The 72,089-nt window shown below is 31.9% G+C and overlaps 1 protein-coding gene and 2 pseudogenes across 1 annotated transcript; 2 read left to right on the forward strand and 1 right to left on the reverse strand.

Annotated features, from left to right (window-relative positions):
* Positions 1–8,325: 8,325 nt before the first annotated feature.
* LOC149572283 (BTB/POZ domain-containing protein At1g30440 pseudogene) lies at positions 8,326–9,628 on the forward strand (annotated as a pseudogene).
* A 5,196-nt stretch (positions 9,629–14,824) lies between these two features.
* LOC149572284 (BTB/POZ domain-containing protein At1g30440 pseudogene) lies at positions 14,825–16,127 on the forward strand (annotated as a pseudogene).
* A 12,490-nt stretch (positions 16,128–28,617) lies between these two features.
* Positions 28,618–30,610, reverse strand: LOC149572285 (protein LURP-one-related 5-like). The gene is made up of 3 exons (XM_089811029.1): positions 30,362–30,610; positions 29,889–30,116; positions 28,618–28,743 (listed from the first exon to the last, which is right to left on the reverse strand). The coding sequence occupies exons 1-3, from the start codon at positions 30,608–30,610 to the stop codon at positions 28,618–28,620; spliced, it is 603 nt and encodes a 200-aa protein (XP_089667155.1).
* Between the last annotated feature and the right edge of the window lie 41,479 nt (positions 30,611–72,089).

A 72,089-nucleotide genomic window follows, 5' to 3' on the forward strand; every position in this document is an offset into this window, starting at 1 on the left:
TTGAGAGTGGTCATGGAAAAGGTGAACATGATGGTGCTGGAGCTTGCATCAAACATGCTTTGCGAAAATATCAAATGAATTATCAGGGAGTTCGTGTAAATGATGCAAATTATGTTGTTGAATGGTGTAAGACTCATTTTGCATTAGATGAGGTCGGGACATCATCAAGAATGAGTCGATAGACACCATATAGAGTCTTCTGGGAGATAACAGGTATGGATGTGTACGTCTATTTAACTTTTATGCATGATTAAATTATAAAATTTTATTGTTAAGTTTTATTTTTGAATTCGTTGAAGTTTAAATTTAATTTTTCTATATTTTCAATTTAACAAACTTTTAGGTGTCAATAGAAAAAACATGCATGGTTGCAAGAGGATAGAAAAGACACGTTCTTTACATTCAGTCATGAGTACAGATAATTGCAATTGGACATTGAAGACAAGAGAATACTCATGTTTTTGTGACAGTTGCATTGATGAAAACTATGAAGAATGCATCAATCAGACACATGGATATACCGGTGCATGGATTTTGGTACCACTTGATGTTACCGATAAATTTGATAAAGAAGATGAAAATTTTGATGATATTCCATTGATTTCTGATGATTATAATCATATCTCTGGATTGGTAAAAGTGGGTGAGTATCATAAAAATTAATCTCAAGTTTTTATTTAATTATCAATTTCAACTATCTTATATATATTGTACACATACATTCATGTATACTTGTTATGTAGGAGATGTCTTTGTAGTGATTGCTGAGCTTGGAAATCATGAATGTGTCAGTTATTATTTATTGCAATGTATTGTAGAGAGGACAAAGTTATATGACCCTGAAGAAAGTGATGGAATGTTGTTTCCCATAGGTAAATTATACATATACATATGTACATGCACATATATATTTAAATAAATATATATATTTAGGTAACTTCATATCTGTCAAATTTTAAAACACTTAAATTTGTGGTACAGGTTCTGTTGTGATAGAGAGGACATATTTGAAGCAAGAGAAAATAGTCCAATATGGAATACACTTTGTTGATTATCAACCTAACAACAAAGTTTTACAATATAGCCACCTGGTCATTGCTACAGGGCTTTGTCTGCATCCAGTCAAACTTAAGTGTGCACGTCACAAGTGGAGACTAGACAGTGAAGATCATGAAAAAATATTGCATGTTATAAGTGTACATCATGGTTGATTAGACCTTTGAGATTTATTTTATAATAATCTGAATATCAACTTTGGTGAAATGTGTTTTCAATTACATACTATGGTGAAATTGTGAATATCAACTTTGGTGAAATTGTGTTTTTAATCTAAATATCTGAGTTTCAGTTATCATTAGTTTATTTTAAAAACTATAATATTAATTGTACTATGGATGAATTTAATAATTTAACAACTCGATATAAATAGGCTAGAAGTTAGTTCGAACTTACATAATTTCATTATCTATGTTACAATTCTTAAATATCAACTTCTTTTCAAACTATTGAATTTCATCTTGAATTAAATGTGTTTAGATTAATTGTACGATCATAAGTTCTTTATTTTCATTAATTTATTAAAAAATTATATAATTTAATAATTTAAATTAATTGTAACATGGATGAATTTAATAATACTTCACCTTAAAAAGTTCCAAGGAAATTCAAGTAGTTGCAAACAATAAATATGGTGATTTTGTATCATTGTAAAACAAAACGCATACTTTCTAAGCCCATGGAGGTCCTCCAAAAGTTATAATTAAAAACCATCTATTAAAGAAGATGAGAAACATTATTATTACAATAAACTTCCAGTACAAACCACTTTAGAGTCGGTTCAAAAAAATTCGTTGGACGACTAAAAATTGAACTCTCGTTAAAAAAAAAGTATTTTATGATTGTAAACCTTTATAAAATTAATTTGAAAATGAAAAAAATTACTATTCTTAGTTAGGGTATGTAATCCTTTGATTTGACAATTTAAAATCAGTAGAGAACATTCTGTTCTAGTTAAAATCAATTTTCTATTTTTCAGGTAGTTTATTAACGTTGAGTTATTTACAAAAAAAATGAGCCTACACATTGATCATGAAAAATTACTAGCTGAGGCTTTTGAGTGCATTATTTCTCTCACTTCCATCACAATGCGAGGAAACTCATAATTTAAAACAGATACAACACAACTTAAATGTATTCCAAATTGATGAAGAGCAACTTCTGCTCCACCAATACCAGAAAATAGAGAAAGTACTCTGACGCCATCAAGATATAATGCTTTCAAGACTAATAAATGATATGCAACTGTATCTATTTGGAATGAATTACCCAAACAACACAAGCGGTTAGTCAGACAAGAAGTTCTACGAGTGTGATCTCTATCAAATTTTAATATAAGCTCTATCTCATGGAGCTCTAGAGGGATGAGGTCACCTGGCCCCACCCATACCAAATTCCACTCTTCATACTTTTGAAGTATATATTTTTGCGCACTATCTTGCAGTTGCCCTCGTGCATTCTGAATCATAACTCTCAGTTGATCAATAAGGACAGTGCTACATCGTCTTGAGTCTATGGAATTTTTTTTTGTCGTCGGATCCCATGAAGGCCAATACTTTTTTATTTGTGGAAGTGCTTCCTATATTGTCATGGGGGGAGAGGTTCTTCTTGAAATCGCCAATAGGTTTCCCAGGAACTCCAAAACCAATTAGTTCATTGGGACACAAATTAGGGATTGCATCACATAATTCAAACATTGCTTGCTTGTCTTGCATAGTAGCCTCTATGTATTTTTTATACTTCAACGCTTTCATTATCTATGTTACAATTTCGAACTTACACAATTTCATTATCTATGTTACAATTCTTAAATATCAACTTTTTTTCAAACTATTGAATTTCATCTTGAATTAAATATATTTTTAATTGTATGATCATAAGTTCTTAATTATCAAATTTAGTTTATTAAAAAATTATATAATTTAATAATTTAAATTAATTGTACCATGGATGAATTTAATAATTTAAATTCATTTATCAACTTGTACACATATACACGTCTCAAGAATAAACATCTACAGATCTAATATATCTCTATCTATCTGAAATGCAAACTGTAAATCTCGAATAAATATATGTATGTAGCAAAATATAAAAAGTCATATATACATACATGTGATGGTATCTAACACTGAAATACTCAATAATCAAATAAAAAGTGAAAGTACATGGATGTCATCAAGGAACTGAAATACACATGTGTACATGTAAACTGGACCTCCAATATATATGCATCAAAAAATATATAAATCTGATCTACTACTAGAAGGACCCCTCAAGACGCATATGAATAGAATGACCCTTTGATCGAGTCTCCTGTACATCCTCTCGCTGAGGTGCATCAACCAAGCCCTACAAATATATATACATATATACATACATGTGTTAGAGTTCTATCTTTAAAACATATATATACATACGTGCATCATGTACATATACATTCAAATTAAATACAAATTTGCATATATATAGATATATATCTAGTTTTCAAAATATTTAAATAACTTTAAACAAACTATTTAAAACTCAAGTACCTGAGCACTACCAGGTGCCTCAATAGAATCATCTCTCTCATGTATATGATGCCCTGAACCAACAGTATGTGCAAGAATCAAGATCGGGATTGGGCCAAGATTCTGACCCATAAGTATTTCTTAGGAGTGGAGGTCCAGGATATTCCTAGACTTGAGCTTAATGGTAAGGGGTCCTTTATTTGGGACACCCTTAAAAGGGGTGCTCCTCTTATCAAGGATGGCCTTTTCTGGATCTGTAATGAGGGGTCAAGTGTGTTATTCTGGCAGGACTCTTGGGATGGCCACCTTCCTATTCTCTCCAGTTTTCCCCACCTTTTGCCTCTGTTTCAAGTTTTTTCTTTTGCAGGTTGGACCACAGTAGCTCACTTCAAGACTATTCGGAGGTGTGGATTGATGGAGGTGGCTAGTTGGAAGGATCCACAAATTTGGCCCACAGGGGGCTCCTCAGAGACTCATTTTAATTTTATGTAAGTTAGGCTTCAATTAGGTTTTCAAATAGGGTTTTAGTGTAATTAGGATCAATTTTAGGGTAAGATTTAAGACCTTATGACACTGTCAAGGTTTACACGAACTTACATAATTTCTAGCATTAAATTTAAGGGTTAATGTTAAAGTCCATTGTTAAGAATTTAGGATAAGGGAACTTAGCATATGAAGTTTATGATTTGGTTCAAGATTATGATTTAGGGTATTTATTATCATTTATAATATTGGGTTTAGAAATTAAATTTTAATGTCAAGGTTAGGGTTTGGATAATGGTTAGGGTTAGGGTTTGGTTAGGTTAGGGTTAGGGTTTAGATGTACATGTATGTTATATTCATACAAGTAGAAATGCAAATTAATCTACATTCTTATATATGTATAATTTAGGATCTCCCCTTAAGACATGTCATTGAATTATATAGTTAATTATATACTTCTAATTATTAAGACATTAAAAATAATAACATATGTACATTTAAACATGAATATTGAAAACATATGTATGTACATCTATATCTACCACATGAACATATTTACATGTACATTTATGAAGTAAAATATACATTTTAATCTACATTCTTATGTATAATTTAGGATCTCCCCTTAAGACATGTGTTATTAAATATAGTTAATTACACTTAGTTATAAGATAAATTAAGATCAATAGTTAACATATACACAAATTATACATATAAAAATGTGAATTTAATAAAAATATGTACATACATTTACTTTTAACCATGAACAAATATACATGTACATCTATGTTCAAAATAAAAAAATTATACATTTTAATCTATATTTTTACATGTACAATTCAGGATCTAGACCCTTAAGATATGTCATTTAATTAAACTTCTAAGATTAAGACATTAAAGTGAATTTGACATATTTACATTTAACATTAACATATATATATATTTAATATTTTTTTAAATTTGACTTCTAAAATTTTGTAATGTTTTTCTAATTTTTTTAAAAATATTTTTTCTAATATTTTTCTAAATTTATTTTCAAAATATTTGAAAACTATAAATTTTCTAATATTTTTCAAATAAATTTTTTAAATTTTTTTTTCTAAAATTTATATTATTATAAATTTTCTAACATCTTTCTTATTTTTTTCTAAATTTGTTTTTAAAAATTTATATTAAATTATAAATTTTCTAATATTTTTCTAATGTTTTTTCTAAGTTTATTTTCTAAATTTTATATTAAATTCTAAATTTTCTAATGTTTTTGCAATTTTTTTAAAAAAATTGTTTTCTAAATTTTATATTAAATTATAAATTTTCTAATTTTTTTAAAATTTATTTTTTAATATTTTTTAAAATTTTTATATTAAATTATAAATTCTGTAATATTTTTGTAATTTTTTTTCTAAATTTGGTTTCTAAATTTTGTAATGTTTTTGCAATATTTTTTTCTAAATTTTCTAAATTTTTAAAATATTTTTTTCTAAATTTTCAATTTTTTTAAAAAAAATTTAAAATTTTTTCTAATTTTTAACTATTTGTTTTCTAAATTTTATATTAAATTATAAATTTTCTAATGTTTTTGTAATATTTTTTTATAAATTTTTTGTAAATTTTATATTAAATTATAAATTCTATAATGTTTTCATAATTTTTTTTTAAATTTGTTTTCTAATGTTTTTCCTAAATTTTATATTACATATTTTTTACTATTTTTTGTAATGTTTTCTAATGTTTTCTACATAATATTTTTTTATTTTCTAAATTAATATAAATAAACAATAAAAATATTAAATTAACATTTAGATATGTTTTATAAACTATTAAAAACGTAAATAATATTCAAATATATTTTCAAAACTATTAAAAACTATATAACATTCAAATGTGTTTTAAAAACACAAAAAGAATGCATTGAAAACATTAAAATCTATTTTGATAATATAAAAAAAAAAACTTAAAAAACATTAAATTAATATTATTTTGACATACCTGATAATGAAAATGAGAACGAAAATGAGAAGATGATGTCGACAGAAGTTGCTCAAGTCACACGTTCGCCCAAACACTCAATGAACAATGCTCGCCGTAAAAATGAATTTGGAAAAGTGAAGAAGACATTTTAAGCCATCGGAAATTTTGTCAATATATGTTCGCGCGAACATGTGCTGCGTACTTGTTCGCACGAACATGGCACAATATGTTTGCGCGAAAACTCAGCGAAAACATGTTCGCGCGACCATGTCTAGGGTGTTCGCGCGAACGTACGAGAAATGGAGATGCGAAAATTTGTCATTTTTTTGAAGTTTCTTCCTCCCACAAAAGTGGTACCTAGTATTGTGGGTTCACCCCGGTTGAAGAGGAAAAGTTTAATCAGAATTTGACATTTAGCCTTGGCAGCCTGGCAATAGTTCTCTGCCCTGGCAGTCCTTTTTGTGTTCCTCCATAGGCAACGGCTACCTAGCTAGTTATTTTGACTGGCTAGGTATGCCATGCCGCCCACCCACCCATACATGTCGTACGTACTCCTTCCGTATTCTGCAAGAGTTTTTTGTTTTGCATGCAATCACAAGATGAAATGGCCGCACGGCTAAATTAATAAACCAGCGGCCTGTGATGTCATTGAATCACATTTACTTTGCAAACATGCTTTTAACATATATGTTAATGCAAACATGCTTTCATGTATATGTTAATTTGGAATGTTTAAAAGAAAAGAGGTTATTATCATTTTAGATTAATAATTATTTATTAATAGTTTCATTTATTATTATTTTATTAAAAATTAAATTATATTTAATATAATTTGTTGAATATTAATTTAGTTAAAACTAAATTGTGTTTAAGTTGTTAAACTATTAATATGTCTATTCGTATTCTGGCAAAGATCAATTCACAATTCATAATTCACAAAAAAAATTTAAGTGTTGAAGCAAAAGTATTATTATTATTATGATTACACTTCGTTCTTTTTAATAACTGATTTTTTAAAACAATCTCTCAACAATTTTTTTGTTTTTAGTGTTTTAATTTTATAATAATATGTAAAAATATGTAAGTTAATAATTTTAAAAATATATTTTATACATTTATTTAAGAGTACAATTATTTTAATTTAAAATTTATATATGCTTTTAAAATATAAAATTATTTTAAAACTAAAAATTCATTTAGTATGTTTTATGTTGTAATTTTTAAGATTATAATATCTTTTTAACATATAATTTAACACATAATTTAAGTAGAATAGTGTAAGTTAAAATTCATTTAGTTATATTATATACATTTATTTCAGAGTACAATTATTTCTAATTTTGTACATGAATGAAATTTACAAACATTCTGATAAATGTTCTAAACTAAAAAAATAAATTAAAATTTCTCTAATTTGATATAAAGTTATATATTGTTTGTCATTTCTGAAATAATTTAATATAGAAATAATTATTATATTTTATTAGTAATATTATTTAAAATTATATCTTTCAATCAAATTTATAATATGTATTAACATGATATTAAAAATACTTATAACCCAATCAGATGGTATTAACATGATGTCGAAATAACTGGTTGGGTAGTCGTTGCCGGCTAGGTATGCCATGCCGCCCACCCATACATACATGTTGTACATACTCCTTTCGTATTCTGAAAGAGTTTTCCGTTTTGCATGCAATCACAAGATGAAATGGCCGCATGTATAAATTAATAAATCAATAGCCTACAATGTCATTGAATCGCATTTACTTTGCAAACATGCTTTTAACATTGTTGCCCGGTTATAAAATTCTTTCAATTTTATAAGCCGTTGTTAATTTTTAAAAACTTGCTTGGTTTTAAGCCTTAAATGGATCATTCTATCTGTGAAATTTGTGAGTCTTTAAGCCTCCACGTCTCCAGCTCATTCCCAGCTCCGCACAGCATTTGAAATTTTTAAAATCCAACTTCTGAGCCTCCAGATATAAAAGGTTAATGATTGCCGCCTAAACACGTATTTCTTAACCTTTAACTTCTTAAAAGGTTAATGTTAACCATCAAAAATGTGTTTTTCTTAACCTCCAAATAAAAGGTTAATGTTAACCACTAAAAATACGTTTTTCTTAACCTCTCCTATAGGTTAATGATAGCATTCGAAAACACGTTTTTCCTAACCTAACCTCTCAAAAGGTTAATGAGAGCTACCAAGAATACATTTTCATTAACCTCTATAAGGTAGTTATTAACCTGGTAAGGTGATACATGCAACATTGTTAATAATGCAGTAGCCAGATAGAAGATGAAGAAAAGCTTCTTTACACCCAAGGAGATGCAGAGTCCTGGAGGAAATGTTCTTTGGAATGGAATTAATACAAATCCAAGGGCAAGAACAGCTAGATCGGATTGGTGGTATGAAGATATTACAGTTTTGAGCCTAAATTTTTTTTTAGGAGAGTAATATCTGCAATGGAAGAAAAAGAAATCAGACAAGAAAGCATCACGGGAGCTGTAATTTACTATGCAAAGAAATCCATTCCTGGGCTAACACGCTAAGGTATAGCTACATCTATTAATTTACATCCCGCCCCTTCTGAGGTTGATCCAAAAGAATTTCTGGAAACAACAGAAAGCCTTCTTCCTGAAAGTAGGGTTGATTGTGCAACAAATTTTCTATTTGGATTGCTTAGAACAACAAATATACTAGATGCCTCTGATTCATGTAAGATGAATCTTGAGAGAAGAATCGGGTTGCAGATGGAACAGGCCACTCTGGATGATCTGCTCATGCCAAGCTATTCTTACACTGTTGAAACTCTATATGATATTGACTGTGTACAAAGGATTTTGTAGTATTTCTTATCGAATTACCATGGTGCAGATTCCGTTGTGGCTAATCCACATGGATACGAAGATGGTGGCTTTGTGAGATCACCCTCATTGACACCAATCATGGCAGTTGGTAAACTTGTAGATGGTTATTTGGCTAAGGTTGCTCCTGATGGGAATCTAAAACCAACCAAATTTCAGATGTTAGCTGAAGTTTTGCCAGATTATGCAAGGGTTTTTGATGATGGGTTGTATAGAGCCATTGATGTGTACTTGAAGGCGCATCCTTGGGTGACTCTGGAAGAGCGAGAGAAGATCTGTAGCATCATGGATTGCTAGAAACTCACGCTTGAAGCCTGTACTCATGCTGCCCAAATGAACTTCTTCCCTTGCGTGTTGTTGTACAAGTGCTCTTCTTTGAGCAACTCCAGTTGAGAAATGCAATCGCTGGTTCTTTTATGGCAGTAGATGATGCTGATCCAGGCCATACTTTACCCTTTAATCCTATCACAGACCTGGCATTGTCAAGTACAGTTGCGGGTGGGGAGAGATGGAACAACACTATCAGAGAGAATCAACTACTTAAAATGGATATAGATACCATGAGATCACGTGTGCATGAACTGGAAAGAGTGTGTTCAACTATGAGGCATGCAATACAACAAATTGACAAACCTAAAGTACGAAATAGCAAAAATATCGGCTACAAACCCAAGGCATTACGTATTGACCCAATCTGTAATGTTTTCAATTTCCTAAAGTCATTTAGAATGTAATTTGTGGACACTGCCCATCTGCAAACATAAATGGATAATTATCTAGCTCGGTATTGGTGAAGACAAATACCGATCCATGGACATGTAATGAAGAATGCAAGCACCTCCTAAGATCGCCCTTGATTTGTTTGACGTAATGCCAAGGTGAATAGGCCTGCGAGCTCTTACCAACCTCACGCTATGCATCTAAATTGCTGCAGATAGATTTAATCAGCGACACATAAATGAGAGGCACGATATTGGCAAAGTCACAATTTTTGCAAGGAATGAATCCGAGCTATGTTTTAATCATTGGATGACCACAAGTTGCGTGCTTGTGCATTCAATAAAAGGAAGACATTCCCTATTGAGAGGACGTGTTTTCCAAAGATTTGATCAATCGCCAAATCTCAGCCTTGAGGGTGCCGATAGAGAAGGTCTCTTAAGAGTTTAGATGATAAGAACCTTCAATCAAAGGGAATTATGATAGTTCATTGTTAGGTTCATGGCCAAGTTATGGAAGATGTTCGAAACCTTTGAGATTTGCTCCTGACTTGTTTGATACAATGCCAAAATTAAAAGGGTGAACTGAAAACAAAAGTACAGATGAATTAATCTCTACTATCACAGGTGGGGTGCCAGTAAGTGATCTTCAGCATGTTGATTGTCAGTTTCTCCTTGATTCCTTCAGTGTTCAGATTCATTCAGAAATAGAGAACCGGGTGTCAGATGCTGAAACTATGATGAAGCTTAGCCTGGTTGCAGTCACACTAGGAGATTGTAACATTTCAGCCTATCGGCAGGAGTCAGAAGAAATCCAAGATAGATACCTCATAGCCAAACTCAGGATGGAAAACGTGTTCATTCCAAACTATGAATCAATGATGCTCATCCGAGATGCTTACAGGGCTTTCCGAGATAGATCAATTGTGTCTGGATAGATAGGGCTAATAGCTAGAAGAATTAGTGATTGTATATGCAAACGTTTTTAGGAACTCTAGCTAAAGTTTTGCTTTTATGAGTTTCCTTGTATAGGTTAATTTTCTTGAGGTTAATTAACCTTCCAAAATTTCGTATTTCGGAGGTGGTTATTAACCTCAGAGAGGTAGTTATTAACCTCTATGTCTATATAAGGACACCTTTTGGCTTTGTAAGGGGACTTTTTCGGCTTTAGAAGAAGGGAACACTATGCAGAAATTTTGATTAGAAGATGATATTTGGAAAGTATGTACAGATTTGTCTTTATAATTAAAAATTCCTCTTAAGTTCTTGGTGCAAGAAAGTAAAGGAACGTGCAAATTGAGTTCTCTGATTCTAAATCTAAATTGTTTAGAATGTTGATTCTCTTTGTAGTGAGCATTCTCACGGTATGGTGTAGATGTTTATGAATCTGTGGATCAACATTGTGCTAGTAATGGTTTTCAAGCGTAGATCTTGATTATTGTTATTAGCGGTTTTAATTTAGTAGTTTGGGAAAGCCTTGAAGTCATGTGGTGCATTCGTCATCATGAGCTTTCTCCCCTTTCAATTTTAATTTTATATCTATTTGAAAAGCTTCAAAATTGCATCATACGAGGGAGCTGCCCCTCTAAACGCAAAGGAAGGCCGCATACCAAGGGCCTATCCAACTGTTGTGAATGGTTTGCCACACACTCCATTGGGCAATTCTACTGTGACAAATCTGTTTACCAACAGATTTTTGGCGACTCTGCTGGGGAGACTGAACAAGGAAGATTGACAGTCGCCTGTAATGAAGCACAATGGTGCTTCTGTGTGAGAACATTTTTCGTGTTCTCCAACCGAACCTCGACTTCCAAGACACCCAGGAGGATATCATCTCAACTTGAACATTCTAGCCTGGAGGTGTAAACGAAGTGCACAACAATACCATCTAGTGAATCAAGTTCTTGAAGAAGAAGACGAGTTTGGGGAAATCTTGCAAAGAGCTCCTATCGGTCACAATGTTGTAATTGTTGAAAGAATAGTAGTTATTCGAGAAGAAATAGGCAAAATCTGGGTCACATCCAAGGTCAAGTAAATAACAATCAGTAACTCGGCTGATGAAGGTACCTTCCCTTGAAAGAAGGTTGGTGACTCTATTTAGAAGATTGAATACTGGCGACTCTACCTGAGGTTCGAATTTAAAGCATGGTTTGGTACAAAGGGAAAATGGAAAGTGATAGTGACAGTGACTCTGATGAGGAATATTTTTCCTATCCAAAGAAACCAATTCCTAATGATCCTTTACAGGTAGATTTCTTGAAGAATTTTTATGGTGGCAGAAAGCTAGATCCAAGAATGGTTCATCCTTACTTGCTGCAAATTTTTCAAAAGATCGAAGAAGATGATAGAAAAGAATATGGGTTTCTTTCTCATTATCAAGAATCCTTCTTGGAAAGAGATTCAGCATATAAAGATAAAGAAGGCCTTGCTGAAAAATGTGCTTCATCTAAATCGGCAATGAAAAATAATGGGAATGTCTCTTATTCACCTGTCTCCCAACAAAATCAGATTTTCATTGATCCTAAGCAGGCTAGCTTCTTGAAGAGTTTCTATAGTGGGAGAAAACTAGATCCAGAAAACATCCATCCATCTTTGTTCCAATCTTTGCAAAAGATAGAAGAAGAAGATGGTAAAGATTATCAGTTTTTCTCTCACAAGACAAATTCATCTTTGGAGAGAAGTTTCACATGTGAGCATAATGAAGAACTTGATCAGAAAAATAATTCATGTGAATCGAGAATGGATAATGGTGGTCAGAAGAATAGCCCAAGGCCTGCCTCTATTGCTCATCAAAATCATGCTCCCATTGATCCTAATCAAGTTGAATTTTTAAAAAGATTCTATAGTAATGCACACCTGGATCCTGGCAATGTACATCCTTCTTTACTACAAACATTGCGAGAACTTGAGAAAGAAGACTCATCCAAGAATTATTTCCTTGATAACAAAATATCTCTTGATCCCAATGTTAGAAATGACTCATCTAAATCTTCATGCGTGAAAGAAGATGAGGATTCTATGTCTAGTCAAGGAAATGGTCAAGAAATGATGTCAATAGGAGAAGGGTCTAGTAATGTGAAACAGGAGAACATATTCAACCATCTCAATCCTAATGAGAAGGGAAAAGAAATATCAAGTATTTCTCAAGGAATTATAAAAGATATGGTTAAAGATGGGGGAAATGCGGATCAAGATGAATTTCATACTACTTTTATTCCTACTTGGTGCCTAAATGCTTCAGATGATGACTTTCTCTGTGGAGAAGACCTTCCTATTAATTCACCCCTAATCATTAATGATGAGGACTCTATTGATGAAGTCAACTCTTTAGAATATTTTTCACAATCTTCTACCACCACTGGTGAAGAAATAACCTCAAGTGAAATCTTGCAGACATCTTCATTAACTCCTGAGATTGAACTCTTTACTTTTACAGATGTTGAGGAGTTTTTAGAAAGTGGAATGATCATCACAAGAGTAGAAGATCATTTTCAAGAGAAAGATGATGAGCTGTCAAGAGATCCCCTTCCAAGTTACATGCAAGTGGAATATGAAGTTTTCCCATTTTGTGAAGATGGTCATCAAGAAAAATTAATGCACCAAGCTTGTTTAAACATTGATGAATATCTAATGACAAGTACAATAGAAATGAAAGATAAGTTTCAAGTAAGAGAAGATGACACATCAAGTTCTTATTCTTCCTCATGCATAAAGCCTGAATTTGAAGCATTCCACTTCACAAGTGGAAACCATATTGAAGAAAACATTATGATGGTACCTTGCACTATAGAAGTAATTGGCCTTGAAGAAATGTGTTGTGATTTAATGATTGAAAAATGTGAAGATGAAGGCATAGATGACGAGGCTCTTTTAAAAGAATTTTCCTTACATCAATGTCACTCGATGATCAATTCTCTTGATCAGATGGACTCAATAGAGCATACATGCACCCAAATGGAAAGGATGATTGTTTCTTCTTTGAGCGATATGATGGAAGAAGAAGAAGAAATACATTATGGGAAGATTCAGTGTGGAAAGGAAATGCATTCATATTGGAATAATTTCATGGAGAATACAAACAAAATCATTCCCGTGGAAAAGAAAGAGTGTCTGGTGTTAGAAATGAATTCAAGACTTCGTGATGACCAACTACTAGAAACTCAAGTAGAGAGTTTTCCAAGTAGAAGAAAAGATCATAAATGTGCTGAGAAACTTGAAAGCCTTATACTTCGACTCTTTCAAAATGAATTCATCAATGACAGGCAACAGGAAGTGGAGATAATTTCGAAATTTGGGATTTTTGATGAAGCCTGGTTATTTGGATACATTCCTTTATCAAGTGATGTGAAGAATGCTAAGAGTCTCAGAATTGGAATTCAGAGAGAGAACTTACACTTGAGTCCACAGGAACCTAAAAGTGGCCATATGTTAGCACGCCATGGTATTTATTTTCCCAAGCCAGTGAATGGATTTGCATGATTATACCTTGAGTTACTGGAGGTAGGGAAACCTACCTTGTATATAGTCTAGTTAGGAGTTTTTGTTGTGCCGAGTTTGCTTTCAGTTGTCTGGTTTTTGGTGCTAGTTTCCTCCCTTCTGCAAAGTGATCCCTCAAGTGACTCTATCGCCCCATGGATAAAGCACTGTTCTAATTATTCTAGATTCGAGCTTCGTCCTATACAGTCCTTGTCCCCAGTTAGAGCCAGCTGTTGCCCGGTTATAAAATTCTTTCAATTTTATAAGCCGTTGTTAACTTTTAAAAACTTGCTTGGTTTTAAGCCTTAAATGGATCATTCTATCTGTGAAATTTGTGAGTCTTTAAGCCTCCACGTCTCCAGCTCGTTCCCAGCTCTGCACAACATTTGAAATTTTTAAAATCTAACTTTTGAGCCTCCAGATATAAAAGGTTAATGATTGCCGCCTAAACACGTATTTCTTAACCTTTAACTTCTTAAAAGGTTAATGTTAACCATCAAAAATGTGTTTTTCTTAACCTCCAAATAAAAGGTTAATGTTAACCACTAAAAATACATTTTTCTTAACCTCTCCTATAGGTTAATGATAGCATTCGAAAACACGTTTTTCCTAACCTAACCTCTCAAAAGGTTAATGAGAGCTACCAAGAATACGTTTTCATTAACCTCTATAAGGTAGTTATTAACCTGGTAAGGTGATACATGCAACATTGTTAATAATGAAGTAGCCAGATAGAAGATGAAGAAAAGCTTCTTTACACACAAGGAGATGCAGAGTCCTGGAGGAAATGTTCTTTGGAATGGAATTAATATAGATCCAAGGGCAAGAACAGCTGGATCGGATTGGTGGTATGAAGATATTACAGTTTTGAGCCTAAATTTTTTTTTAGGAGAGTAATATCTGCAATGGAAGAAAAAGAAATCAGACAAGAAAGCATCACGGGAGCTGTAATTTACTATGCAAAGAAATCCATTCCTGGGCTAACACGCTAAGGTATAGCTACATCTATTAATTTACATCCCGCCCCTTCTGAGGTTGATCCAAAAGAATTTCTGGAAACAATAGAAAGCCTTCTTCCCGAAAGTATGGTTGATTGTGCAACAAATTTTCTATTCGGATTGCTTAGAACAACAAATATACTAGATGCCTCTGATTCATGTAAGATGAATCTTGAGAGAAGAATCGGGTTGCAGATGGAACAGGCCACTCTGGATGATCTGCTCATGCCAAGCTATTCTTACACTGTTGAAACTCTATATGATATTGACTGTGTACAAAGGATTTTGCAGTATTTCTTATCGAATTACCATGGTGCAGATTCTACTGTGGCTAATCCACATGGATACGAAGATGGTGGCTTTGTGAGATCACCCTCATTGACACCAATCACAGCAGTTGGTAAACTTGTAGATGGTTATTTGGCTGAGGTTGCTCCTGATGGGAATCTAAAACCAACCAAATTTCAGATGTTAGCTGAAGTTTTGCCAGATTATGCAAGGGTTTTTGATGATGGGTTGTATAGAGCCATTGATGTGTACTTGAAGGCGCATCCTTGGGTGACTCTGGAAGAGCGAGAGAAGATCTGTAGCATCATGGATTGCTAGAAACTCACGCTTGAAGCCTGTACTCATGCTGCCCAAATGAACGTCTTCCCTTGCGTGTTGTTGTACAAGTGCTCTTCTTTGAGCAACTCCAATTGAGAAATGCAATCGCTGGTTCTTTTATGGCAGTAGATGATGCTGATCCAGGCCATACTTTACCCTTTAATTCTATCACAGACCTGGCATTGTCAAGTACAGTTGCGGGTGGGGAGAGATGGAACAACACTATCAGAGAGAATCAACTACTTAAAATGGATATAGATACCATGAGATCACGTGTGCATGAACTGGAAAGAGTGTGTTCAACTATGAAGCATGCAATACAAAAAATTGACAAACCTAAAGTACGAAATAGCAAAAATATCAGCTGCAAACCCAAGGCATTACGTATTGACCCAATCTGTAATGTTTTCAATTTCCTAAAGTCATTTAGAATGTAATTTGTGGACATCGCCCATCTGCAAACATAAATGGATAATTATCTAGCTCGGTATTGGTGAAGACAAATACCGATCCATGGACATGTAATGAAGAATGCAAGCACCTCCTAAGATTGCCCTTGATTTGTTTGATGTAATGCCAAGGTGAATAGGCCTGCGAGCTCTTACCAACCTCACGCTATGCATCTAAATTGCTGCAGATAGATTTAATCAGCAGCACATAAATGAGAGGCACGATATTGGCAAAGTCACGATTTTTGCAAGGAATGAATCCGAGCTCTATTTTAATCATTGGATGACCACAGGTTGCGTGCTTGTGCATTCAATAAAAGGAAGACATTCCCTATTGAGAGGACGTGTTTTCCAAAGATTTGATCAATCGCCAAATCTCAGCCGTGAGGGTGCCGATAGAGAAGGTCTCTTAAGAGTTTAGGTGATAAGAACCTTCAATCAAAGGGAATTATGATAGTTCATTGTCAGGTTCATGGCCAAGTTATGGAAGATGTTCGAAACCTTTGAGATTTGCTCCTAACTTGTTTGATACAATGCCAAAATTAAAAGGGTGAACTGAAAACAAAAGTACAGATGAATTAATCTCTACTATCACAGGTGGGGTGCCAGTAAGTGATCTTCAGCATGTTGATTGTCAGTTTCTCCTTGATTCCTTCAGTGTTCAGATTCATTCAGAAATAGAGAACCGGGTGTCAGATGCTGAAACTATGATGAAGCTTAGCCTGGTTGCAGTCACACTGGGAGATTGTAACATTTCAGCCTATTGGCAGGAGTCAGAAGAAATCCAAGATAGATACCTCACAGCCAAACTCAGGATGGAAAACGTGTTCATTCCAAACTATGAATCAATGATGCTCATCCGAGATGCTTACAGGGCTTTCCGAGATAGATCAGTTGTGTCCGGATAGATAGGGCTAATAGCTAGAAGAATTAGTGATTGTATATGCAAACGTTTTTAGGAACTCTAGCTAAAGTTTTGCTTTTATGAGTTTCCTTGTATAGGTTAATTTTCTTGAGGTTAATTAACCTTCCAAAATTTCATATTTCGGAGGTGCTTATTAACCTCAGAGAGGTAGTTATTAACCTCTATGTCTATATAAGGACACCTTTTGGCTTTGTAAGGGGACTTTTTCGGCTTTAGAAGAAGGGAACACTATGCAAAAATTTTGATTAGAAGATGATATTTGGAAAGTATGTACAGATTTGTCTTTATAATTAAAAATTTCTCTTAAGTTCTTGGTGCAAGAAAGTAAAGGAACGTGCAAATTGAGTTCTCTGATTCTAAATCTAAATTGTTTAGAATGTTGATTCTCTTTGTAGCGAGCATTCTCACGGTATGGTGTAGATGTTTATGAATCTGTGGATCAACATTGTGCTAGTAATGGTTTTCAAGCATAGATCTTGATTGTTGTTATTAGCGGTTTTAATTTAGTAGTTTGGGAAAGCCTTGAAGTCGTGTGGTGCATTCATCATCATGAGCTTTCTCCCCTTTCAATTTTAATTTTATATCTATTTGAAAAGCTTCAAAATTACATCATACGAGGGAGCTGCCCCTCTAAACGTAGAGGAAGGCCGCATACCAAGGGCCTATCCAACTGTTGTGAATGGTTTGCCACACACTCCGTTGGGCAATTCTACTGTGACAAATCTGTTTACCAACAAACATATATGTTAATGCAAACATGCTTTCACGTATATGTTAATTTGGAATGTTTAAAAGAAAAGAGGTTATTATCATTTTAGATTAATAATTATTTATTAATAGTTTCATTTATTATTATTTTATTAAAAACTAAATTATATTTAATTTAATTTATTGAATATTAATTTAGTTAAAACTAAATTGTGTTTAAGTTGTTAAACTATTAATATGTCTATTTGTATTCTGACAGAGATCAATTCACAATTCACAAAAAAATTTAAGTGTTGAAGCAAAAGTAGTATTCTTATTATGATTACACTTCATTCTTTTTAATAATTGGTTTTTTAAAACAATCTCTCAACAATTTTTTTGCTTTTAGTGTTTTAATTTTATAATAATAAGTAAAAATATGTAAGTTAATAATTTTAGAAATATATTTTATACATTTATTTAAGAGTACAATTATTTTAATTTAAAATTTATATATGCTTTTAAAATATAAAATTATTTTAAAACTAAAAATTCATTTAGTATGTTTTATGTCGTAATTTTTAAGATTATAATATCTTTTTAACATATAATTTAACACATAATTTAAGTAGAATAGTTTAAGTTAAAATTCATTTAGTTATATTATATACATTTATTTCAGAGTACAATTATTTCTAATTTTGTATATGAATGAAATTTACAAACATTGTGATGAATGTTCTAAAATGAAAAAATAAATTAAATTTTTTTCTAATTTGATATAAACTTATATATTGTTTGTCATTTCTGAAACAATTTAATATAGAAATAATTATTATATTTTAATAGTAATATTATTTAAAATTATATCTTTCAATCAAGTTTATAATATGTATTAACATGATATTAAAAATACCTATATATTGTTTGTCATTTGTGAAGGAATTTAAGATAGAAATCATTATTATATTTTAATAGTAATATTATTTAAAATTATATCTTTCAATCAAATTTATAATATCTATTAACTTAATATTAAAAATATTTCATTTGATTTAATATTTAAATTTGGTATTATTAGATTACACTTATAATTATTATAACCATAAATATTATTTTCTCAATTTTGAAAAACTGATTTTAACTTAAACTATTCTATTTAAATGTGTTAAAAAGATATTATAATGTCAAAAATTATGACATGAAACATAACTAAATGAATTTTTAGTTTTAAAATAATTTTATATTTTAAAAGCATATATATTTTATAATTTATATGTGTGTGTGTGTGTGTGTGTGTCAACTCTCTCTCTCTCTCTCTCACACACACACACACACACACACACACACACACACACACACACACACACACACGTTTGTGTAAGTACATATATACATATCTATATTTATAGATATAGACACATGTATATGTAATCATATATACATATGAATCTAGGTATGCATGTGTACTATCCTAAAATGTTTGCACCCATTTATATGGAATCTTTAAGACCTATCAGACCCCATTTTAGTGATTTCTGGATCTAAAATTATTTACGCTTGATTTCCTGCTCCTTTTTTTTCCCTCTCACGCTTTCCAGGCCTCAAATTTATTTAAAATTATTGTCTCTAAGATACGTTTAACCCTAGATTGACCTAGTCCTAGACAACATCAACCCTAAATTGATCTTTCTCTCAAGGATTAAGTTTTAGTGGGATTTGGGCCCAATGCAAAGGTGTTTAATTTTCCAACCTTAATTGTAGTTGGCCTATCATTTTTGAACAATATATAAGTATTTTTAATATCATGTTAATACATATTATAAATTTGATTGAAAGATATAATTTTAAATAATATTACTATTAAAATATAATAATTATTTCTATATTAAATTGTTTCAGAAATGACAAATAATATATAACTTTATATCAAATTAGAGAATTTTTTAATTTATTTTTTCATTTTACAACATTTATCAGAATGTTTGTAAATTTCATTCATGTACAAAATTAGAAATAATTGTACTCTAAAATAAATGTATATAATATAACTAAATGAATTTTAACTTAAACTATTCTACTTAAATTATGTGTTAAATTATATGTTTAAAAGATATTATAATCTTAAAAATTACGACATAAAACATACTAAATGAATTTTTAGTTTTAAAATAATTTTATATTTTAAAAGCATATATAAATTTTAAATTAAAATAATTGTACTCTTAAATAAATGTATAAAATATATTTCTAAAATTATTAACTTGCATATTTTTACTTATTATTATAAAATTAAAACTCTAAAAACAAAAAAATTGTTGAGAGATTGTTTTAAAAAATCAATTATTAAAAAGAACGAAGTGTAATCATAATAATAATGCTACTTTTGCTTCAACACTTAAATTTTTTTTGTGAATTGTGAATTGATCTCTAATACGAATAGACATATTAATAGTTTAACAACTTAAACACAATTTAGTTTTAACTAAATTAATATTCAATAAAATAAATTAAATATAATTTAATTTTTTATAAAATAATAATAAATGAAACTATTAATAAATAATTATTAATCTAAAATGATAATAACCTCTTTTCTTTAAACATTCCAAATTAAAATATACGTGAAAATATGTTTGCATTAACATATATGTTAATGCGAAATACGTACTTCTCTTGCAGAATACGGAAAGAGTACGTACGACATGTATGTATGGGTGGGCGACATGGCATACCCAGCCAGTTATTTGGCTGGGTAGCCGTTGCCTCCTCCATAGACATAAATAGTCATTTGCCCTCCAAACTACTGCCACGTGGTTCTCACACAAGCTGGTTATTTGAGGGCAACTACTGCCACGTGGTTCTCACACAATCTGGTTATTTGTATTACCGCTGTCAACTGTTTGACACATGTCAAAATATCCTTACGCAAAGCCACCTTAGCCCTCACTAATGTAATTTGCGACAAACTGACACCCTGCCATATGTCTCGTCTATCAAACTAATCCTCCTCATTCTATATAGCACTTGTCATATCCACATCATTCTTATCGCCAAGCAAGGAAAATCTAATGTGAAGTTTGCTAGGATTCTGTATAAACATACCTAAAATAGACGTGCACAACTAATGTGGGATATATATGTATGGCCTCTCTCCGCATATATTCACCTGTGCGCTATTCAAAGGGAAAATCTTTTGAACATGGTACCAATTCCATCCTAGTGTGTTAGTCAATGACGCTTCTTCTGGATATCCATCTTGCCCCAACGTAAATGATCATCTTATTCAAAAAGAAAAGCCACCTTTAATAAACACGCAGGCGTTCCCAAATCTCTGCACTTACACAAACTTATCTCCTATTGTGTTTCGGGTGACTACTCTATCCTTTGCAAGTGCAAGTACATAATCCTCTCCATTCTGGAGTGAGGTAATTTATACCTAACTGGCAATAGGCTTCTTCATTCTCAAACTTGATCTATATTCCTCCACACACGCAGTTTGTAAAGAATTCATTTCATGCTTGGTCAAGACATCGACACCTGTTTGAAACTTTGACATGTGCCTCAATCATACTTTGCATTTGAAAAGGTATGATGGTTACACCCAAAAATCTCTCCTCTTGGCCAATACTATGGAGAATTGTTGAAACCATCCTTTATTTCCTTACGTTTATTTCATGTGAGCAAGCTGAAGGAGGATGCAAATAATGGAGGTATTTAACTTTGGTGAAAAACATTGATAAGGGGAATGCATATCATGTCTCCAATGAATGTCGTTTCATTTGTTGGCAAAGAAATCACAACATACATCGGTGGAGGGAGTTTTAAAAAACCGATTTCAAATCCATTGCATTCATTTTTTAGTTGTGACTTCTCCCACATCCAACCTGGCGGTCTGCCTATGTTAGAAGTCCCTAATCCACCTAGTTCAGCACACTACAAAATGGTGCTTCCACTTCAAACACATCATGCCTTTGTCTGAAACCTTTACTTGGTGCATTTTTTGATAGAGGTCATTCACAAACAAGTTTTAGGTATTCGATACGGGCCCATGCGTGTCTAAAACCTCTTCGACTAAGAGCCAAGGACTAAGGAGCATCCACGTTGTGGCCTCATCCCTTATGATGTCTTTGGACTTTGCACTCAGCAAGACTTGATCTGTGGTAAGCATTTTTTAGTTCTATGACTCCCTGAGATATTTCTCTAGCCCAATGATTAAGAGCTCATAACATTCAATTGCTAGAATATATCAACTAAATCTAGTCCATTTGTCTCAATCATTCTCTTGCAATCAGGTGCTTTCATTTGCATTTCAAGCTAACACTAGAGAAGCTCGACATTTGTCTCTAAAACCATATTTGACTCAAAATTCACAACCAATGAAGCAAATATACATCCTTTCCTTGTCTAAAAAGAGGTCAATTTGACAGTTTTTAAAAACCCACCGTTTAGACATATGTAGCAGCTAAGGAGGTACATTTCAACAAAGTTATAATGGAAGATTGATGAAGCAATCCATTTGTGATTTTGCGAGGAAAATGGGAAAAATGTCAATGATGGGTACGATGTTAGCTAAAGTCTTTGACCCGAGCTTGAATTTTGTTGGAAAATGGAAAATGTTCACCTAATACACTCTGTCCGACCAAGCCATCCACTTCATACACTAGGAGTCAAAGCAATGTTTATCAAAAGTTTACATTCCAAACTATGCTAGCGGCCCAGTTGGCATTTAACAAGTCTCCATGGGATGGAGGATCCATCGAAGATGGCAAACATTGTTTATCCATAATTATCCCTCGACTTACGTGGCTAATCCATAACTGCAACAATTACATACTCACGTAATGGAGGTCATTAACTTTGATGGCACCCGTGGATAACGTACAACCGCCGCCTGGACTCGTTTTCAACTCCATTCATAATATTTGCTTCCATTGCTAGCAACACAGGCCTCTGCTCTTTTATGCCGATGTCTCTATTTAAAAATAAATTGATCACTGATATGAAGAAGAAACCAGTCCGAGCAAATTCACACCAATCCTACATCACACCATTTTATCTAACCAAAATCATTTTAGCATACTAAGACATCTTTAATCCCCGCACATTAACTCCACCATCTAATGAAATCAATTGAGGCTTTAAAGTGGGTCCGACTAAAAAAAATATTGCATTTCAAACAATTGATTCCTCAAACTTATTCAACGACGTACTTGCATTGATTTGATTCAAAATCTATCTTTGGTTCAAAATTTTAGAACTCATTTTCACCTCCTCTAAAAAGTGTCAAATTTGTGTCAAAAGACCTCAAGACAGGCTTTAAAAACTGACAAGATCAAACAATCAGGACCTGAATCTTGGCACTCATGTTATTTATTCCACAATCATCTTGCCTATGAAATCTCAGCTCACGACGAAAAACAGGTCAAAATATTTTAATCCTTGAAGTAGCACTTTTCAAAACTAATCTTGCAAACAATATGTTAGAGATACAAAATGCACTTGGTTTTGAATTTGAAAACTGGTCAAACGACAACTTGGGGAAACAAAATGTAGGACATCGTTAGAATCTCATGTGGAGAGTAAAACTATGCAATTTGGGCTCATGAGAAAAAGGGCTTGGTGCATTTGGCAAGCTTGCAAATTTAGGCTCTGGGAATTACAGAATTGGGTATGCTGACAAAATATAGATTTTTGCATATGAAAAGGCTTTAGGAATGCATGCAAATGAATTTGTATAGACTTGAAAATTGGCAACTTTATAGTATTTTCTAAGTGTAACATAGTGGTATATTTGTTTAACTTCATCCATCACATATTCAAAGTTACAACCTCACAAACATACCTTGCAATCAATATGAGAAACTAATTTACATCACAAATTTATAAAATCTAAATGGAATTACATTTGAAAATTGATAAAACGGATCTGTCAAAAGCTCAAATCTAGAAAATAAATGTCTCTAACCCCTAGAATGCAATGGGAAAGGAATTTCTTCATTTTGGTCAACTGGGTTAAAATTATGGTCAATCAAATAGGGCTTCTCGGATGAATGTACAAAGTGCAAAGTCATGACAGAGAATAACATTGAACTTTGAGGAACTCAAAATCCTAACAAAACATGTAGAAACGATGTGAGAATTGAAACATTGGTTCTTTGATAAGCATACTAAACATTCTCAAAGTGGCAAGTCATGACACTTAATCGGGTGCAATATATTCAAATGCAAACAAGCCCTTTGACCATTGTTTGACACTTAGTAAAAAAAAATTAGATTTCTCAAATGCTCCAAATGACACTTTACAAAGTGATTTGTGATTGCCACTTATCATCATGAGACACATCCATATATTGAATAAAATTTGTGGAACATCTAAAACTCATCATAGGCTTCAAAATGATAACTAGACACATGCATGAAACACATTTATAGGTGCTCACTTTAGCAAAAGTTTGAAAATGGTACTAATTGTGATATTACTATCAGGATTTAACTATGTGATTTTTGAGTCAAACTCATTGACCCATGTTTCATGAGTAGTGATTCAACATGAATCCATCTCTCATGAGAATAAATGGAACAATTAGCACTCATTGGATCTAGGTGATGCTCACAGGGGTGAAGCACCGAGACTTCCCGGGAGGTCACCTATCCCAGTACTACTCCAGCCTAAGCACGCTTAACTACGGAGTTTCCTTAATGAGTTTGACTCAAAAATCACGCAGTTAAATCCTTATAGTAATATCACAATTTGACTTGCTGTGGAAATTATCTCCTACTTATCAATGGTACTAATTGCCAAAGCAATTTTGAGTCCTAACATGATGTTGTGATCAAAACATAGTTAGAGTTAATGCAATGTTGAAAACAACTGTTCAAAATGTCAAGTTTTTACTAGTCAATGTCTATCGAGCTCACTTGGGCAATGAGGATAGTTTCCAATGTCTACCAAACATTCTAGAGTAAACCAAGTTTAGAGACAGTATGTGTCGAGATTCATTTGGGTACCAAAGAAAGTTTGTAGGAAGATAGTGTCTACTAATTTCAAGCAAGAAAAAAAGAGAATTTTGCACATAACAAGTGTTAATCGAGCTCACTCAGTTACCAAAGGAATTCAATTCAAGATGCAATGTTAATCGAGTTCACACAGTTAACAAAGGAAGTCTCAAAAAAGTCTTTTCTGAGTTAGTGTTGACTAAGTTGGGTTGGCTAATGAAGGATTTTCTTGAATTAGAATATTTAGTTTGATAAATTTATTTGTTAAGTCTAGCTTACTTAAGGGATGAATATTGAATATTTGTAAGTGTATTCAAGCTGATTTGGCTAGGCAAAAGATATAAGTATAAGGTCAAGTTGTGGGATTGAAAGAGAGAAGCATGGGATTGAAAAGATAAACCAAGGAAGCAAATTGGAAGGATATTAGAGTATCTTGAGTTGACCAAGTTGCAAAGTTTTATATGATCAAGGAGGATCAAGTATTCAAGCTAGAACAAAGATTAGAGATTAGGAATATAGTTGCATCAACAATCATGTTGTATCATTGTTACTCTCTAGTAAGCATAGCAATGCATCAAATATCTTAATAGAGTTAGCTTAACAACTATTTTCCAAATCCTCTTGACTTGCACTACATCAAGAGATGTTGATCAACTAGTTATTCCACCTACTATATCCTAATAGTTACAGTAGTGAAATATTTTAAATTGGTGGATCTTAATAGATATTTTATTGTAAATCATTTAATATGGTGACACTTTAACTAGTGTTCTATGTCCTCTAACAAGGCTAGTCTTGAGAAGGGAAATCTCTAGTAGGACTACAGGTAAATCCCTTGACTTAGTGGCTTTTAATAGGGCCTTTGTAAACTCCTAAAAAGGGTTAGTCTCCTAACATAACATACTTCAGAAGGGAAAACAATTTGTGTGAACTAATTCCCATCATGGCTTTCAGCCAAGTTGGTTTCTACAAAATGAAAAGATTCATGTCAAGTGTTGCATTATTTTGTGGATTTGTTTACATGTTTAATGCTATAATTTTCTTCTATTAAGATTATATTTTCACAAGGGTTTTAATAGTTGAAAAATTTCCTAATTAATAGATTATTGATTCACCTACCTCTTAGTAATATGATCCCTTAGGAGTAACACCATAGTCCTAGTACAAACTACTTCCCATTGAGTGATCCTTGTACACTCTCAAGAATTTTTGCAATGATGCTACTTGATGAAGGGTACTCTCCTTATTAACACAAATACATAGAGTAGAATAGAGAAATAACATCAAATTTATAGGACAAGAAATTGGTTTCTTATTATATCCAATAAAATAAGATTAAAATATTCAGAATTATGACATGAAAAGGCACATGAGAATTTTAATTACTATATTCTACAAGCCAAAGACACCATATGTATCCTAGACAACCCTACATGCCTTCCTTATATAGGCCATTTTTTATCGCTAAACAAGGTTCTAATTTTTTTTAAATTAAACTATGAGGCTAACCAACTGCAAGGTACACACACACACACACACACACACACACACACACACACACACACACACACACGTTGGAGTACGTCCCAAACAACTTAAACAAAATTTTGAACAAAATTTATTTTTTCCCATTTTAGGAAGCACAACTTTAAGAGACCATAACTCATATTAGATACTCTGAGTTATTATTATGACCCCACTTGATAAATGTTGAATGTACTAATCTATAATCCATAACTTGTGTACGCTCTAGAAAACCAAGGGTTGACCATTTTTTGGAGACTTTAAAGCCTTTAAAACTAAGTCCAATTTTTCCTTTACCTTATTACCGATACAATTTTTTTTAAATATTTTAAAACTAGACTTGATCGTGGTCTTAAACTTTACTAGGAGATTGATTTATCCAAAGTGGACCTCAAGAGAAGAAATTATAAATTGTGAACCCCAAGAAATAACTTACTAATAATAGTAAGCATGCAAACATACCAATTCTACACTAAGATATCCCTTATTGACAAGACAAACGAAATAATATTTGGAGAGATGTAAGATTTCCTTTATACCCATGATGCGTGTCAATTAGATTATATAAAATATGTTCTTATTTAGTCTCTTGTATATCAATATCATTCATCTCCTTAATTTTGAACAACAAAGAAGTAGAAACCTTTAAAGTGAGAATTATGCATTAAAAGCCCTCTTATTAGGTGTTGTTGATTTGATACATCTTCAAGTGGTTTCATATTTCAATGTGTGTCACGAACTGAGAAACACCCCATTTTTATTTTCTTACCATTTCAAATAACTCACTAATATATCATGCTTAGATAGATTTCGTCAAGGTTGTTATCTTAGCAAGTAACACTAACATCATTATGCTAAGGGAATGACCACATGTACTTTGCTACCCCTTGAGTTGGTTAATATTGAGCTTTTATTATGACTAATGTTGGGGCAAATGGGTTTTCTTTTTGAAGTATGAGGATGAACTCCTCTAAACATTTCATGCACTTTCTTCTATATATGGAGAAGAAGTCATTCTATTCCCTCAAGAAAATTCTCATAATAAGTGGAGTGGGTACACCGATCAAGCAATCTATGACTTCTATCATGCTCAAAAAATTCTTCATCTACATATCATGCCATACACTCCTCTTTAAAATGGTATGTCTCAAAGAAAGAATAGTACCCTACAAGAAATGACCAATTGCATGCTTCATTCTACGTCCATGTATCCAATATTTTAGGTAGAGGTTGTTAATTGTGCCACCTATATTAAGAATCATATCACTCTTAGTGAAACCTAATCTCATTATATTATGTTTTATGAGTACTTTAGAATTAAAAATAAGATGTATTGGCTACAAAATATGTACATGACTATACAAATTTCCCCCTATCATTGGCATTCTTCTCTATATAATGAAATTCATAATAAAATAAATTGTAGACATTTACTTTTAAAAAGTTTAAGACATTTTAATTAGCTTGATGTGATTTTATATTAGAAGATTTTCACTTCACTAAATGTTTGATCTTTTATTTTTCAAATTATACAGATATAAGACATAAATTAATCTTTTAGTTTATAGTTTATATATATAATGACCTTTTTAGCTCTAACTGAATTAGATTTTCAATAGAGAGAATTTTATATTAAAATTTGAATATAATAATAATATCACCGATTAATACTTTTTAGATTTTTCTATGAAAAGTTATGCACAAATGTTCTTATACTTCAATAATTTCTTTGTTGCAGAAAAATTTAGCCCCAGTACAAAACAAATATCACGCTATGAAGAAGCTCGCTCTTGCAGCCTTCCTTGAGACAAAGTAGTGAAATCGTTGTCAAAATTTGAAGCAGGAAACAAATGCTTGTGAAAAATGAAAATGACTTGCTTCTATTTTTTGTGCGAAAGAAGATCATATGCAAGACTAATCACTTACCAGAATCACTCTTTTTCTGGATTCAGCATTAATTTATTTTGTCACCAACTTTAGATTCTAGAAAATTAGTTGGAATAACAACTTTGCAGTTGTTCCATTAATGTTCTCTTTATTTATATAATCTTCTTTCCCGTTTGCCTGCGCGACAGGTAATTCGAATTACTTTAATCTTTTCAACCATGAAAAACTAAGATTTCTATTGCTTTAAATGGTTTATTATTTACAGAGAGGTATATGGCTTGAACAAACCACTGACGTGTGCTAAAGAATCACCAATGGCGTATGCGGAACGCTTACACAAATCTTACCAAGGAATAATAAAAAGAGAAATTCATTTGGTGTAAGGGATAATGAGAATCCTGCTTTGCTGCACCAATTAATTTTAACTGTTTGGAATTATATGATTCAAGTAAATAATCATGTCATCTGATTAAAGATAACCAGAAGGCCCATTATGAATGCTTGATCCACTCGGGGCTCTATTACTAGACTTATTACATCCTCTCCCAGCATTATATTTGATCTGACTTCCTTTTTCTTTACCTGAAAAAAATAAAATAAAAGTAAAGTTATATTCAGTTTTTAAGATTTCAAACTAACTTAACCCAAGTGAACGTATTGGAATGTATATTCTTTAACTTTTTCATTCTTAATCGAAGGGATATCAACATAAATTCATATTATCATATCAAACATCTACAGAAACTTGTCTTCTTTCATCAAACACCAAAATCAATTTGGGTGTTCAGTGAAAACATCATTTGGCTGTTCAATGAAAACATCATTTGGCAGTGGGAAAATGAGCGGAATAGACATATACAAATTCTTTAAATTTCAAATTTTTCGTTTGGGTGCACTAAATCAGAATTGTGAATAGGAATATGTATTCCAATATTGATCCAAAAATGAGCATTTGCAATTCCACCTAAATAGGTGGAATTTGAATATGTATTCCTATTCCAGTTTTATTTAATTTTTGAGTCCCTTAAATCTCTTATTCCAGCAGCCAAAGAGACCTCAATATACACCGAACTTTCTACATCAACTTCCATTTAAAACATTAACAATAACTAACTAATCTATGATTTTCAATCAAAAAGATATCTTCATAAAATCATACTATCATGTCAAACAAATTTATATATGGTGCTCCCATATAAAAATAGACATAAACTGATGCTTAAATTTAAAACATTAACAGAGATCTCTGATTATCAATCAAAAGGATGTTCAAATTATTTCACTTTAATATCAAACAACTATATAAACTTGCGCTTCCATATAAAAAATCAACATAAAGTCATGTTTTTATAAAACCATAGAAAAAAAATCCTTAATAATTGATTTCCAATAGAAAAGATGTCAATTGAAATCCAGTCTCCTGTCAAACATTAACATAAAAGTCTTCTCCCATATAAAACAGTACCATACACTCATTAATCTTTAGTTCTAAACCAAATAGGGGTCAATTAATTTGTAGTCACAAACATAATATCAATATATACATCAAACATCTTCATATATATCATCATAATTCAAACACCCATATCAAACATCTTCTTATATGAAACACCAACATAAATTCTTGCTAACATTTAAAACATCAAGGCGAAGTTGTACTCCGATTTCAAATTACAAAACTAAATCACATGAATGGTATAAAACCGTTCATTAAGCTTTCTAAATACCTGTGCAACAATGTCTCCATTGGCATTTGAAATTGTGCATGATGCCTTCTGCAATGATCCCTCAATCTGAAATCTGCAACCTCTATAGCTTTTCCCATTGCAATTCACACATACTTTAGCTGTAGTTTTGTTAGAGAAGGGAGACGATTTAATGACAGTAAAAATGGGCTCCTTAGATCCTTTTGGGTCTCCTTTGAGTGCTTCCCATTTATTCTGAATACTCAATATCTGCTTTAAATCCAATTCAAAACATAGGATATTGTCTCAAATAAATAGATACACCAAATTATAGCATTTAATATGAAAAGTTATTCACAATGACATTTTAGAGTGTCAGGATTTTGGGTCCTTTCAGGAGTTGTTTCTAGACTCTTGAAATTATAAAAAGAACTTTGGTACATTTTGTCTAGAGATTAGCCAGCGCCGAAATTCTGTATATAATGAAATTAACCATGTTCGAATGAAGGGCTCACCTTACGACGCATTGTAATGAGAACATTTCCTACATGATCCATGAGAACTATTTCTTTATCAGCATTGGATGCGTAGTTATCAACCCTGAAAACGAGATTTCCAAAGGAATCAAAGACAGTAAAGCCATTGCCATTGAAGACCAGAGATTTCCTCCATACTGTGAATATGGTGACTGAATTGAGACAGAATTTGTCATCTATGGAAGCTCTGGGAGAAGAGCAAGGTGACTGAGGATGCACTTGAGCCATTCCTTCAGACCAAACCACAAATTGCTCTTTCCAATAGATTCTGTCTAATTGAGCTCTTAATCAGCCCATCTCTTTTAAATCTAGCGTTCTGGGTTCATTACACATGGTAAAAATGTTTATTAGAAGAGAATCATTTGAGCATCTAGAAAAGTAATTCTCTCTTGAAGAACAGAAAGAGCAGGAATACCCTTCACATTCCATTGAGCTGGTTATTGTGCTTTCATCACATGGATTCCTTCAACATACGTAATAGATCCTTCAAATGAGGGAATGCTTATTTTTATTTGTAGCTAATGCAGCAACATTTTAAACGGAATACTTTACAATTGTTTGTACAATTATTGAACTGCTGGCTACGAGTAGATGGCATAAAAGTTGGTAGGCATATGCTCCAGATATGTGATTGATTAGAAAACTAAAAGTCTATATTCGCTTCATTGTTTTTGTTCACGATTTGAACTTGTAGACTTTCACGCTATATGTTTTAATGGTTTAAAATGGGGATCTATGTTATAAATATTAGTGGACAAGCCAAGAAATGGGAATGGAATAAAGTTGCATTTTGGACAACCATTACCATGCAGAGATGAAAGGCGAGAGTGAGCCTCTTCTAACTATATTTTTCCTTTCTAGGTCTATCCTTCACATTAAATAACAATTAAGACAACAATTTTCTTTTGACGTGTTAATCCATGAATGGTGTCTAGACTAAATAGTGTGTTATGCTTTTTGTAATTTAATAAAGGCTATGAGATTTGGAATCAAATATGGAAAAATAATAATTGAAATTTATATTTTTAAATGGTATAAAGAAACATTTAATGTAGATTATTTTGGGTTGAATTGTATAGAATTAAGTAATACATTAAATTTATATTTAGAGGTGTAAGAGTTGGTATATGATATATATCAGAAGATTGTATATACTTAATATTTAGGTAGTTTATAAAGCTTAAGAAGTATCACTAATAAAATAATAATATTCAAGGATGCTAAGACATATTAATAATGGATAGTATATTTGATATAGTATTAGAAATGAACATTTAAAGTATTTAAATTATTAGAGTCTTTACAAATATACTAACACAAAAGGTTTCGTTAATTTATTTTTAAATTAATTATATTTTTAAAAAAAATTGTCTATACTATCTTCAAAATTTTTGTTTCGAATTGGAAAATGTCAAATTTTAAATCAAAATTGTAACAAGTAATTAAAATAGAAATATTAATTTTATATATAAGTTGAGAAGTCTAGAAAAAGAATAAAATTCTCCTTTGGACAACTATAACCATGAACAAATGAAAGGCCCATGGTGCACTTCTCCTACCCTTGAGTTGACTTTCCTAGGTGTTTAATCTTTAAATGAAAAGATAACAATTTAGTTTGTTGTCAATGTCTATAAAAAGGTCTCTAATTTAACTTTGTTATACATTCTAAGATTTGAATTATATGATTCAGAATCATATCTACATAGTGATAGAGAAATACCCAATACATATTATATTAATTTGAATCCTAATTTTAAACAAGGGATGCAATGAGTTCCTACCAAATGCTTCATTGTTGTAGAGTTGTGAAGGAGTGGAAAACATGTGCGACTGAAATGAACAATGATCCTTAGCACTACTATTTGAATGTGTATGTGAAATATATGACGAAGAAATAGGAGACAAATATAGAAATTGGAATTCTGCTTTCCCTATATTTGTACCATGATTATGTAAAAGAAATTTCATATGAATCTCTATAAAATATAGTATATAGTACACCTATACTTATCATGAATAGCTAGAAAATGATGTGACATTTGTATGTTTACACAAAATTTAGAAGCATGCTAAAATGTTGTATAGAGTTAAAACTAATGTTCGCATGTATGAGAGTTGTAATATGTTAATATTATGTTAGTAAAAAAAATTGTCTTTCCATTCTCAAAATGATTCTAGAATGTCCAAACAAGATGACAGATTTCTGCAACTAACAATTGATTAGCTTGCAATTGAAATGTGCAAGCTCTCTATAAATTTTGATATGAAGGTTCACCTCCTTCCATTTAATATGCAAATAATAAAATCACTAGTGTGCCTTTACCTAGAAGGCACATAAGGTGAACAGTTATCTATCCATAAACATGAGATAGATGTGAGAACTTAGACTGGACGTTTTAATAAATGCAACAAGAACGACACAAAGATCATTACCTTTACATTAATAGACAATAATTTAAAGAGGGAAAAACAATATGTCTTCTTTAGTGTATGATTTATTCTCAATTCAAAGCTTCAGAATTAAATGCACGCATTAATTCACGCAACAAAATGAATAAAAAAAAAGCCAAATTGCCGAAGACAAAGTTTCACGTAATTTTGAAAGAATGGCTAATGAATTCAGAGATTCAAGAGCATTTATTCATTCCTTTTATCATCAAAACATAAACAGAGTTTAGATTATATACACTTAATTATCAATAACACACATATATGGAGAAAAAAATGTTCATTAAAGAAGCATATGCATGGAGGTAATTAATTTTGAAAATATTTTTGAAACTGGGTTCAAATGCCTATAAAATATTATAACGGTAATAGTCTAATCAGCTATCACACTTTTATAAAAGAAAATGTTAACAACAGTAAATAGATAAACTTCAAAGACTAAAAAGTGATATTTCTGTTGGGAATTTGAAGAAGATGTAAATTGATAGAAATGTGTAAAATAACATAAAGATTATGAATTTATATATTTATTTTAAAATTGAATAAGAATTGGCATTTTAAAAAAAAATTAAAGGCTATTTTATGATTACTAAAAAATGTTTAAAATTATGGGTTTTACTTCACAACAATAACCTATAAGCAAAAAGTATTTTTTTGGTCTGAATTCAAAATATATGTTAGAAGACATGTATAGCTAATGGAAGAAAAATGAAAGATTAATTATTTATCAATATTTTGTGAGTTATAGCTTTTCAAAGTCAACCTTTTCAGTATTGATTGTTTTCATCTCCTACCATAGTTACCCTATCAAATCTATACCAAAAGTAAAAATTATATATATATACTCTCTAATCTAGTGCAATATATGAATTTTATATTTTTCGGATACGATTTACTAATTTTCTTTTATTTTTGAATCTAACTCTTTTGAAAACTTAAAACACCTGCTTCAATTATTTAATAAATTAAATATTATCATTCTAATCTAAATTCTATTAAAATTATATGCTTAGATTTTCCACTAAGATATCTATGAAATGGTAATTTTAGATTTTTTGTGTTTGTCAAATTTTAATAGGAAAATTGGGCCTTAAAGTGCAAAATTCTATTAAATTACATATTTGGGTGATGTGGCTAACTCATGGAAAGCCAAATCAGAGGCGTTAGTCATGTCACACTTGATTGACCGAGTACCACTCGATTGAGCCAATGTATGTGTTGGTCCATTCCTTACAGTTGTATGGGTGCTACAATCTCATATAATAGACGCATCAAAATAGTCATTTTCAAATCAAATTATTTATGTAATTCGCTCCAGATTATTTGGCTACTTATTTGGCACTTTGGAATGGAAATTTGAATTTTCTATTGAGGAGTAGTAGAGAGCATTATTTGAATACTTCAAGTGTAATGAGAAGTCAAAGAAAAAGAGGAAGAAAATATTATCAAAAGTGGCTTGAAAAATAAAAAGGACATACAAAACATGCTTGACAAGTTCCAATGAAGAAGAGATACTATTAATGTTGAAAAAAATAAAAGTCAAGAACGGGAAGATGGTACCAATAATCAAAATATTTTTCTACGATGGAACATTCGATGGAATTAAATGGAGAATCTATTTGTAATCAAGTTTAATATGAAGATATGTACCTGCTAGCACAATCAAATTAGACCTTAGAAATTTTTCAGAAGACTATTTTGAGAATAAATCTTTGATAGGAAAAACAAAATTACTTGTCAGATTATTTAGAAAAAGAGAAATGACACCAATTCTAGATTTGTTGGGTGTCAATAATAAGAAAACCTTAGGGGGTCAAGTAAAAGAAACAATACTTCAAAATTGTCTTGATGCTTTGAATTTTGTTAAGAGTACATGTCAAGGAGTTGATTCAGTTGATGTGCATAGATCATTGATGACTAATATTTCTAGCAAGAGGTTGACACATAAAAGACAAGTTCAATCAATTTTTTGAGAAGAATTGTTCAAAGATCATATGTATACCATTTTGGATGACTTTCTATAATACTTAATTTTTGAATAGCCAACTAAGATGTTGATTACGCATCATTGTAGAAGGTAATGATCCCTAGGGAGGTGATTCATCCAATCAAAAAAAGCGATGTAAATGAAAAAAGATGGTAAAGTGTAAATCATCGATCAAGATCTAGAACCTTCACATAACATCTATTTAAAGAGGATTGTAACCCCGAAATCATATGGGATGAGAGAGAGAGAGAGAGAGAGTATGAAGAAGGTGAAGTTTGAGAGCAGAGAAGACATAGAGAAACTAGACCAGTGAAGGAGTGAATAGAGTTATTAGATTAGGAGAATCAGACTAGTGATACAACAAAGAGGAGACCTAATATCAGCCTCCAGAGAATACCGAGGGTCAGGTACTCAATCAATTAATGTTAATTAAAATAGGTAAATCTCCTTATAGAGTGGTCCTAACAGGCCTATGCAAATCTTCTAACTAAGTCCTTACTTCATTGTTAGTGTAAAATAATTTAACAAGGTGAGACCTAATAGTCTCTTAAGCTTTTAATAGGGAAGACCCCTCAATAGGGTAGATCAAATTTTATGATCAAACATTGTAACCCTAATAGGGTAACTTTATTGTTGCAATAGTGAAGATTTGTGGGTTTCATCCCCACCTAAGTTTTACCTTCATTTTGAAGTATTTTTGGAAACAACAAAAGAAGAGATAATGAAAACCTTAAAGAGAAGAATAGAGATGGCTATTTAGAAAAATCATACTCAATACATAGAAGTCAACACTAAAGGACATCTAGATAGTGGAAAGGATGCTAACAATAATGAAGCAATGACAAAATTCCTAAAGAAGAATAGTGTCCTAGTGAAAGAAGTAGACGTTCTCAAGATAGAACAAGAAAGTCAATTAGTTACACTCTGTGAAGCAATTGAAAAGAAGAAGAAAGAAATGGAAGAAAAACTCATGGCTGAAGAAGGAGAAAGGAAAATGACTAGCAAACTTAAAGGAAGATTATTTGAAGTACATAATCTTACAACCAACCAACTAGACATGATAAATAAATTAGTAATTTGCAAATTAGGAAGCAAACAAAAAAGATGTGGAGATTACAAATTTGAAGCTACAAAATGAGCAATTGAAGTGAGTTAAGTCATGAAAAGGAACTCATGCAAAGAATGAAGAAACCAAATGAAGTAATCAAACACTGAAGACATGATGAAGTCACATAGAACAACAGACACCTCTAGACTAGAATACAACAAGAAATTATCATCAACTAAAGAAGGATAATCATCTAAGAGTGGAGAACAAAGAAATGTATAGTCAAAAGAAAAACCTACATGTAATTATTGTGGGAAGATTAGTCATATAGCTATCATTTGAAGAAGCAAAAATTGGTAATAAAAAATCCTAAACCTAAACCAAGTGGTAATTATTTTAATTCCAAGAATGTAGGACATCAAGCACATGGATGCAGATCAAAGAACAATGACTCAACTAGGAAAACATTTAAATTCCAAGGCCACTGCTAAAATTATCAAAAGTGTAGACATACAACTCATAAATGTAGATTTAAGAAGTCATATTGGACACCTAAAGAACAAACTCAGATAGCAAAGAAAGGAAATTCCTATAGTTGGGATTACAATACATGGTATAGTTGTCACTATTGTAGAGAATATGGACACATTCTAGAGAATTACATTAAAACTCATTTTAGAGGAAATCACAAGAAATGGCTAAATTGAGAGATAGTATGTTTTAGTTGTCTCAAAGTTGGACACATTAGCATGAATTGCAAAACTCGAACATCAACACCAACACCAAGCAATGGAAATAAAAAAGCTAAAGGAAAGAAAATAGGGATAGAGATAGTAAGAGCTAGAAGCAATAAAGTAGAAGAGAATGTGATCACCCAATCTGATGCATCAAGTGATCACATGACATCTCACTAAAGAACACAAGGTATGTAGGAACTATATACTCAATGTTATATTTTACATTAGTTCCTAGTATAAAGTGATGAAAAGTCATATCTACATAAATGAAGATGTATTAAGAATTGTTAGAAATTGAAAAGTCATAAAGTACCGAGCAGTAGTGGTATAGTTTATATTGACCAAGCCTTACAGTATAAACTGAGTTATCGGTGACTATAATATACTAACTTAGTGAATTGGTTATGATTGAGCGACTAACCTTGACCAAATCAAAATATAGACTAGGCTAGCTGTCATATGCCAACCAAGTATAAAGACATTAATTGTAGACCTAAATTAGAAATATTGAAGTTATTTATTGAATTTGAGAATTCATTTGCACCCACCAATTAAACAAAGAGCTCAAGAGACTTGATTTTAAGGTGAAAAAAGTGATTTCAACAAAAAGAGCAAAGAATCTCAATAGATTATCAGAAAATTTGTGAAATGAAGGAAGTATCATTCTCAGTACTAAGTTAAAATATTTAGTGAAGATATGTGTGAATTTTTTAAAACCTTGGTTTAGAGATGGCATCTGGAAAATGAAATGGTGAAGGATAGCAATGCACAAATCATTAGGAATGATCAAAGTCCCCCACCAAACTTCATAAGTTCAGTGAACATTGATAACATTGTAGATGATATGGGAGTGTTATCATAAATTCCACCTAGAGTCTTGACTGTGCAAGACCTAAAAAATTTCTATCAATGCAAAGTTGGAGAAATGGAAGATTTTGAAATAAGAATAGCTTATGAGAAGCTATGTGTTGATGGAACCCTAAAGGACAATTACAAGATCATTGTAGGGAAAAGGCTTACCCATGCTCTAGGATTTTCTAAAGTTTCCAATGTCAAATGGATCAAGATTGTGCTCAGCCAATTTCTTGGCATGAAACTTTGGTTGGAAGGAGGACCAATAAAGATTAAAAAAGTAATCATTTGTAGTGTAACTGGGTACTCTAATTTGGATCGATTGAAGATCATAAAGGATGGAACAAAGAATGAGGTTGAAAACTTGACCAAGGAAAAGTGAATGGTCATGGTATATCAATTGATGGCATCAAGGATCCATTAATTGAGTTTGATGTTCATGTGATTATATAGAAGTTCTATTAATCGAGAATATTGAACATCATGCCATGTGTTGTAGCTGATATAGGATACAAAACTGTGAAGAAGGATCATTCATACGATATTGTCAAGCTGCAACTACACCAACTTGCAAAGAACCTAGAAGTAGTGAGAAAAGAAAAGAACACCTCTTGTAAGTTCAGTTCCCTGCTAGTTTGCATATTTTTCTATGTACATAATTATTTTTCTACCATTGGAAAAGTTGGATGGGATAGGAATAGGACTACTATGGAACAAGTGAATGACCTAATAAACTGATTTGGAGATAATTTTGAGGTAGTAATGGATAACTAATTTGAAGAGTTCAAAGTTAAAATGAAGAACAAACATGAGAATTCCAAAGTCTATTGTAGACAAGTATTACGATGAAATATGTTTCATTGTAGACACAAATTTTGTTTATGCACAGATATTATTACTAAGGGTAGCCTTATGAGGTAAATTTGGATGATATAATGGAAGTAGTTGCTAGACTGTTAGCAAAAGAAATTGATGCTAGTGTCAAGAAGTTTGGCACATATGAGACTGTTATTGCTATGATGACTATAGATTCTAGCACATCTAGGGCAAGTAAATAAAGGAAAAGGAAATTTGTCGAGGGAAGTAAAAAAGAAAAAGGAGAAGGGTCTAGAGAAACCATAGAGGTCGAGGAAGGTAAAGGAAGAGCTTGCAATTGCCAATCCAAGGGCCACCAAACAAAAAAAGGTTGTTATAATTGAACCCAAGGTGTAGGAAGACTTGAAGAAGGACATATAAGAAATGGTGACACCTCAAAGGCCAAAGGGCAAGGTGATCATCACTAGAAATGGGTTAGTACAAGAGGAGGAAATTGACTGAAGTTCAAGCTAAGCTAAGGAAAAAGCTAATCATTGCACAAGAGGAGGAGGAAGGTGAAGAGAAGATTGAGTCTAATGAGACTACCAAGCTTCAAGTGGTGAAAAAACTCCCTCTAATGATTGTGGATTAGGTATGTGAAAAATTGATAGAATTAGAAAGCATAATGGGATTCAAAGAAATTCAATATGATTCTTTGAACAATGATGATCAAGTTAAGCTTTAATGTGGAATGATTGATATGATGTTCGAGTTTAGGAACACACCCCTGGAATTGGGAACTAGATTTCCAATGGGATTGTACAAAAGAGTGGATGCTAAGTGGAAATGGGCATTTTCCACTAAAAAAAAAAAAAGAGAAACAACATTGGCAAAAGTTATGCTAGATTTAGGGAAGACACACATGTCTATAGCCCTTAAAGATTTTGCTATGCAGTTTATGCCAGTGAGGGATATGGCATATAAAGTTTTGAAGAATAAAGCTTATGAAGTTAAGCAGGATAGTATAAGAGTATGGAAAGAAGAATTTCGAGTGCTTACTACAAAAGCAGAGGTGAGGCAAGGCCAAGATGCTATTGAATTTGAAGATGAATATAAGAAGGAAATGACCAAGTTGACAAAAGAAATTCAACAACTTGTCAATGGATATGGATAGAAAGACATAGTAACAATTGAAGGGGAGACTGAGACCCCTCCACCTAATCCTAATATATTGATTGAAGAGGAAATTAAAATTTTAAAGAGAGACTCAAGAAAACTCTATACAAAACCAATTTTTTATGGGTAGTTGAATATCTAATGCTTGAAGTAAAAAACACTAATGATCTTATAGTCACAGCTGATCCCACAATAATGGATTCCACTTTTTGACCAATTTTGACACTGAAATCAATATTTTTGCAACAAACATCACATTCAAGTGACTATATCTCCAAAACTATAAATAATTTCAAGATGACATAAAATAGTGATTTTGAGTAATTTATTCCTACTTTGTAACCATATTTTTTAATCTAAAAAAAAAATTATTTATGTCAAATTTTTTTATCTCCTCCGAAAAGTGGTACATAATAAAATTCAATATTTTAAAAAGTGACAGCCCGTTTGACACACATAACTTTTTTTTTACAAATGATAATGAAGTAATTCTTTTGACGTTAGATTTGTAACATCAATATCCAGAGGATGCATTTGGTTTGATTTATTTTGGTTGAATATTGTATAGTTTATGAAGTTTTGAAGTGACATGAGCCGTAATTCAGACATACATTCTGTTTGACACAGATAATTTGAAGTCAATTTATCATAAACCATTTTTTTTTTGAATAGAAAGGTATCTAATTAAGCCAGTTCCTCCATTTTTTCAAAAAACATTTGACCTAATTTACTAATTTTCCTGAGGTGTCAAAGTCGGTTGATGTTCAATCGGTAATGAACCTATAATGAGTTAAACTCATATTTGAAAGTCTTAATGATTAAAATATGTATTAAAATTATAGTTGTTGGAAAGCTTGCTCCAAGCAGCACATTTTGACATTTTTTTATTTTATAGTAGGAGATTATTCTCCTGCAATTATGAAAGTCAAAAGAGGAAAAAACAAAAAAACAAAAAAAGAGGGCAAAATTTTTCTAATATTGCATGTTCGTGCGAACATGACGTTCGCGCGAACATACCCTCAAAATATTTCAATCGCCATAAAAAATAGGCCCATGTTCGAGTGAACATGTGTGATGTCAACATGTTCATGCGAACAGCCTAACAAATTCAAAAAAGTTGCCATTTGTAAAGCTATTTGCCATTTTTAATGCTATTTGCCATCAACCTAGCGAGTAGTGCATTATGCGTCTTTGTCATGAATTTCATTCGCAAAATCGAAGGCATCAATTTGGTAAAAAAATTGTACATCTAAATTATTTATTTCTTTCTTTCATTAGTGAAGTTGTTTAACGAATGCATTGAAGTTAAATTAAAAATTAGTAACACATTAATGGTGTTAAGAAATGTATATTTTTATTGTTACTAATGGTCTCCTTGCAGCATGTGGCAATCGTGGGATGAAGACATGATCATAACAAACTACTAATGCTTGCTTTGCAGGACGTTGTCGAAGACCATTGTGTGTTTGTCAAAATCATGTGTGTGGATTTATTAGATTATATAACACTTCATTTGGTGCTTAAAATTAAACTTTTTATTTTTTGTCTCGCGTGTCTACAGTGTTTAAATCCCTAAGAGTTGCATTGGACGTATCCTCTCCCCTCGCCATTCGTGGATCTTGGGTGTAAGAGAAATCCATGTAACTTCTACAAGAGGCTTGCTTTGGACCAAGATACTTGATATCGGGTATGCCAAGGGATGACCTCAGAGCGGTAAGGGGCCAAAAGCCAGGTCAATGTTCCAACTGCTATATAAGACTCGATTACAGTGAAAGCCGTGTTAGCAGTATTGCTGAGTGATAGCTCTCCTCCAATACCCTTATGGTGCATCAAACCCCAGTTCTTAGGGTTGGGAGACCTTTTGAGGAAGTTTATCACTCAGTTGCTAAATGGAATGCCCTTACTAAAAACCATGTTTTAGTGGCAAAAATCCTTTCTATCCATTGGTTCAAGGGGTCCCCCATGCTCGTGAAGACATCCTACATTCTTGCAGTCCTTAGTAGAGACAACAGTCCCTTGGGAAGTCATGCCCCTTGAGACGTGGATCTTGGTAGCCGCAAGAAGTGAGTGTGCTGTAAGGGGGAGCCTGTTGTGCCAAGGTCCTAAGTTGTCTGCTTTGGATAAGTGTAGTTGAACTTTGGTTCAAGTAGGAATTCAGTGGATACAGTCCTAAAGCCTAGGTTGTGGTGTAATTGTTCACTTTTAACAATAGCTATTCTTGTATTAATGTGTCTTGCGTGTGTGTAAAACATAATCAAGATAAAAGCCAACATTCAAATTTACACTTTGGAAACTTGAAAAACCTTGTCAAGATTTCACCTAAGTTCAAAAAACCTTATGTATACCTCTATCATTAGCATAATCATATTCCTAAATGTCATTTTTGACTTACCTTAGTGGTATATCCTCCCCATATTGCATTGTTTAAAACCTAGCATCACTTTCACTATCGAACTCTATCAAATTTTCCATCAACCAACTTGTCTTCTTGATCACCTATCCTCATTTTGCATAGCCTAAACGTCATTATCAACCCTAGGAAACCATCCCTTGCATAGTCCACTTTGTGTACACGTACCTTTAGCATCCTTACCAAGTCCAAAACATAACACTAACTTTCATTTTTCATATCATAATCTTCATCTTGCATACCTTCAAAAGAACACCTTGCATTTGCACTTGCATAACATCCCTAGGACATTTTCACTTTGCATATCAAAACCCTATGTCATTTAGCATTTCCTCACATTGCATAACATCCCTAAACACTTAAAAATCTCAAAAAAACTCATATCTTGCATACCCACATCTTAATTATCAAGTTTTGACCTCTTTTACCAACTGCACACTTCATGGGTGTAGTTGGTAGTTTTAGGGTGAAGTTGGTAGTTTTAGAGCACACTTGGTAATTAGGTGTTTCATTCTAGGTTCTAGAACCCTAATTTGCACTTCCACACCTTGCATTGCATCCCAAGACCTTAGGAAACACTCAAAATTTGCATTTTAGGCACTCTGCAACCCTGTTTTACTAGCTGCAACCCTTTTTTATCAACTGCACACTTCAAGTGCCCAATTGGTAGTCTAGGTGCACGCTTGGGAGGCATAAAGTTCATTAAATTTTCCCTCCATTGCATCTGCATTTTGAGGTATCATGCTAGCACTCATTAGAACACAACCTTTGGAGTTGTCAAATGCAATAATGGCACCTATAAGGTCTCATCAAGAATCAACCATCGAAATCCTCCAAGGTACATTTGAACACATCAATGTTAATCCCTTGTTTGATGAGATATTCCTAAATATCCCAAAAGGACGTTAAGACTTGATTTTAGGACTCACATCATTTGGAGCTACATCATTTGGAGAAGAAAGAAGGATATGAGAGCTATAAATGAAAGAGAGGATTCCTAACATTATGTTTTCTTCTTTTGATAGCCGATGCCATTGTCTTTTATGCAACAATTTATTCTTCAAAAAATAGACTGATATTTTTTCATAAAATGAAAAGCAATTAATTTTTTAGGAGAAACATTCTAGTATTCATACCATGTTATTTTTTTGTGATTCAATGATGGCTTAAGAAGGATTTGGTGCTTTGCCACTTGTAAAGAATGTGACTCAAAGATTTTAGTCATATAATGAAGAATATTTATGCTTTTTTGCAAATGACTGCATTCTATTGATTTCTGTCAAACAATTTAAAAGTACCAACAATGACAAACAAATCTGTACAGTGATTTTTTTATTTGGTTATTGCGTGAAATTTATCTTAAGGCAAGGGATAAATTATTATTATTATTATTTTATAATGGGAAACAAGAAAGGAAGGCAAAAAAAATATGCAAGGAAAAGATCTGATGAAGTAGAACAAAGAAATATTCAGAAGACTACGACACGTTATCATTGAATTAAACAAGGTGAAGGAAATGTTGAAGAAGGCTCAACAGAAGTAGAAGTAGTGCATATGGGAGAGAGGTCAGGAAAACTCCCTATAGAATCTCAAACAATGAATGTTGAAGAAGGTTCAAGATCAGTCCCTATAGAGGTTCAAATAACAGAAGTCAGAGAAGGGTCAAAATCTTTTCTTGTTGAATCTCAAACAATGGATGTTGGAGAAGGCTCAAGATCTATCCCTGTAGAAATTCCAGTAATAGAAATCAGAGAAGGGTCGAGATCAGGTGCAAGAACTAGTATGGATGAACTCTTAAATATTGTCCAATCTATAAAGCATGTTATCTCTCATAATAATTTAGATCATTTACTTAAAATGGATGTAGATAAATTGAGAAAACTTGTAGCTAGTGTTCAACCATTAAGTTTGTCTAAGAGAAGGTCAATGAAGAAGAAGATAAGAGAAATTATGACTCAATTTGATAACACTAAAACACTTGAACAAGCTCAGTTGCTTTCACTTTTGGTTGCACAAAAAAAGTTGCAAGAGGCATTGAAATTGTTAGGTGTAAACACAACATCAAAGAAGAGAAGATTTTCTAGCATGCAAATTGATTTGATTGAAAATGTTAAACAAGGTTTGAGAAACATAGGAAAACACTCTCGAACTAAAGATAAGTTTGTGGCAAGAAAAGTGATGTTGATATCTGTTGTAAGTAAAAATATGTCTCAAAATAGACAAATATCTTCAATTTCGTCTAAAATGGGTTTTAGTAGGAAAACAATGAGACAATATGTTAAGAGAAGATTAATTGTGGATGACAGTACTATGGAGGGCAATTGGGAAATCATGTGTAGAGCACCTCGTTCTGATAGAATTGAAGACTTATTAAAAAATTTAGTCATATCATTTTGTATTGATAACACTCGTCCTTCATCAAATAGTAGAGATGTTATCAGGCATAAGATTGCACCTAGTCAATATGAATATCATACAAAACATTGGTTGGATAGAACATAGCATGAGTTATATGTGTCATTTTGTAATGAACATCCTAATGTAAAAGTTGGGCAAACATTGTTTGAAAAATTGAAGCCATACTTTGTGAGGTCAAACAAAGTGTTTGAAACTTTTTGTTGTTGTCATCATATTGAGTTTGATCTCCACTATTAGGTATTTCAAAAGTTTATAGAAGACACATATGGTTTTCATGCTGCTCCTCCTAGTAGGAGAAGTGAGTTTATATCATCCATTTTGTGTGACAACATAGATGATCCAACTAGTAAAATAAATTGCATCGAAGGATTATGTGAAACATGTGGTTAATTGGCTCTATTTCCTTTGAAAACTAAAAATATTGATGTAACAAAAATATTGAATTGCAAAAGTTACAAGTATGTCAAGAATGAAACAAAGTTGGGGAAAGAAACAAAAAGGTTGGAATATGTTGAAGAGGAGTTGCCTGTTCTAACTTTTATGGATAGATTTAAGAAATTGATTCAACCTTATATTTGTCATGCATTTTTTGCAAAGTGGCAAGCACAATAGTTTCAAACTCTGAGAGATAATTTTCCACTTGGAACAATTGTATTAGTTGTTGATTTTGCAGAGAACTATTCATTTTTTCATCAGAAAGCAATTCAATCATATTATTACTTTAATAAGTAGGTCACTATTATGGTACATTTTTTTTATAAACATGCACAGTTAGATTTGGATGGTGTTTAGAGTACAATTCAAGCACGAGTAATTATAAAGAAATATCATTTTTATATAAGTGATGATAAAGAACATGACATTCACTATATAGAACATTGCTTCAATATGTTCTTTTCTTATTTGAAAGAAAGAAACATAAATGTCGATAAACATTATGTTTGGTCCGATGGATGTGCTGCATAGTTTAAATCATCTAGACCATTTTATGCATTGTGTAGATATCATCGCAATGAGAATATAAAACACATATGGAATTTCTTTGAGAGTGGCCATGGAAAAGGTGAACATGATGGTGTTGGAGCTTGCATCAAACGTGCTTTGCAAAAGTATCAAATGAATTATCAGGGAGTTCATGTAAATGATGCACATGATTTTGTTGAATGGTGTAAGACTCATTTTGCATTAGATGAGGTCGATACATCATCAACAATGAGTCGACAGACACCATATAGAGTCTTCTAGGAGATAATAAGTATGGACGTGTACGTCTATTTAACTTTTATGCAATTAAATTATAAAGTTTTATTATTAAGTTTTATTTTTAAATTTGTTGAAGTTTAAATTTAATTTTTCTATATTTTTAATTTAACGAACTTTCAGGTGTCAATAGAAAAAACATGCATGGTTGCAAGAGGATAGAAAAGACACGTTCCTTACATTCAGCCATGAGTACAGATAATTGCAATTGGACATTGAAGACAAGAGAATACTCATGTTTTTGTGATAGTTGCACTGATGAAAACTATGAAGAATGCATCAATCAGACACATGGATATACAGGTGCATGGATTTCAGTACCACTTGATGTTATTGATACATTTGATAAAGAAGATGAAAATTTTGATGATATTTCATTGATTTTTGATGATTATAATCATATCTCTGGATTGGTAAAAGTGGGTGAGTATCATAAAAATTAATCTCAACTTTTTATTTACTTATCAATTTCAACTGTCTTATATATATTGTACACATGCATTCATGTATACTTGTTATGCAGGAGATGTCTTTTCAGTGATTGCTGAGCTTGGAAATCATGAAGGTGTCAATTATTATTTATTGCAATGTACTAAAGAGAGGAAAAATTTATATGACCCTAAAGAAAGTGATGTAATTTTGTTCCCTATAGGTAAATTATACATATACATGTACATGCACATATATATTTAAATAAATATAAATATCTAGGTAACTTCATATCTGTCAAATTTTAAAACACTTAAATTTGTGGTACATGTTTTGTTGTGATAGAGGGAACATATTTGAAGCAAGAAAAAATAGTCCAACATGGAATATACTTTGTTGGTTATCAACCTGACAACAAAGTGTTACAATATAGCCACCTGGTCATTGCTACAAGGCTTTGTCTACATCCAGTGAAACTTAAGTGTGTACATCGCAAGTGGAGACTAGACAGTGAAGATCATGAAAAAATATTGCATGTTATAAGTGTACATCATGGTTGATTAGACCTTTGAGATTTATTTTATAATAATCTGAATATCAACTTTGGTGAAATGTGTTTTCAATTGTACTATGGTGAAATTGTGAATATCAACTTTGGTGAAATTGTGTTTTTAATCTGAATATATGAGTTTCAGTTATCATTAGTTTATTTTAAAAAAACTATAATATTAATTGTACTATGGATGAATTTAATAATTTAACAACTTGATATAAATAGGCTAGAAGTTAGTTTGAACTTACACAATTTCATTATCTATGTTACAATTCTTAAATATCAACTTCTTTTCAAACTATTGAATTTCATCTTGAATTCAATTCAAAGAAATTCATTGGACGATTGAAAATTGAACTCTCATTAAAAAAATATAAAAAATTCTACTTGTAGACCTTTATAAAATTAATTTGAAAACAAAAAAAATTACTATTCTTAGTTAGGGTATTTAATCCTTTGATTTGACAATTTAAAATAAGTAGAGAACATTCTGTTCTAGTTAAAATCCTTTTCCATTTTTCAAGTAGTCTATTAACATTGAGTTATTTACAAAAAAAATGAGCCTACACATTGATCAAGAAAAAATATTAGTTGAAGCTTTTGAGTGCATTATTTCTCTCACTTCCATCACAATGCGAGGAAACTCATAATTTAAAATAGATACAACACAACTTGAATGTATCCCAAATCAATGAAGAGCAACTTCTGCTCCAACAATACCAGAAAATAGAGAAAGTACTCTGACGCCATCAGGATATAATACTTTCAAGATTGATAAATGATATGCAATTGTATCAATTTGGAATGAATTACACAAACAACACAAGCAATCAGTCGGACAAGAAGTTCCACAAGTGTGATCTCTATCAAATCCTAATATAGGCTCTATCTCATGGAGCTCTAGATGGGCGAGGTCACCTAGCCCCACCCATACCAAATTCCACTCTTCCCACTTTTGAAGTATATATTTATGTGCACTATCTTGTAGTTTCCCTTGTGAATTCTGAATCATAACTCTTAGTTGATCAATAAGGACAGTGCCACATCATCTTGAGTCTATGGAATTCAATTTTGTCGTCTGATCCCATGAAGGCCAATACTTTTTTATTTGTGGAAGTGCTTCCTGAATAGTCATGGGGGGAGAGGTTCTACTTGAAATTGCTCTTCTATTGGAAGGTTATGCACATACCCTCTTTCTCTTCTGAAAGATAAAAAGAACATTGAGTCCACCAACTCTGGTTCAACACTATTAAATTGTTCGGATATTGTCTTCCAAATATCCTTCGATGCAAAAGCATCATTCTCATAGTAGAAGAAAGGTGGCCCTTGCATGAATGCATTGATTTTATTTAAATGTTGGCCAATAGGTTTCCCAAGAACTCCAAAACCAATTAGTTCCTTGGGACACAAATTAGGGACTGCATCACATACTTCAAACATGGCTTGCTTGTCTTGCATACCCTCTATGTATTTTTCATACTTCAACACTTTCATTATCTATGTTACAATTTCGAACTTACACAATTTCATTATCTATGTTACAATTCTTAAATATCAACTTTTTTTCAAACTATTGAATTTCATCTTGAATTAAATGTGTTTTTAATTGTGCAATCATAAGTTCTTAATTATCAAATTTAGTTTATTAAAAAACTATATAATTTAATAATTTAAATTAATTTTACTATGGATGAATTTAATAATTTAAATTCATTTATCAACTTTTTTTCAAACTAGATTGAATTTCATAAGTTAAAATTAAAGTATGTGTTTTTAAAATTGTAAGATTATAAGTTCATAATTATCATTTAGGTTAGTTTATTAAAAAGTTATATATTTTAATGTTACTTTATTACATCTACGGTCATGTACTCTTAAAGTTTAAATTAGTTCAAATTAATAAAAAAATTTAATATTATATTTTGTAAAAGTTCTCTAAAATAATGTATTGGCTTACCTAATTAACATATTTTTATCCACATAAAGCTAATATTTATCTTTAACAGGTTAGTAATTGATAATTTAAGAAATATGTATCTTTCTAACTTCCTACTAATTGATAATTGATATACATGTACACACGTGTCTCAAGATCATGTTCTATAGCTATAACACAAAAAAATACACACATGTACACATATACATGTCTCAAGAATAAACATCTACAGATCTAATATATCTCTATGTATCTAAAATGCAAACTGTAAATCTTGAATAAATATACGTATGTAGCAAAATATAAAAAGTCATATATACGTACATGTGATGGTATCTAACTATTGAAATACTCAATAATCAAATAAATAGTGAAAGTACATGCATGTCATCAAGGAACTAAAATACACATGTGTACATGTAAATTGGACCTCCGGTATATATGCATCAAAAAATATATAAATCCAATCTACTACTAGAGGGACCCCTCAAGATGCATATGAACAGAATGACCCTCTGATCGAGTTTCCTATACATCCTCTTGCCGAGGCGCATCAACCAAGCCCTGCAAATATATATACATATATACATACATGTGTTAGAATTCTATCTTTAAAACATATATATACATACGTACATCATGTACATGTACATTCAAATTAAATACACATTTGCATATATATATATATATATATATATATAATCTAGTTTTCAAAATATTTAAATAACTTTAAACAAACTATTTAAAACTCAAGTACCTGAGCACTACCAGGTGCCTCAATAGAATCATCTCTCTCATGTACATGATGTCCTGAACCAACAATATGTGTAACCATGTGCTCAGCGACCTATGCCTACATGATTTATTACGAGTTAAAGATTAAATTAAATATCTACATATATATCTGAACTAAATTTTTTCAATAAATGAACATATTTTTTAATTTCATATATATTAAAAATTAAAAATAAATTATATATGTACCTAGGTCTCTGGAGGTAGAGGATGATCAGTAGACTCCATCGTATCATCTATTAATGCACCTAAGCCCGAAACTCCATTTCCAACTGCTAGTAAATCTGAGTGAAGTCGACTATGTAAGTGGCTGGGTACATTTGGTGTAGAATCAGTGCTACCAAGTCTAAACAATAGGTCCATGTATGATGAAATACCCAGGCTCAAACTAGTATCAATCTTAGACAGGCCTCACAACTGCTCACCAAAATCATCAAGGCCCTCAGCTGTGATATGGACATCTCCAACTCGTATGCTTGAGTCATCTATAGAGTGTCGTGAGTCTGGTGCCAAATGTTGTGAGCTACGCACAGGTTTATCATCTATCACTAGTGTGGCGGCCTATGTCTGTGGAACTGTGTCAGGGCTCTAATGTTGTCTAACAACATCCATCACCACGTGTACTGGAATCCTCTATGTATCAGAAATATAGCTAATAAAGTGCAAAATATCCTCCAAAAAATATAGTGCCATATCCATATGTGTTTGCTATCCTGAAAGACCACGAATATCGCCTAGCAGTGGTAGCCCACCAGCTCTATATGCATCATCAAAGGAGGCACCTAAAGTGCTACTAGATGCCTGTAAAGATGGTCGACCAAGTGGATGAGGACATCGACTATGAAGATAACGACCAATAGAATCTGATGTGATATTAGCTGCCGCAGATGCAATGTGCCCAATAGTGTCAATGATGACTCTATCTGCAATGGCACATGTGTAGGAATCACAGGAGGCATCCTCAGTACAACAAACTGTCTAAGATTTGTAGGTGGCAGATGATCTACACTGCGGTACTGGTCACGATCTGTGATTTGACCACATCCATGTCCGCAATAATCAGGAATATCCAAGTAGTTGATGTTGAGCCCTATACGGAACTCAGTGTACAACTGTTGTGCAAAATAAAGGGGTATCTGGTCATTATTAGGATAATGACCATATGCAGCTAAAAATTGTGGATAGATCATGCTAGCAATAATAGGGTCTCTGCATCGTGTGACTTTGTAGCCTCTCATGCACCCTACCCTGTGTCCCCTCATAAGCTGGAAAGAGCTCTCTCTAAATGACATCTTTGGGGGCTACCCTCTTGACGTCATCAAATGATGCATCTCCTGAAACCTCAACCGTAAATTCCCTAGCTATGGAAGCTAATATGGCAAGAGTAAATGAATGGTGAGCTCTAAATCTAGCTGTCAAATCCTATAAACTCCTACATATTGTAGTACATATGTCTCTATAAAGACCATCATCAGAGGTCAATATAGAGTGATGCAGTCTAGCAACCTCCTCCTCTGAAAATGAAAATGAAGCATCGATATCGATGTGTGGAGGTGGTGCAGTAGGACCTCCAGCAGGAGCTGTAGGTGCAGCCTGACCTAGAACATGAGCTGCACCAGGAGCCACGGCAAGACCTACACCACCAGGAGCTAGAACATGAGCTGCACGATGAGCCCTATGTCAAGGTGCATGATGAGCCCCACTAGAAGTTCCAGCACAAGCCCCACCATGAGCTACATGAGGAGCCATATTGAGAACTGCATTAGGTGCTACAATAGGAACCACATCAACCTGTGTGGCAGTAGGAGCCACAGCAGGAACTACATCAGGTGTCGCACCAGAAGCCACATCAAGCATATCATGTGAAGCCATATATGTAGAATGTATGAAGAGCTAAACTGCCTGCTGTACATACAATATTTAATTTTTAACATTAAAAATTATACACATGTAATTAAACATACATCACACATCATGAACCTAGATAATCTGTAACACATTCAGACCTAGATTAATTTGCATATAAGTATAAGATAACTTTAAAGTTGAGAGTTTGGTTATGGTTAGAGTTAATTTGTTGTTCTAAGATTTTATTATACTTTGGGGGGTGTTATTAGAGAATTCAATTAAAGGGTAATAAATTGTTTATATTACTCTTAAATGATAATGTTTTGAGGTTTAGGTTTCAAGTTGGGTCACATATATATCATTTAAAACAAGGGTCATACTTCATGTATGTACATGTGTTTGAATGTATGTGCATGTATCTCAAATGTGATTTTTAACAATTTAGGATTAGGGTCAACTTGTTTTAATTTGATGTAAGTTAGGCTTCAATTAGGTTTTGAAATAGGGTTTTAGTGTAATTAGGCTCAATTTTAGGGTAAGATTTAAGACCTTATGACATTGTCAAGGTTTACACGAACTTACATAATTTCTAGCATTAAATTTAGGGGTTAATATTAAGGTCCATGGTTAAGAATTTAGGATAAGGGAACTTAGCATATGAAGTTTATGATTTGGTTCAAGATTATGATTTAGGGTATTTATTATCATCTATAATCTTGGGTTTAGAAATTAAATTTTAAGATCAAGGTTAGGGTTAGGGTTTGGATGTACATGTATGTTATATTCATACCTAGATATGCAAATTAATCTACATTCTTATATATGTATAATTTAGGATCTCCCCTTAAGACATGTCATTGAATTATATAGTTAATTATATACTTCTAATTATTAAGACATTAAAAATAATAACATATGTACATTTAAACATGAATATTGAAAACATATGTATGCACGTCTATATCTAACACATGAACATATTTACATGTACATTTATGAAATAAAATATACATTTTAATCTAGATTCTTATGTATAATTACACTTAGTTATAAGATAAATTAAGATCAATAGTTAACATATACAAAAATTATACATATAAAAATGTGAATTTATTAAAAACATGTACATATATCTACTTTTAACCATGAACAAATATACATGTACATCTATGTTCAAAATAAAAAATTATACATTCTAATCTATATTTTTACATGTACAATTTAGGATCTAGACCCTTAAGATATGTCATTTAATTAAACTTCTAAAATTAAGACATTAAAGTGAATTTCACACACACACACACACACACACACACACACACACACACACACACACACACACACACACACACACACATTTTTTTATTTTTATTTTTAAAAATTCTAAAAATTATATTATTGTAAATTTTGTAATGTTTTTCTAATTTTTTAAAAATATTTTTTCTAATGTTTTTCTAAATTTTATATTATTATAAATTTTATAATATTTTTCTAATTCTTTTAAAATTTGTTTTCTAAAATTTATATTATTATAAAATTTCTAACATTTTTCTAATATTTTTTCTAAATTTGTTTTCTAAAATTTATATTAAATTATAATTTTTCTAATATTTTTGTAATTATTTTTTCTAAATTTTATATTAAATTCTAAATTCTCTAATTTTTTGCAATGTTTTTAAAAAAAAAATTGTTTTCTAAATTTTATATTAAATTATAATTTTTCTAATATTTTTCCTAATGTTTTTCTAAATTTATATTTTAATTTTTTTAAAATAATTTTTCTAAAATTTATATTAAATTATAAATTCTCTAATATTTTTGTAATGTTTTTTCTAAATTTGTTTTCTAATTTTTCTAATTTTTTTGTAATATTTTTTTCTAAATTTTCTATTTTTTTAAAATGGTTTTTTTCTAAATTTTCTAATTTTTTTTAATGTTTTCTTTTTTCTTTCTAAATTTAATATTAAATAATAAATTCTCTAATGTTTTTGTAATGTTTTTTCTAAATTTGTTTTCTAATGTTTTTCTTAAATTTTATATTAATTTTTGTAATGTTTTCTAAAATTGTTTTCTAATGTTTTCTATATAATATTTTTATGTTTTCTAAATTAATATAAATAAATAATAAAAATATTAAATTAACATTTAGATATGCTTTCAAAACTATTAAAAATGTAAATAACATTCAAACATGCTTTAAAAATATTTTAAAAATGTATTAAAAACATTAAAATCTAGTTTAATAACATAAAAAAATACTTAAAAAACTTTGAAAAACATTAAATTAATAATATTTTGACATACCCAATGATGAGAATTAGAATGAAAGCGATAGGATTACGGTGACGGAGGTAGCACAAATGACACATTCGCCTGAATGCTCTGAATGAATAATAGTCATTGTGAAAATGAATTGGAAAAGTTGAAAAAGCGATTTTAATTGCCAGAAATCCATGCGGCATAGGTTCGCACGAACATGGCTTCACGGTTTTGTGTGAACATGTGTCGCTTACATGTTCGCATGAACATATCAGCAGGGCTTGCGCAAACGTGTGGTGTTTGGAATTGCAAAAATTTTGCAACTTTTTAGAATTTGTTTGTCCCACTAAAGTGGAACCCATTATTGTGGGTTCACCCTCACAAAAGTTGTAGAGGTTACAAGTGTCAAGAAACTTGGTAAGGCATTAATTGTATATACACCACCACCTTATATGCCAATTTTATAAAAGGTTGTAAATATTGATAACAATTTATGCACTCATTTAGTAGAAGATGAGATAAAATAGAAAGGGCAAGAAGCTACTCAAGCTCTTATTCAACTGCCAAGTGAAAAGGCTCCAGAACTAACAAATGTGATGCTTATGCAACAAGTGATATCTACACTAGTGTAGAAGACAAAGGAGAGATCAAGCGACAAGGGGAATTGACTGCAACTATCAATACGTAGTGATACAACCTCCAGATCTTAGGATGCGATTCATGCAAATGAGGAAGATGATGAGTCAGTGAACCTCAACGAGGTAATTGCATTACCTACATATGATGATTTGAATAATATTATGCTAGAGAAAATATAAGAATTCAAAATCTTGTTGAGTCATAAGGTGAAACAAGAATAGTTATAAAGGGAGCAAAAGGGTAACACCCTGCCAAGGGATCCAAAAGAATTAACCTAAAGTTTTACTAAGTTTGGTAAACATTTTATTTTTTAAAGTAAGAAAGTATAACATACACATCAAACACATAGTAGTGGAAGCAATAACATGTAATCATTAACAAACATACATAACAGGTTACATTCCTTAAGGATCCCAAGACATTGAGTCACATTTAAATTTAATTAATTCTAAGCCTAACAACTACCACATCCACATGAAAGAATAATAAGAAAGTCCAAAGTCCATAATATACATTTGTTCCAAATGCCTCTTGGAAAATTAATTTGAAATGCTCAATCATCCACTGTACATGTCACAGGGTATGAAAGGCTTAAAAGAATATACATATGTAAAAATAGAAATACATCATCCTCTTCGGATCCATGATATGAACAATAAAATAAATGAAATCATCCACCATACATGATACATCCATACATCAATAATGATAAAACATCCATCATAAAATCTAACCATCCATCATAATGATCCATGAACAGAATGAAGGTAAATGCCAACAAAGAATGCTCCAGCCACGATGACTACAGACTGATCTCAATGGTAAGAGTGAAAAAGCACTACCACTTGACCATGTGGAACCTAAATGGTCCACTCCCACCGCACTTAGGAGATAGTTTCAAGTCCCAAATAGGATACCAAAACACAAAAACACAAGTACTCTCTAAGTCTAGGAAATCCTAAATTACACTTAATCTAAGGTTCAAACATAGATAGACATCTAGACCCAGAGGCACCACAAAGAAACATAGGAAACCTACTATGTAAGCAGGAAAGTGTCATCACATGAATCATATTGGAAGTTACCTGAACAATCCCTTAGGAATCCTGGGTCCCCGGTGATCCTGCGGCCACTAATATCCTCTCATATTGACGAGGCATACTATGGATGCAAGGTTGTAACCCAACGTTCTCTCAACTCCCATCCTAGTCTATACTAGCACTCGAGGCATGGGTGAGAACATAAAATTAATCTTATTAGGTTCATTTAAGTCAATATTTAGTGTAATGTTATCACTTATTAAGAAAAAAACTTACAATGAGTCATCCCCAGAGCCACTTCGGGTCTCCCATCCCTCATTGCAAGCCACTTCCCAACACTACACATAGATAATCTACCCTAGGCTCCTGAAATCAAAAATCACAAAATCACCTCAGCCCTATACAAGCGACTAGAAAGCATCAAAAGATAAGCCATAATAATCACATTAGTTCTCCATGAGCAACTGATAAGCATCAAATGATAAATCACAATATTCATTAGTTCTCCAACGAGCAACTAGAAAGTATCCCACAATATCCATTGGTTCTCAACGAGCAACCATAAAACATCCCAAAATAATATTGATCGAAGACTCCAAAAATGGCCAATTCCAACATGTCACAACATGACATTATCAAGAGAAAACCATCCAAACCATCTTAGTCCTCTTAAAGTGACTGGAAGGAAAATCATATATATAACTGATCGATGACTCAAAAATGGTTAAGTCAGGTATCTCATGACATATACCTCATCTCCACACAAGGAAACTGGAAATCAATAATAAATAGTAAAAACATCCATCATAGAGCATATCAACACATTGCCATGGTTGGGTTTAATAAGATCGAGAACAAAACATCACAATATCACAATCGCATAACCCGCAAGCCTCTAGTAACAACCTAAACTAGTCAAAGCTAGATCAACCCAAACCCCAAACATAGACATCCTAAGAAACAAGATGCAAATACATGTTTTGGCTTGTTTATACAATCTCATGGTTAAATCAAATATGAGGTTTCACTTTTCGTTTTAGAGTTGTAATCAAGTAAGATAGATCCTCCATTATCTTATAATTAACTCAAGTATTTGTTTAAGTAAAATAAGAATTTACCCCACAGTTGAAAATCAATTTTTTCCTAAATTTACTAAAGGATAAATATTATATTAAGTTTGATAACATCATAGCTCTACTAAAGTCGAATTAATCCTTTTAAAAAATTTCCCTATCTTGCTAATTAATACTCACATTCAATTAAATTAAATTTTATTTGGATGAGCTAATGTTCATTTATCAATATTTAATTAATATTTATTAGATTTATTTCAATTAAATCAACAATTATATTAAATATTATTTATTATTCAAAACTATTAATAATTCTATTAATTAACATAATATTTAAAATATATTATAATTATATTTAAAAAAAAACATTTTATAAAAAAATTTAATATATATATATATATATATATATATAAACTTAAAAAAAAAAAAAGGCATGTTTTTAATAAGCCTGTCAGCTTAATTCAAAGGGCTTGTGGCCTGTCGCAGTCCTACCTTCGCAGGGCTTGCGGTGGTAGGTACTTGGTACCTAACGTCACAATACCTGTGACGCAGGTACTGTCGCGTAGAGCCGCAACAGGGGGTGGGGCACAAGTTAATTTCCTCCCCCCCCATAATTATATATATATATTTTTAAAAATGTTTTTTTTTCAATAACAATTATAACATTATTTTTTTCAAAAACGTTTATAAATTATAATATTTTTTTTTAAACATTCGCTATATATATATATATATATATATTATTTAAAACATTTTTTCCAATAACATTATATATATATATATATATATATATATATATATATATAATTTGAATTTCTAGCACTATTAATAAATACAATATGGATTTATTTATTTTTAAAAAATAAGATTTCTCCATTTACATTCAGCTATCCAAATTTAGAGTTTTAGTCTTAGATTCAACCCTTCCTATTTAAATCCTATATATACAAAAGTTAATTGACAAGCATTTGATAAATTCCAATATTGAAATGTTTAAACATTCATCATAGAGAATTCAAGTCTACAATCCACAAACACGAAGAAGACAGGAAATAGGGAAATTGCGTAAATAATTAGTGATCAAAACACAAGACCCTACCTAATCCTGATGCTAATACGAAATCTTTGAAAAACTATGAGAGAATTCGCTCCCCTTCAATAACTTTTCTTTGTAAATCTTTTCTAGAATTCTCCTTCAGAAATTCACTTCCGAAATTTGTCTCCCAAAATTCGTGTCTCCAAAATTTGCAGTCCCTCAAAAATGAACCCCAAAGTTGTGATAAGGAGTTTTCTACTCAAATCAGGGCACTAATTGTGTGTTCACCCGAGAGGACTCCTTGCTCACAAGTCTCAAACTCAAAATTAACTTTTTATTAATATTTGCTTAATCTTTTCATGCACATTAACCAAATTATTAAATGACTTTATTTAATTTTCCTCTTGAATTCTATTTTTAATCTTTATTACTTTTAATCCCATGTGCACTTTATGAAATTAAAGTAACATTATTATTTTCACTTATTTTATTTTTAAATTAATTTCTTTTATTTAATCTCATGCATGCATCATGCGATCTAGAATCCTTTTAATAATTTAATATTTTTTTAATTTTAATTTATTATATAAACTTAATTGATAAAATATTTAATTAACTTAAATAATGATAATATTTAGCATTTATTTAAAAATGAACTCTAAATATATTATTATTAAATTAAATGAATATTATCATGTTCTAAATTTATCCTTAAAATTTTATCTCCAAATTCAATTATTTTTATTTAACTAATTTCTCAATTAATTAAATATTAAAATGTCATAATAATTTTCTATTAAATTAAATCATTAATTAAACTTAATTAATAGAAAATACACTAAAGACTCATAAAGACAACATACAAAAACCCATCATAGCAAAACACATACTAAATCAACAAAGGGTTATAATTACAAATTAACGTCATTCGACACATTTAGAGGGTACTTAACTCAGATACTTGTCCTAATTATCAATTAAGACAAATGGCTAAAGGGTTTAGGATTTGGACTTAAGATTTATCTCCCCTCTCTTACCATTGAGATAATGCGATAAGGTAGGCTCATCCTGACAATTCAGGGAAGTCGATACTCAGTACCTGTAACCTACATAAAATCCATGCATGTATAGACACAATATTCTAAGCTAAACAAGCAATGGCAGGAAGTGGTGCATCATGTAGATCCCAACTAGCAGGTGACTATGACTCCCTTCCTTAACCACATTAGAAACATCATACATAAAGAAAACAAACACGCACACCATATACATGCAGTATGGGGTAAGTATCCATAAGAAAACTCATGTGATAATAAACCATCTAACTAATCATCATTAGTAACTGAAAACACTGAATAATCATCATACACACATGAAATATAGAGTACCAAGTAATCTCATCATATGATAAACTAAGTGTAAAACAATATCTAATAATCTCCAAAATAATAGTACTAATCATCAAACATAAAAATGGCCTAAAAGAGTTTGGCAATGATAGCAAAAAATGCAAACTAGGGGCAGGCACTACAAGAAGAGAAGACAGGTACTTCATACTATCAAAGATATTTTTACAGATGTATTTGTAATCTCATATGTAAATAACTAGCATAAAATTTTGGATCAAGTAGTATATGTATTTGATAGAATTCACACAGATGATATCAAGACAAGTAAGAACTTATTATAATGGTCTAAAAGAAGAATGGAGCATAAAGTATTACAGAAAGTTTCATAGGAACTTGTATATAGATAGGTCAATCTTTCTACATCTATTACACAGTTGGAAAAAAATTTCAAAACCATCAAAACTTTATATTTAAAATTGTGTGATATAGATTTCTTTACAACAGATACTACATGCTCATTAGAGCTATTGAACGTAGACATAAGAGCTAATGTTATTACATTGGGCAAGAACACAAGTTCAAGGTCATCCTCTTATAGTGAATCGACATTCTTTCACAAGAGCTTAGTCGAGCTCATAGCTATAGATACAGAGATAAAAAAATAAGTTGGCATTGATTCAACTTCACTCATTGCTACATATTGAGATAATTTAGAAGGTAATCTCTATTGAAGTTGATGAATGATCAACCCCACAGCTCTCAACTATGACCTACATGTAAACACTTGTTACAAACGAGATAAGGAAAAATGCTATGGAGGAAAAAGTTTCCAAATCCATAGACAAGACATTCTTGGTGAGCAAAAAAGTATATTGCTATTATCAACAATGAAATTGTCTCAATTCTCAATTTTACAATGAGAGATCATCCTTATAAAGGAGACTGAAACCTTAAAAAGGTCTAACCTAGGTTGCATCATAGTAATTAATAAAAAAATTAATCATTAGATGCCTAAAGTTTAGCTTAAGCAACTAGAGTTAATTACAAAATATCTAATTACTCTAACAATCTCTATTGTTAGAGATATTTTGAAGAAAGAGATGCATTTTTCCAATATTACAAGATTCATTGATCTAGCTTCTGAGCTAGAAATTCAATTTCAAATTTTGGAATAGATATAGGAAAGATGGAATTGAGGTTATTCCAATAAAGTGGTAAGTGATCAACTATTCTTTTCTAAGTACAAACTAACCCCATCTGCCCCAAGTTCCATCAGTGATAGAAACAAGGTGGATAAGTATAAGAAAGGGGAATGAAATAATGAGATAAAGGGAAATATGATATAAAGGAGAAGATTAAGGTAATGAATAGATTTGTAGATCAAAGATCAAATATCAGATTTTTGGGTATGTGTAGGATCATGGTCAACCAAAATATGCTCTTAAGTGCTAATAAAACTTCAAAAAATTCAGGGTTATGTCAACTTGACGTTCAGTTTTCTACTTGTTATAAAATTTATATCAAAAAGTTGAGAGAAAAGAATCTCTAGGAATTTAAATTTGGTTTCTAAAATACTAGGTCTTATCTAAATAAAATAAAAAATGATTGTTCAAAATTTTGAATTTTAATGCAATAACACAAAACCTTCAGGACAAAAATAAAAAGTAGATGTATGTCTGACCACCTTAATCAAAACCAAATGATAATATTTTTTAATAATATTATAGATATAAGAAGTAGAATCATGCCTAGATGTCAAACATTTTTGTGGGTATTTTTATTCAAAATAATTAATTAATTAATAACTTTTCTCTTTAGTATTTTTGGAATAAATAAACTCTCCTATCTAACCACCTTAACTAATTCAAAAAGCTGCAAAATCTATTTTTTCTTTTTTTCCCTTATAGTACAAGAAACATAGAATGTGATTCGTCTTTTGGGTTTCAAAAATATTGTACCATTTGAAAGTTATAGTTGTTTTTCAAGTAGTGTGATAGTCAACACTTTATACACAACTCCATTAGAAAATAAGTAATAATTAGTTACTGAACTCATAATTTGTCAAACCTTACATTTATGGGAAGCGAAGAAGATTGTTAAGAAACCCTTTTCATTTCATCAAATTTTGGTGAAAAAAAAGTCATTAGCTACATGTTTGAAGTAAAAAAACACACAAGAATAGGCCAAAAACACATTTTTGGGAGATTTTAAAAGTTGACCATATAGGGTTGGTATCAAAAGATATAGTAGGACTTATAAAGTTATCAATTATTTTTGTTTAGTATTAGGATGGGTGGGAAAAAGGTTGGAATAGATTTTGAAATGTTTTGAGACATTTCAGAACTACATATTTTTTAGATCACCAGTTTTTGGCACACAATGATCCTGCACATGTACCCTTTTATAGAATCAAATAATGCTCTTGGGAGGAGTATACATTTTTAGATCAAAATGATTTCATGGAAAAGTGTTTTTGCCACTAATGTCAAAGGGGGAGATTGTTGATCTCTAATCCTATGTTTTTGATTAGTATCTAAACAATTAGTCATTTTTAAGTCATTTATTAGGCAAGATTACAAGGTCATCACTATGATTGACTTATCTAGTAAATGCCAAGCATAAAACACTTATACTAAGCATAATAGTGACTGACAAGCATTTAGTAGAGACCAAGTAGAGATATGAGCCGAGCAATATAGTATGAGTTGAACAATACAATGAAGATTGAGCATACTAATAAGCTATATAGAAGCTAAGTAACAACATGAAGGTTTATGCGTGACCAAGCATCAGTGCATTCAAGTTTTGAGTACTTCAATTTTGATATGAGAGTTTGTAATGGCACAAACTCATATGTATATCATTTTGGCCAACTTTTCTATGATATTTAATGTTTGAAGAACTAGCTAAGATGTTGATTATGTTTCATTGCAAAAGGCAATGATCCCTATATGTGTGATTCAACCAATCAGAAAAAGGGATGTAAATGGAAAAAGACGGTGAAGTGTAAACCATCAATCAAGATCTAGAACTTTCATAGAATGTCCATTTAAAGAGGATTCTTACCCTACAATCATATGGGATGAGAGAGAGAGAGAGAGAGAGAGAGAGAGAGAGAGAGAGAGAGAGAGAGAGAGAGAGAGAGAGAGAGAGAGAGAGAGAGAGAGAGAGAGAAATCAGAGTAGTGAAGGAATGAACAAAGTTATTAGATTAGGAGAATCAAATTAGTGATATAGCAAGGAGGAGACCTAATATCAACTTGTAGAGCATATCGATTGTCAAGTACTAAATTAGTTATTGTTAATTGAGAGGGGACCTAAATCTCTTAATAGTGTGGTCCTAATAGGCCTATGTAAATCACCTAACAGAGTCCTTACTTCATTGTGAGTGTAAAATCCTTTAATTAGGTGAGACATAATAGTCTCATAAGCTTTTAAGAAGGTAGGCACCTCACAGGGTAGATCATATTTATGATTAAACATTTTAAACCTAATAGGTTAACTTTATTGTTGTAATAGTGAATATTTATGGGTTTCATCCCCACCCTAGATTTATCTTCATTTTGAAGTGTTTATGGGTTACCAAATCATTGTGTTATGTGTTGAACTATTGATGGGTGTGATGTATTTCATTAATGTTACAACATTTGAGGTTTAATGGTAGAATTGTTAGATGAATTAGGTGTGAATTTATATTATTGTTTTGAAGCTAAAAGTTTAAGATCTTGATTCAAACCCCACACGCTCCCCCTCTCCCCCCCCCACCCATAGCATTATTTTTTTCCCATATATTTATCCCAACAATGTTTGAACTTGAAACATGTTAGATGAAAATATTGAAAATAAAAAGGTAAATATTTTGAGACTTCCTCAAAAAGACAAAATTCGGAAAGATGCTAGAAAATGTGTTGTTGAATATTAGACCAGTCACTCTTGTGTTTCATCTAATAGAAGGGAAATTTTATAAAAAATATATGAATAGATGGGATGAAATATTTCACATCCAAAACATTTTACTAATAAAACACAAAGTGACTTGTTCAATGCTTCCAAGCAAGAATTTTCCAATGCAAAAATAGTCAAAGAAATTTTGAGATGTTGCACCCTTCTTTTGTATGCAAAAACAAGGTTTGTGAAACTTTTTTGATGCCAAAATAATGTTGAGTTTCATCTGTATTTACAATCATTTAAAAATATCATGGTAGAAGTTAATAAAAAATGGTTGTCCCTAGAAGTACAACATGATTTATGAAGTCCATTCTATGTGATAAATTAGATGTGTTGGAAATAATAATGGGAAATTAAATTTTGAGAGGGGGAGTAGTGAATCATCACTTAAAACTTTTTCCTCTTAAAACATATCACCAACATCCATCTCATAACTTAACATGTAAACTGAAATAACTTAGCATCCATCACACCCATAGTATGAAGTAAATAAAACATAACACAATAAATTTGGTTACCTAAAATTCCTCCAATGAGAAGGTAAAAATGGGATGGGGATGACACCCACAAATCTTCACTACTATAGTTCTAAAGTCTAGCCAATTATGTCTACAATGTGTTTGATCATAATCTATGATCTACCCTGTGAGAGGTCTTCCTTGTTAAAAACTTACAAAGACTGTTAGGTCTCACCTTGTTAGAGGATTTAAACTTACAATAAAGTAAGCACTCAATTAAGAGATTTACAACAGCCTATTATGACTACTCGGTTATGAGATTTTGTCTTTATCACATGTTAGAATGATTCAACATTGTGATCCTTTGGTTAATGCCTTCCTGTTTGATGTCAAATCTCCTCCTTATTGTTTGAACATTGATCCTCCTAATCAAATATGTCTCCTCTATCCTTTCATTTCTTTATTTTGTTTTACTTAAACTAATTCTACAATGCATAACTCTATCATAGCCATCTAAACTACCACGAATGCCCTCTAAACTCTTAGCATTTCTTTCCTCACACTCTCTCAAACTTATTAGGTTTTAGCCTTCTTAACAAAAATTTATGGTGATGGATTAGGTAAGAATCAATGGTTGTGGTTGATCCTTATTTCCACCTAACGCTTCCCTCAACTTGATTTGTTGCATGTATTGCATAAGGATTCATAATTTATGGCTCCATACTTATCTTCTACAATCATAAAATATTTTTTATGTTAGCCAAAAAATAGTTTACATAGAAGTTTGTGTCATTACAAACATATGTGTCACAAACTATTTACTCGACATCCAAAGGCTCTAATGCTCAACCTTCACTATGCTCTTAATGTTGTAACTTAGGTTCTAAATAGCTCAGCACACTCTATTTACTTGGTACCAAAATCACTCAATACATACTATTTACTCATCTCCCTCTGTTAGCTTGGCACCTAAATGACTTGGCACACACTGACTATTCAACACTAACTAGTGTTTGGCACTAACTATCGTATTACTCAGCATGTACTATCTGAACAATTATGCTTGGCATACAAATTACTTTGTTGAATAGTAACTAAGTGTTTTGTCACTAGTTTGTCAAAACCAATCTAAGATTAATAATCTCCCACTTTGACATGAGTGGCAAAATCACTTTGTCATGCCATATAAATTCTTATCTAATGCATACGTCAGATAATATTTCTTCATTACTCAGCTCATTTGCAAAACTTTAAAATTTCAAAATTTAAAAAACTTATGTCGATCTTCCATACCTTATTACTTCCCTTGAGTAAATACTTCATTTATGTTTTTCATTCATTACTCATGCTAAGTAGATATTCTACCTTGTAAATTTCCTCAAAATTTCCTCAAAATTTCACAAAAAATTTATCCAAAACTTCATATCCCCCTTTTTTGACATTTATAGTGTGTTTGTTTGGGAATGGTTTTTGTAGCTCCAATATGATCTTCAAAACTACATCCTATTTATCAAATGTTGCATCTAATAAATGAATCTATATTTCAAGATTACTAGCTAAGTCAGCTAAGCCTTTATGTGTAGAAAGCTGACAATCTTTCTTCATCAATATATTTGCAAAGGTTAGTTCCTCATGTAATACTTCGATGTGAGGTGTTAACATTGACTGGATACTGATTGAAGTAGATCTAATATTGGAATATTTTTGTTGCAAATTAAAAAGCCTACTCTAGGTCATTAGTAACCTCTAAAAGTGTATCTGACTATTAGCAAGAGATAGTTTTAAATTACTACTTGTGAGCTATAGATCTCCTTGTAGCTAGTCAATAGCTTGTTGATTTTTCTTAGTGAATAGATCAACATTTCATAGCTTTGTGTAGAGAGTGAAAATGTACTATAAGACCTTTTTCATACTTTCCATTTTGGTTGCAAGATCAACCCATCTTAGTGCAATAGTACTAGATATCTTCTCTAAACCTTTTGAATGAAATTTCCTTTCTAACCATTCTAATAATTTGAAACTGGAATTCAAGTCTTCATCCTTTATCTTGTCCACAATAGTGACTAGTTTCTCTATAATGGGCTTATCTTTGTTCATTTCTAGGAGACTAAAAGCATCAAAAAAGATGTCTTTAATCTCCTAAAAGCTTTCTTTTGCTTATGCTCCCTCTTTAAGATTTCTTGGCTCATTTTCCCTTGAAAAGAATCTTGAGGAATGCTCATTTTGGGTGTTCATTTTGCATGAGGTGAATAGTAGGAATCCATTGCATCATTCCTCTCTTGAAAAATAAATCTTTTTAAGGATCCACTCCAAGGTTCAGTATTTGTCTTGCGATGTACCAAAATGCACTCAGTAGAAGATAAATGTGAGTGTTCACAAGGAGGCCTTTGTTGGTTCTAAAAACTCTTTTATCTTGGAATGTAAGTAAAATATGTTCGTTGTCTCAAAATACCACACCAAAAGAACAATGTTTTTGTGTTTTTTCTATTTTTCAATGCATGCAACTCTAACAATGCAACTACTATGAGGTCCTACTCTAACAAGGGGTTAGCAAAGCAAATAATGAAACTGAAAGCAAATAACATTAAATCAAATGACTTGAAATTGAAATTCCTAAATGGACATAAGCTACAGAACACAACATGCTACAAGTTAAACCTTCAAAGAAATTGGTAGGAAACCAATGAAAACATGAGCAATGCTTCATAGAATCCACTGATGCAATCATCAGTGAGAATCTTTAACAAATCGAATGATGTTTCACTCTTCATCAAATCACAAGGCCACAAAAAGTGCACTCATGAGAGACAAAAGGCTATGTAGAAACAATCAAGTGATCTCTTCTCAAGCTTGTTACATCGACAGAATTCATATATCTATAGCAAACATCAGAACTAAAAGATCACACATCTAAAAACAACGCAAAAAACCTTTCGCTCAATCACAATCTCATAAATAAAATGTTATAATTCTTTAGAATAACTGAGAGGGGGGGTGAATCAATTATTCAAGGTCAAAATGCCATAATAAAACTTTTTCTCTGTTCTCTACAAATCCTTAATGGTGCATAACTGAACTTATCATGCATGCAATTTAAATATTTAAACAACTAACAAAAATAAACATGCATCATACCATAACACTAAGAATTTGATAACCTAGAAACCCTCTAGGAAAAAGAAAGTGAAACTGGGGTGGCGATGATACCCACAAAATCACTGCACAATTGATTTTAACCACTTTTGATGGTCAGCCCTGTGAAAAGCCTACCTTGTTAAAGGCTACAACACATTGTTAAATGTGACCTTGTTAGAGGATTTCACCAAACTGTTAGGAATGGGCCTGGTTAAAGGACTTTGGAACATTCACTTGAAATGTCACCTTGTTAAAGGATTTACAATATGGCTATTAAACCAACCTAAGTCCATAGGATTTATCTTAACTGTTACAATTGCTAGAAAGTAACAACAATGGCTTTGATCGGATACAACTTACAACATAACTTGCAAATTAAAAATCACACCTCAGTTCAATCCTTTGCTTGGCTTTTAATCACTTCAATTTTGTTAGCTTTTCTTCCTCTCAAGCTTTGTTTCCTTGAGTCTTCTTTACTCACCATACCAATGCAATCATATCTCTAGTCATCCAGCGAAACAGAGTATTCTTTGCTCTCTTTCTCCTTAGCAATTTTCTTTAGCAGCTCATGCTTTCATATTTTCTCACCACCACACTACTACTTCATGACCTTATGAATTTTTAAATAGAAATCTGAAATATCTTTCCTGCTCAATTCTCCCTCTCCAATTTTAGAGTTTCAATGGATTAGGTAGGATACAATGTATCTACCCCATATTTCTTCTTCATCTTGAAACCTTGTCTAGCATCCAGTTGTATTCACTAAAAGCCTTTGTAGATGGTGTTCTGTGCCACCAGCTCATCACTCTTATCTTCTATCTGGTTTACAAACTTCTAGGTAACAACCTTGTCAGATCAGATCTATCGAATCTTCAATTTCAAAATAATGCAGCAACTCGACATTATTGGTTTATTGATACTCATCTTGTTCTGTATTACTCGACACTTGTATCCTGCTCAACATCTATATCTTTACTCGACACCTATTTCTTGCTTGGCACTTGACGTTTACTCGGCACTTGATATTTACTTAGCACACTCTAAAAGTGAACTTGTTCAGCTTCAACTAAGAATCTGTTCGGCACTAACTAGCTTGCTCGGCATTCTCTTATGAATTTAGTTAGGCTGTCACAAATAACATAGCTAAATCCTTACATCTTTGATATTTTTTAATGTGTCTACTATATGTGTCTTAGAATATGTCAACAATACACTATTTCATCAATGGCTTAGCTGATCCTTGTACTTCATTACAACATCATAACTTCAACCTTTCTCTAGGTACTCTAGTTACATCTTATTGATTGCCACCTCGTTGTCAATCAACCAATTGATAGTATTTGGATGACTAAAACAATTGTCATTCCCGCAAGTAGCAAGTTTGACATCAATGACAAAAAAATGATTGAAAACTTTTTTTGCCAGTTCCATCATTCTTATTCAATCATTTGGAACAATCTCCCTCTTTGGCATTGATGGAAAATCAAACTGATCATTTGATCAACTTAGTTACCATCAAAATTATATACATTTTTCTGCCACTTTCTGTTTCTCATAAGTCTCCCTCTTTCATATATATCTCCCTCATGAGTATCTCTCTCTCATTTTGTTTATTTTGATCAGTTTCTTCATATCTCCCTCTTTGATATAAATGCCAAAGATGTAGCATCTTTAACATGTGAAATATAGGCTTTGCATCTCATATTTTCTCCCTCTGTCACCATGCTTGTTGCTTTAAACTGCTTGAGTTAGGGGCATTACCCCCAACTTGCCTCTTAGATATTCATAAGCATCCTTGAGCAATGGTTTGGTGAAGATATCTGCAATTTGTTCCTTTGTGTGCATATACTCCACCTTCACTTGTTTGTCTTCTACTAGTTCTCTGACATAGTGATACTTGATTGCAATATGCTTGGTTTTTGCATGCATTACTGGATTCTTGGATATGTTTATAGCACTTGTGTTATCACAATACAATATCACAGGTTTGGTTACCTATTCTTTCATTCCTTTCAATAAATGTGTGAGCCACACAATGTTTGTGCAATTGATTGCTACTGCTACGTATTCTGAGTCTGCAGTGGACTGAGATGTGCATGTTTGCTTCTTGCTAGTCCAAGTAACTAATCTTTTTCCTAAAAATAGTGCTCCTCCACTTGTGCTTTTTTTGTCATCAATGTTACCTAACCAATCTGCATTTGTGTATGCATTGAGCTCAAACTTTTCATTCTTTTGATAATATAGACCAAAGTCATCAGTTCCTTTAAGATATCTCATTATTCATTTTACTATTTTGAGATAGTTCTCTTTGGGATTAGTAGAGAATCTAGCCACTATTCCAACTACTAATTCTATGTCTAGTCTACTATGTACAACATATTTTAGTTTTCCAATCATGGATCTATACATTTTTTGATTAACTTCAGTTGATACATCATTTTTGGATAGCTTATGTCCTATTGCCATTGGTGTGCCGATAGGTTTAGAGTCTTCTAATCCAAATTTTTTAAGTATCTCTTTGATGTACTTTGATTGTGTCATAAATATACCATGTTTTAGCTGATGTACTTGTAAACCAACAAAGAATTTGATTTCTCCAAACATAGACATTTCGAATTCATGTTTCATTTTGTCAGCAAAACTTTTGCAAAGCACTTCCTTTCCTCCAAACACTGTCATCTACAAAGATTTCAGATACAATAATGTCCTTACCTTCTTTTGATTTGACATACATGTTGTTGTTATCATCAGTTCTTTCAAATCCAATTTCCACTAGATACTTGTGAAGTCTCTCATGCCATGCTCTAGGTGCTTGTTTCAGACCATAAAGTGCTTTATGTAGTTTAAAAACCATATCTTTGTTGTTTTCATCAACAAAACCATCTAGTTGTTCAATGTAGACTTCCTCTTCCAATATACCATTCATAAAAGAAAACTTTACATCCATCTGATAGACTTTAAGACTTTTATATGCAGCATATACAAGTAAAGTTCTTACTCCTTCCATTCTTGCAATAGGGGCAAATGTTTTTCCATAGTCTAATCCTTCTTCTTGAGCATAACCTTTACATACTAGTTTGGCTTTGTTTCTGGTAATTTCTCCATTCTCATCTAGCTTGTTTCCGAATACCCATTTGGTACCAATCACATTTTTGTCAACTAGTCTAGGAACTAAACTCCAAGTTTTGTTCTTCTTAATTTGATCAATTTCTTCTTCCATAGCTTTATACCAGTCACCATCTTGTAATGCATCATACACTGTCTTAGGTTCAATTTTTCTTAGTAGACATGATTCATTTCTTAGTCTATTCCATTTCATTGGTCTTGCATCTTTGTCACCAATTTTCTATTCAGCAGGGTGATGCCTCTTCACATATTTGGACAATCTTGGTTCTGTACTTGTTTCCATATTTGATCTTTCAGATTCAGGATCACTATGCACTTCATTATCAGGTAGCTCTAAATCTCTGTCATGTGTACTAACTCCAAAGTTAGAATGAGCATTTTCTTCATTTTGCAACTCGGCTTCTAAATGCAACTCGGCATTTACTGGTTGTGAGTCGGCTGAAACTAAAACTTGTTGTTGAATCCCAGTTTGATTGATGGTATCTTTGTCAATGGGCATTCCTTCATAAGAATGCATGAAGGTTCTGTAGTCATCCATTTTCTTTGGTTTTTCAACTTGGACATCTGCATGCTCATCAAAGTTTACATTTGCACTTTCCACAATTTTGTCAGTGTTAGTATTTAAACACTTTTACGCTTTACTTTTAGTGGAGTAACCAAGGAATATGCCTTCATCACTTTTTGCATCAAATTTTCCATTTCTAGCATCTTTAAGGATAAAACATTTGCAACCAAATAATTTGAAATGCTTTACATTGGGTGAGTGACCATACCATAATTTAAAAGGTGTTGCATTTGTACCTTTCTTGACTTGTACTCAGCTCAATGTATGAACAACCACACTTACAGCTTCTCTCCAATATTTTAGAGCAATAGTCTTTTCCATCATTAATGTTCGGGCACAATCAATCACAGATCTATTTCTTCTTTCAGCAATTTCATTTTGTGGGGGAGTTCTTGGGGCTGATGTTTGTCTCTTGATTCCTTTGTCATTGTAGAATATCTTGAATTCATTTGATGTAAATTCACCACCTCTGTCCAATCTTAGGCATTTCAAACTTTTTCCTGTTTATTTTTCAACTCTAGCCACATACCACTTAAACATTTGAAAAGCATCAGATTTTTGCTTTAAAAACATAATAGTCATCATCCTGGAATAATCATCAACAAACAACATTATATATTTGTCTCCTTTGTAGCTTTTTACTTCCATTGGACCACATAAGTCAGTATGGACTAACTCAAGTACTTCTTTAGATGTATAGTTTTTACTTTTGAAACTTGACTTGGTCATCTTTCCTAGCTGACATTGTTTGCACATGATATTGTCAGGTTTCTTTAGTTTAGGTAAACCTCTGACTTTCTTCATTTTACTGATATTGACCAGATTATCAAAGTTAACATGACATATCCTTCTATGACATAACCATACATCATCAAATTTTGCAATGAGACAAGAGGTATTTTCTAGATCAAGATAAAATAGATTACTTCTTGTTTGATCTCCTTTTCCTATCAGTCTACCATCAGTATCATAGATCTTTGTAATTTTATTTCCAAATTCTACTTTGCAACCTACATTGCCTAACTGTGAGACACTTAGAAAATTGTAGTTTAGTCCTTCAACATAGTATGCATTATCACATGAAATTTGTTTTGTAAGCTTAATGGAACCTTTTCCTTTGACTTGACATGGAGCATCATTACCAAATCTAACACAATTTCTATCATACTGAGTAAAGATAACAAACTTACTTTTGTCTCCTATCATGTGATGTGAGCATCCGTTGTCTATGATGCATTTATCATTATTGTTTATGCATGTTACCAATGTTGTTGGCTCTTCTTCATCAGATTGGTCCTTCATGGCCACATAAACAACTTCATCATCATTATCATCAGAATCCTCTTCAGCAATATAGCACTTCTTGCCTTTGTCTTTGCAATCTCTCTTATCATCTTCTCTTCTATTTTTGTACTTGTTGCCTTCCTTGTATTCCTTTTTCTGTATACACCTTGCAGAAATATGTCCTACTTCATTGTAATTAAAACAAATGATAGGCATCTTACCTTTGAATCTTTCTTTGCCTTTGTGAAATCTTCTAGCTAGTAGTGCTTCCAATTGTTCCACATCTTCCTCATCAGTGCTACTATCACTGGATACATATTTCATCTTTCTTCTTTCTTTCTTTGATTTCACCTTATCAGCATCTTTTAATGATATATTGGCTTTGAAAGTAGATTCAACATTCTCAGGTCTATAGTTGTCAAAGTTAAATAACTCAAATGCAGTGAGTCTACCTACTATGCCTTCAAAACTTAGATTGTTTCCAGGCACACATCTTAGCTCTTGTATAGCTAATACTCTAATAGCATAGATAGGAAGCAAGGTTCTTAAAACTTACTATTAATAGTATCATCATCTGATTGACCATTCAAGCATCTTATTGTACTTACCACTTCCTTTATTCTAGCAGCATACTGAACAACATTCTTACCTTCTTCCATTTTCATATCATCAAACTTTCCTTTGAGACTTCCTCTTTTTTCTCTTTGGACATTCTAATCTCCTCCATAAATGTCAAATAGGGCTTTCCACATTTTGAATGCAGTGTCACATCCTTTGATATCATCAGATTCAACGTAGTTGAGTGCATAAGCAATTTCCAACATTGTTTAATTGTGTTCCAGTTTTTTTTTTCAAATCTTCTGTAGTTAGAGTACTAGTTGGATCAACATGTTTAGTATCAATTGAATTTCGGGCATAATCTCCTATGGATCCAAGATGTAGCTTCATCAAGCTTTGCCAAGCAACAACGTTGTCTTTGTTGAGCTTGGGAGCTTCTCTCTTAGGCATTTTGATCTTTTCTGCTTCTAGTCCCTTTAAACTAAATCAGCAGCTGAGGCTCTGATACCAATTGTTATAATTCTTTAGAATAATTGAGAGTGGGGA

Source organism: Cupressus sempervirens, chromosome 2 (assembly GCF_028749045.1).
Source record: "Cupressus sempervirens isolate cs-2001-9-10 chromosome 2, ASM2874904v1, whole genome shotgun sequence".
In the NCBI taxonomy this organism is placed as follows: domain Eukaryota; kingdom Viridiplantae; phylum Streptophyta; class Pinopsida; order Cupressales; family Cupressaceae; genus Cupressus; species Cupressus sempervirens.

Coding starts and splice junctions, on each gene's coding strand:
- LOC149572285 (XM_089811029.1), bottom strand. CDS start 30,610: ATGGCTCAAGTGCATCCTCAGTCACCTTGCTCTTCTCCCAGAGCTTCC. Junction 30,117..30,361: donor TCATTACAATGCGTCGTAAG/GTGAGCCCTTCA, acceptor GATTTAAAGCAG/ATATTGAGTATTCAGAATAA. Junction 28,744..29,888: donor ATGGAGACATTGTTGCACAG/GTATTTAGAAAG, acceptor TATTTTTTTCAG/GTAAAGAAAAAGGAAGTCAG.